The 72089-nt window shown below is 34.4% G+C and overlaps 1 protein-coding gene across 2 annotated transcripts; it reads right to left on the bottom strand.

Moving 5' to 3' along the window:
- Positions 1-26876: 26876 nt before the first annotated feature.
- On the bottom strand, positions 26877-65893 carry LOC141503311 (desmocollin-2-like). 2 transcript variants are annotated; one of them, XM_074208540.1, is made up of 17 exons: positions 65566-65892; positions 59338-59422; positions 53661-53860; positions 53278-53397; positions 46979-47134; positions 45820-45964; positions 41790-41956; positions 39699-39833; positions 38863-39048; positions 36784-37043; positions 36503-36645; positions 34831-35058; positions 32496-32729; positions 31812-31939; positions 28961-29215; positions 28299-28342; positions 28129-28215 (listed from the first exon to the last, which is right to left on the bottom strand). In XM_074208540.1, exons 1-16 carry the CDS (start codon positions 65632-65634, stop codon positions 28316-28318), a joined length of 2538 nt encoding a protein of 845 aa, XP_074064641.1. In that variant the 5' UTR covers positions 65635-65892; the 3' UTR covers positions 28129-28215; positions 28299-28315. The 2 variants fall into 2 exon arrangements, with proteins under 2 accessions (XP_074064640.1, XP_074064641.1); XM_074208539.1 differs by lacking the exon at positions 28299-28342 and having other exon boundaries at positions 26877-28215; positions 65566-65893.
- Between the last annotated feature and the right edge of the window lie 6196 nt (positions 65894-72089).

The raw sequence follows: 72089 nt of genomic DNA, 5'->3' as shown, positions 1-72089 counted from the left end.
ATCATATGGTTGGTTTGTGTCCTTCATTATCATAAAAGACCAAAATGGAACAAACACCTAGGGTATTAACTCTAAATTTATGTATATATATACATAAATTTATGTATAAAGTAGATGCACAACTATCCATGTTTCTTTTTAACTCCTTTAAATCTGCCTTTCTCAGAAAGCTTAGCACTTTCTCTGATGAAGGCACCCTATGCTTAGCAGTCCTGTTCACTGTCTCCCATACCTTACAGTCAACTATGAAGTCCTTAAGAGAGAGACCTTCAAGGTGTCCCAGTACTTAAGAGTACTTAGAGGTTCTATACATAATTAAATCAGAAATTACCTAACTTTATTAGATCTCTTAATTAAAGAGGGTTGTAGTACAGTAAGGGCAGAGGGTGGGAGTATATTTAGAAGGGTTGGATGTAAAGAGATTAGAAAGCGATAATCCAAACCTTAGTTAAAGAGGATTTTAGTACCATGGGAAAGAGAGAGAGTGTGTACTTGATACTTTGGTTGGAAAGGGTTGTAAGGTTATGGTTGTCTATAGAGAAAGAGGGAAGGAATATACTTAAAGGGAATGGACATGAAAACATCATGGAGATATTTTCTTTACTTGACACTTTGCTTACAATTTGGAGGGAGTAAGCTGGGGAGGAGGAGGATATAATTGATTTGTGAAATGATTTAGCCTTGCTTGATGCTTTGGCTCATGAATATTGTGTGTTCATGGAGGGTGCTTGAAGAAGGAGTAAGACATAAAGTGATAATAATTTGATGTGATTTATGATTCTTGAGAAGTGTATTTCTAATGAGACAAGAGAGGAAGGTGCTTAGTGACTATGAGGCAATGCTGCTTATCAAGCAATCAAGCAGTTAATCAATCAAACTTTGAGAATAATATTTCTATCAGGACAGATAAAAGGATTGTATTTTCACAAAGGGCTTGTAAATCCAAGACTGGGTTAAAACAATGAAAACATAAAAATAAATATTGTAGTAGAAGGCTAGGCATTAGTAACAATTAGTTAACACCTGGTAAAGAGGCTCAAAGACCTATTAAAGCAGAGAGAAAGAAGGGGGATGTGAACATTAAGTAAATCTACTCAATAGTTTTGACCTAGAGAGGGAATAATATACCTCCCCAATGAGGTTTAAAAAATTATCCTATCTGGGACATAGGGGAGGAAAAGAAAAGAAAGGGAAGAAGGGACTGATAAAAGGAAAGGTGAAAGTAAAAGCTAAAGTTAAAATTTAAATTTAAAAGAAAAATTAAGAAAAAAGGAAGTAACACATTTGTAAGGAAGAATAAAGGGAAAGGAAAGAAAAAAGTATAAATGGGGAAAGATAGCATGGAGGGAAATAGAGATTATAACTGTAAGTGTGAATATGATGAAGATTTTTTCATAATTTTTTCATAAAATGGAAGTAGATAGCAGAATGGATTAAAAACCAGAATCCTACAATATATTGTTTATATGAAATATATATTTAAAGCAGAGAGATACACACAGGGTAAAGATAAAAGGTTGGAGGAAAATATGCTTTGTTCTTTTTCGATCTATGTTTGGTTAAAAATATAGACCTTATTAGGGGCAGCTAGGTGGCACAGTGGTTAAAGCACTGGCCCTGGAGTCAGGAGTACCTGTGTTCAAATCCAGTCTCAGACATTTAATAATTACCTAGCAGTGTGGCCTTGGGCAAGCCACTTAACCCCATTTGCCTTGCAAAAACCTAAAAAACAATAGAACTTATTTCAGGGGAGAGGGGGAGGGAGGAAGAAAAATTATAAATTATAAAATTATAAAAAAGTTATAAATCTCAAAACCTTGCAAATAAATGATTAGTAAAAACTACCATTGCAAGTGGTTGGAAAAACAAATAAAACATTTTTAAAAATTTTAAATAAATAAAAAATAAATAAATAGCATGATCATTTTCTGATTTATATATATAATATATATTTATATTTATATTATTCTTTAGCAGAAGTAAAAATATCAAGGGTACCAATCCTGATCTCAAGCAATATAAAAGTAACAATAGAGCTCATTAAAAAGGATAAGGAAGAAAATTTTATCTTCTTAAAAGGCACCATAGTCAATGAAGTTAAATCATTATTAAATATTAATGCATATGGTATAGTGGTATATTATCCAAATTTTTAGAGGACCTCAATGAATTATGAGACATGGCAAAACTTTAATAATAGGGGACCTCAACCTCCCTCTCTTAGAATTAGTTAAATCTAATCACAAATAGACATGAAGAAAATTAAGAAGGTGAATAAAGTCTTAGAAAACTTAGATATGATAAACCTCTGGAGAAAGCTGATTGGGGATAGAAGAAAATATACCTTTTTCTCTGCAGTACATGGCACATAAACCAAAATTGACCATGCTCTAGGGCCTAAAAACCTTACTATCAAAAAAGCAGGAAGGCAGAAAAAAATAAATTCATTCTTTTTAGATCATGATGCAATAAAAATTACATGTACTAAAGGGCCATGGAAAGATAAACCAAAAATTCATTGGAAACTAAATAGTTTAATTTTAAGAAAGGAGGGGATCAAACAACAAATCATTTCATCCAAGGAAATGATAATAATGAGACTTGATACCAAAACTCATGGGATGCAGTCAAAGCAGTTTTTAGGGGAAATTTTATATCTCTAAATGCTTATATGAATAAAATAGAGAAAGAGAAGCTCAATGAATTTGAGTATGCAACTAATAAACTTGAAAAAATGAACAAATTAAACATTCTTAATTAAATACCAATTTAGAAATTCTGAAAATCAAAGGAAATATTAATGAAATTCAATTCATCAAATAAATAAAATTGAGTTGGTTTTATGGGAAAAACCAATAAGATGGAGAAACCTATGGTTAAACTGATTAATAAAAAGAAAAGAAGAATACCAAATTACCAGTATGAAAAATGAGAAGGGTGAACTCACCACCAACAAAATTAAAAAGATAATTCAGAACTATTTTGTTCAACTATATGCCAATAAATTTGACAACCTGAATGAAATGGATTAATATTTACAAAAATACAAACTCCCCAGATTAGCAGAAGAGGAAATAAATATTTAAATAAACCAAATTCAGAAAAAGAAATTGAAGAAACCATTAATAAACTCCTCAAGAAAAAGTCTCTAGGTCCAGATGGATTTAAATAATTTAAGGAATAATTAATTTCAATTCTACATAAACTTTTTCAAAAAAATAGTTCTGCCAAATTCCTTTTATGATACCTATATGGTGCTGACACTTAACCATGAAGTGTCAAAACAAAGAAAATTGTAGACCAATCTCCCTAATGAACATAAATGCAAAAATCTTGAATAAAATTTTAGCAAAGAGATTACAAGTTATTATTATGATAATATATCATGATCAGTATTCTTGGTAGGCAGAGATGGTGCAAAATTAGGAAAACATTCAATATAATTGAACACACCAATAACAAAACCAACAAAAATATGATTACCCCAATAGATGCTGAACAAGCCTTTGACAACATACAATTTCCATTCCTATTAAAAACACTAGAGAGTATAGAAATAAATGGAATTTTCCTTGAAATAATAAGCAGTATGTATCTAAAAACCATTAAGAAATATTATATGTAATGGGTATAAACTAGATGCATAACTAATGATGTCAAGGTTAGAAGGAAAACAGAAAGCTAATAATCAATTTTCACAGCTAGGGGTTCTATTAAAGGTCTCATTTTCTATATTACATAAAGAATAGAATCAAATCTATGACGTTACAAGTCATTCCCCAATTGACAAATAGTCAAATAATTTAAAACAGCAATTTCCAAATGAAGAAATTAAAACTATAAATATTCATGAAAAAATTCTCCAAATCATTATTGATAAGAGAAATGCAAGATAAAATAACAATAAGGCACCACCTCACACCTATCCAATTGGCTAACATGATAAAAAGGGAAAACAATCTATTTTGGAGAGGTTGTGAGAGGATTGGCACATTAATGCACTATTGAGGGAGCTGTGAATTAACCCAACACCATTCTGAAAAACAATATGAAACCATGCTCAAAGAACAATAAATCTGATCATTCTCATTGATCCCAGCAATACCTAGGCCTAAATCTTGAGGAAAGTATAAAAAATGTGAAAAGTTCCACATGTTCCAAAATGTTTGTAACAGTTCTTTTTGCAGTGGCAAAGATGGGAATTTGAGGGGATGCCCATCAGTTGGAGAATGGTTAAACAAAATTTTCCTGTAACTTTAAATGTATAGTTCATTACAATATTAGTTTTCCCCATCATCATTTTTGTTCCCATTTTCCATGTTCTCTGGGTCCATGGCATCCTGCTCTTTTGTTTGTCATTTTCACTACCAGAAGTTATAATTACTCTCCTCTTGAAGAAGAGTTTTCTCCACTGAGACACAATTGTCTTTCTCAAATCCCTGAAATTTATGCCTTTTGTAAGGTTCCCATTTCCCAGTACAGAGTATCTCTTTGCCCCAATAGGAGTATTTTGTCAGTCATTTCCCTCCCACCTTTGAATTAGATTTCCCCCTCTTACCCACCAGTTTCAGTCTTTCCCTTTCTTCTCCTGTGACTCTCTTTCTAAGTGATATATAAGTTATCTTCTCTGTTGTTATCATTGTTTTTGTCCTTCATTCTCCAAAATCATGACATTAAGGAGTTGATGCCATGAAAAGCAGGAGAATTGGATTTGAGTGAGGGGGTGCTGTGCTAAGTCACCAGTCTCACTTTCTCCTCTGGAATCATTTGGGTCCAGTGGCTAGAAATGGATAAGAATGACTGGAGATGTTGTTGGATGGGAAGAAAACAGGGTTAAACAATTTGCCCAAAGTCACACAGCTAGCAAGTGTCAAATGTCTGAGTCTGCATTTGAACTCAGGTCCTCCTGACTCCAGGACAAGTGAGTCACCTAGCCATCCCTTGTTGTATACTAATGATTAAATAGTACACATTACACATTTCTATTACATTCACACATTTCCCTCTCTCTCTTCTTCCTTCCCTATTCCCTTTCATATGCTCTCCCATTCTGCAATTTAGTCCCAATTAAAACAATTCATTTGCAAGCAGTAAATTGTGTAACCCACAGTGTTTCAGATCTCTTCTTCCATCATCACTTTTATTTGCATTTTATTTTTACCCTTGGTAATTTTAGAAAGAAATTTCTTAGTAGTCTCTTTGTTATATTATTGTTATTGTTGCTTTAAACCATTTAGGTATCATTCTCTTTATATTTTTGACATTTCTTTATTTTTACTAATACTTTGAACTAAATAAGTGAACTAAAATTTTAATTTAAACAGGGAGCAGTATATAGAATAAATCCAAACTTGAAAGAAATACAATAAATCCCCTGGAAAAACTTTCCTTATTAGAATTTCATGGGCTTTTATTTGCAATATTTGAACCAGTAGATGCTGACTTAGAAATAAAACAGGAAGTTCTCTGAAAAGGATATGGAAATAAAGACAAGAAAGGGCACCCTTATATGTTCTTGAACTTCTATAAGCTGACAGAAGAACTGAAATACACTTATATAAACAAAATCTTCTGAGAAGATATCAGAATGGCAGACCCCATTTGGACCATTCAGGTTTAGCAGATGGTGGAGAATGGAAACTAAGGAGATAAGACTCCAAGCCAAGGGAATTAGAATTTCAGAGGTAAGACAAATGTATCCCTGAGAACCTCAGTAAATCTTTGGAAAGTCCAGTGAAAACATGTTGAAAAAAGATAAGGAGAGAAATTGGTGGGAGAGAGAACCTCCAACAGTTAACTCACTCCATTTGCTTGTGTAATGGATTTTTTCCCCACATGTTTTTATGTCACCTTAGGAAATATAGGAGTTTGCTCCTATTTATGTATGGAAGCAGATAATGGATTTTCTATTTGATTTTGCCTTCTGTTAAAAAAACTGCTTTTATGTCTCAATTATTATTATTACTATGAAATGTACAGTTGTAATAAAGAGTCATCTGCTAACAGAGTTTTATATTTATAGATCTTGGACTGTGACTTGCAAAAGATATCACCTAAAATAGTTCATTCTAAATCTAGGAAATGAAACAAAGAACTACATAACCAGATTATGAGGAGACTCAGCCTTATAATAAATCCTCATCTTGAAAATAAGAAATCTGAGACTGGACTTCCAGGGTGGAGTCAAGATGGTAGCATGAAGCTAACTTGCTCCCAGAGCTTTTCCCTACCAAAGATAAATGAAACCTCTACTCTGACATTCAACTACAGATCCCACCAAGAAAAAGATAAGATTCAAAGAAGTTTGCATTATAGTTAACATGGAGGATCTTCAATGAAGGTCTTTCTCTTTGGGGCGGGGGAGGGAAGTAAAGACCAGGATTCAGGAGAATAGAGAAAGCCAGAAGGAGGGGGTGGCGTAGTGGTGTAGTGGATAAAGCACCAGCCTTGGAGTCAGGAGTACCTGGGTTCAAATCCGGTCTCAGACACTTAATAATTGCCTAGCTGTGTGGCCTTGGGCAAGCCACTTAACCCCATTTGCCTTGCAAAAATCTAAAAAAAAAAAGCCAGAAGGAGAATTTTAGGCACAGTGCAATACAGGCCCTGATAGCTTAACAACAGAGGTCCTGGCAGCTAGATATCAAGGCAGCAGGGAGGACTCCAGCCCCCAAACAAAATCTGAACCCTGAGAACACCAGGGTAAAAGACAGAACTGGGCTGGGAATAAACCACTGTTAAGTCAGAACCTGGACATAAAGTAGTGGGGGGGGGGGGGGATCTCTGCAAAGACAAGACCTAGACTGCATAAGTAATACCTTGGCCAACAACAAGCCAGGGATCAGACCCCAGCCCCAGGGGAAAAAAAAAAAACCTTGTATCTATACTTCCTGTACCCCAGGAGCAGACCTAAAACATCAAAGATGAGCAAAAAAGCTAAAAGAGTGCTCACTAAAGGAAGCAACTTTACAGACAAAGATGACAGCAATGCCATGAGTGAAGAAAAAAGCAGTGAAAAATCACTTAGGGGGAAGGATCAAAATGGTCTATAAATTGGACTCAAATACAAAAGTTCATCAAAGAGCTTAAAAGAAGAATTTAAAAAACCAAAGAAGAGAGGAAGAAGAAAAATGGGGGGGGGAAATGAATTCATGCAGGAAAATTATGAAAAATTTATCAAAGAAATCAACTCTGTTAAAAGTAAAAATAACCAACTAGAAAAGTAAACACAGAAGCCAATTAAAGAAAATAAAACCCTAAAAATTAGAATTGAACAAATAGAAACCAACAAATCTACAAGACTGCAAGATTCCATCAAACAAAATTAAAAAGGGTGAAAAAACTGAAGAAAATGTAAATACCTTCTAGGGAAAATGAATAACCTGGAAAATAGATCCAGGAGTGGCAGTCTATGAATCATTGGACTACTAGAAAGCCCGGATCAAGAAAGGAACCTGAAAAACATCATACAGGAAATTGTAGGGGGAAACTATCCAAATCTACTAGAACAAGATAACAATATAACTATTGAAAGAATCCACAGAACCCTCCAGAAAGAGTCCCCAAGGATAAAAACTCTAGTCTATGGTTTACTCCCAATTCACGTGGTGTTCTCCAATTAGCAAATTACACAAATGCCTCCTTGTTCATGGACAGCAAGTGATAAAGTTTACATCCTCAGGCTAGTACTTCTCATACAACGTTGCTATCACTGGTTTCATGTTTAACACAATGCTCCAGGAAGTGCCAAAATATAAGGAACAGATGAGAAGATCCTGAGAGCCAACGCAGATGATCAGGCCAATGATGTACCTGGGCAAGAGGACCTTTAAGTCATTCCCAGTCATGTGATGACCTTCCTGTGATCCTCAACAGTCTCTTACCTTTCTCAGCAGTACATGGCACTTATACCAAAACTGACTATGCACTAGGGCACAAAAACCTTATAATCAAATGCAGAAAGGCAGAAATAATAAATACACATTTCTCAGATGATGATGTACTAAAAATTACATGTAATAAAGAGTCAAGAAAAGATAAAACAAGAACTAATTGGAAATTAAATAACTTTATCTAAAATAATTAATGAATTAACAGCAAATATTAGAAATAATCAATAATTATATCCAAGAAAATTATAATAATGAGGCATCATACCAAAATATATGGGATGCAGCCAAGGCACTTTTGAGGGGAAACTTCATACCTCTAAATGCCTATATGAATAAAATAGAGAAAGAGGAAATCAATGAACTGGGTATGCAACTACAAAAACTAGAAAAAGAGCAAATTAAACATCCTCAATTAAATACCAAATTAAAAATTCTGAAAACCAAGGGAGAGATTAATAAAATTGAAAGCAAGAAAACCATTGATCTCATAAATAAAACTAAGAGTTGGCTTTATGAAAAAAAACAATAAAATAGACAAATCTTTGGGTAATCTGATTAAAAAAAGAAAGATAACTAAATTACCAGTGAATTAATCACTAACGAGGAGGAAATTAAAGAGATAATTCGGAGCTACTTGGCCAAACTGTATGCCAATAAATTGGATAACTTGAGTGAAATGGATGAATATTTACAAAAATACAAACTACCCAGATTAACAGAAGAGGAAGAAGATTATTACAGAGGAGGAAATAAATTACTTAAATAACCCTATTTCAGAAAAAGAAATTGAAGAAACCATCAATAAACTCCATAAGAAAAAGTCTCCAGGTCCAGATGGATTTACAAGTGAATTGAACCAACATTTAAGGAACAATTGATTTCTGTTCTACATAAACTATTTTTTAAAAATAGGGGAAGAAAAAGAAATAAATTACTTAAGTAATCCCAGTTCAGAAAAAGAAAATGAAGAAACCATCAATAAACTCCCTAAGAAAAAGTCTCCCAGTCCAGATGGATTTTCAAGTCAATTCTACCAAACATGTAAGGAACAATTAATTTCTATTCTACATAAACTATTTAAAACATAGGAGAGGAAGGAGTTCTACCAAACTAACTCCATTTATGACACCAACATGGTGCTGATACCTAAACCAGGAAGAACCAAAACAGACAAAGAAACTTACAGACCAATCTTCCTAATGAATATTGATGAAAAAATCTTAAATAAAATTTTAGCAATGAGACTACAGCAAGTTATTACCAGATTAAACACCATGATCAGGCTGGATTTATACCAGGCAGGCAGGGATGGTTTAACACTAGACAAACACTAACCATAATTAAACATATCAATAGCAAAACCAACAGAAATCATATAATTATCTCAATAGATGCTGAAAAAGCCTTTGATAAAATGCAACATTCTATTAAAAACACTAGAAAGTTTAGGAATAGATGGAGTTTTCCTTAAAATAACAGATAGTATTTATCTAAAACCATCAACATATATTGTATATAATAGGTATAAACTTGGAGATTTCCAATAACATCAGGGGTGAAACAATTATTACCATTCCTATTCAGTATAGTATTAGAAATGCTAGATATAGCAATAAGAGAAGAAAAATAAATTGAAGGAATCCAAATTGGCATTGAGGAAGCAAAACTCACTCTGCAGATGATATGATGGTATACCTAGAGAACCCAAGAAATCATCCAAAAAACTCCTTGAAACAATTAATAAATTCAGCAAAGTAGCAGGATATAAAATAAACCCACATAAATCATTAGCATTTCTATATATGAACAACAAAGCCCAAGAGTAAGAAAGAGAAATTCCATTTAAAATAACTATAGACAACATTAAATACTTGGGAATCTACCTCTCAAGACAAACCCAGAAACTAAATGAGCACAATTAAAAAGTACTCCTCACCCAAAGTACCTAAATAATTGGGAAAATGTCAAATACTCATGATTAAGTCAAGCTAAAATACAATAAAAATGAAAATTCTATACAAATTAAATTACTTATTTAGTACCATACAATAAAACTACCAAATAACTACTTTACTGAGCTAGAAAAAAATAGTAGCAAAATTCATCTGGAGCAACAATAGGGCAAGAATAACAAGGGAATTGATGAAAAAATGTAAAGGAAGGTGGCCTAGCCGTAGAAGATCTAAAACTATACTATAAAGCGGCAGTCATCAACATTGCTTGGCACTGGTTAAGAAATAAAGATAATGGATAATAGATCAGTGGATTAGGATAGGTTCAAAAAAAACTGCAGTAAATGACTATAGCAATCTCCTATTTGACAAACCCAAAGACATCAGCTTCTGGGATAGATAAGAACTCACCATATGAGAAAAATTGCTGGGAAACCTGGAAAATATGGCAAAAACTAGGCACAGATCCACATCTCATACCCTATACAAAAATAAGGCCAAAATGGGTACAGGATTTAGACATAAAGAGTGATACCATAGATGAATTAATAGACCAAGAAATACTCATCTATCAGATCTATGGAAAGGGGACAAATTTATGACCAAACAAGAATTAGAGCCCATTATAAACTGCAAAATGAATGATTTTGACTATATTAAATTAAAAATGTTTTGCACTAATAAAATCAATGTTGCCAAAATTAGTAGGAAAGCAGAAATCTGGGAAACAATCTTCACAACTAGGAGTTCTGATAAAAGTCTCATTTCTCAAATATATAGAGAATTGTATCAAATATATAAGATTACAAGTCATTCCCCAATTGACAAATGGTCAAAGGATATGAATAGACAGTTTTCAAATGAAGAAATTAAAGCTACATATAATCAATTGAAAAAATACTTCAAATCATTATTGATTACAGAAATACAACTTTAAAACAACAATGAGGTTTCATCTCCCACCTATTAGATTAGTCAAGATGAGAAAAAAAAAGATGATCAATGCTGGAGAGGTTGGGGGGAGGATTGGGACATTAATGCATTGCTGGTGGAGTTGTGAAGGGATCCAATATTTCTGGAGAGCAATATGGAACTATGCCCAAAGAACAATAAAACTATTTATACCCTTTGACACAGCAATTCCAATTCTAGGTTTAAATCCAGAAGAAATTAAAAAAATGGGAAAAGTCCTACAAATTCCAAAATATTTATAGCAGCTCTTTTTGTTAGTGGCAAAGAATTGGAAATTGAGGCCATGCCTATCTAATGGGGAATGGCTAAACAAATTTTGATGCATGAATACTATGGAATACTGTTGTTCTATAAGAAACCATAAATGGTCAGACTCTAGAGAAGCATGGAATGACTTATGGGATTTGATGCTGAGCAATGGGAGTAGAACCAAGAGAACAATGTACATATGACCAACAACATTATGAGATGAAAAACTTTGTTGAAAGCAGCTCCTCTCGGCAGTCCATAGAGCTAGGACTGTCTATGGACAACGTTATCCCTATTCAGAGGAAGAAAAACAAAACAAAACACAGAGACACACACACACACACACACACACACACACACACACACACACACACAAAGAACCCTTCCTAATATGATGAATACTTTATAAAAATTATGTTTTATGTATCTCTTTCCCTTAATTTTAATTCCTCATGCCCCAAATTACTAATTTGTAAACATGTTTATCAAAATATGTATATATGTACAATGCTAACCTAACTGTTCCCCACTAAGGGGAGGGGGTTGGGAAGGGAGGATGGAGGAAAATTTTGTAACTTGGAAATATGCATGTGCATATGGATGAAAATAAACAAATAAACAAATAAACAAATGAATGAAATCTGAGACTCAGTAAGATTGAAACTTCCATTAGGTCATATGGCAATAAGCATCAGAACTGTAATTTACTGAAATGCCTTTGGACTTCACAAGTATATACTATCTATTTTATCCTGTGCTTCCTATAGGGCTGCTAGATGGTAAAGTGTGTAGAACTTCTGAAGTCAGAAGGACCTGAGTTAAAATTTGGCCTCAGACACTTTCTAAGTATGTGTCCTTGGGCAAGTCATTCACCCTGATTGCCTCACAACATGGGCCATCTCTAGTAATCCTGATTCATACCTGTCCACTGGACCCAGATGGCTCTGGAGAAGAAAGTGAGGTTGTTGACTTAGTACTCCTCATTCAAATCCAATTCATTTGCATACCATGTCATAGCATCACATCCCTGACGTTATGATCTTTGAGAATAAAGGGGACAGACACCATCATCCTTTATCTTCTACATGGGGCCCTGCATCTTGATAGCATTCTCTCATGCATTCTCACTCACTCATTCATTCATTCAATAAGCATTTCAATTTGATAAAGGTGATTAACAACTTAGAAAAAACTGAATAAATGCTCCTGAGGTAAGTTAGATTGAGCAGCACTGAATTTATTGGTTGTTCCCTACCATTCTTGACCCCTTATGGTTTTACCTACTAACTTTAGTTCCGACAATAGTACAGACCTTTAGTCATTGTCACTTTTAAAATTTGGTCTACATCATACCTTCTCAGAAGTTCCTGTTAATAGATCAATACTTGGATAAGTAGCCTTGGGCAAAACTTGGGTAAAAATGTTTAGCAGTTGGTACTTTACGATGATGATGTTTGTCCTTCATTCTCAAAGAATACTAGGACATCAGGGAGGTGATGCCATGACAAGCAAGTGAATTGGATTTGAGTAAGAGCAAGAAGTACTGTGTTAAATGACCAGTCTCACTTTCTTCTCCAAAGGCATTTGGGTTCAGTGGCCAGATATGAATCAGGATGACTGAAAATGTCATTGAATGCAAGTTATTCGGGGTTAAGTGACTTGCCATTAGTAAGCGTCTCAGGTTGGATTTGATCTCCTATCCTCCCAGCATCCAAGGTCACTGCACAACCTAGTTGCCCTTAGTTGACACTTTGGCATTATCTCAACTGTATGTTCTACTACCACCTACAGGCCAAATTATGTACTGCAACTTATGGGGTTTCAAGTCATGAGAGCCTCAGAACCATTTGAAGGTCTATATTTAAAATTAGCAATCTATTTATCAATCATTGGCTCATCATTACTTACTCTTGTCCTTTTCCCAATACCAGCATATTTTATTAAATTTCTCTCTTTTACAAGAAACCTTTCCCAGTTTCTGTTAATTCTAATGCTTTCTCTTTCTTACATATTTCCAATATATAACTTTTTTTGTACATATTAGTTTGTATATTATCTTCCCCTGATATTCCCTTGAAGGATTACCTTTTTTCTATCCCCAGCACTTAATGCAATGTCTGGAATATTGTAGATATTCAAAAAATGAGTGAATTTGAATTTCTAGGAAATATAGGTTTACATTGATAAGTCTTCAAATATATTTAATTTCTCCAAGTAAGTATAAAAGGACTATAGGATTTAGAACTGGAAAGAATCTTAGAAAAATCTATCTCACATTCTCAGCAATACTATGATCCCAAAGAATGCCAAAGGACTCTTTTTAAATTAATATTTTATTTCTTTTCCAATTATGTACAATGGTAGTTTTTTGTAAGGTTTTGAATTTTATATACCCTCCCTTCCCTCCCCCATCCCCCCTTCTGAAGGCAGTCTGATAATCTTTACATTGTTCCCATGCTATACAATGATGAAATGTTGTGGGGGCAGTTAGGTGGATAGAGCACCTGCCCTGGAGTCAGGAGTACCTGAGTTCAAATCTGGCCTCAGACACTTAATAATAGCCTAGCTGTGTGGCCTTGGGCAAGCCACTTAACCCCATTGTCCCATCTAGGTACTAAAAGGTACCAAAGTACCTTTCATTATGTGTGAAATTAAAAGAAAATGAGACACCCAAACTATATCTAATAATTAACAAAAATAAGTTCACTTAACTATGGCAGACAAAAGATATTCAAAGCAGAGAAGGAAATTTTATTCAAGCTAAGACTAATTAATTTGAACATAGTTTCTGATCATATTAAAGTCGGTAATCTATGGTCTGAAGACTAAGGCACCCAGGTGACCAGGAGCTAAGCCAATGGCTCAAGACTTAGTCACTTGACTTAATCATTTCTCAAACATTCTTTCAATACCTTTTAAGAGAAGACTATCCTGACTCATGTGTGTGAGTTCAGGATGAGGAGAATTTATATTGCTTCCAACATATAGCTATAAAATAACCCAAGAAGGTCAAAGATAAAGATCCCTTACATATAAATATTTATAATAATGCTTTTTGAAATAGAGAATTGGAAACAAAATACATACCTATAGATGGGATAATGACTTAAAAAATTCTAGTACATAGATATGATAGAAAATTACTGAACTGTAAGAAATATAAATAAAAAGAATTCATAAAGGCACAGGAAAATGACTGAAATGATGCAATGTGGTTTAACCTAGTAAGGAAAACAATACAATGACTAAAACAATGTAAGTAGAAAAAACAGAAAAAAATTTTAAATTATAAAAACTCAGAAAAACATATATGAGATTCTCAAAAAAAGACTTAAGCATTTGGGAATTATTCCTTAGATTTCCAGATCATCAGGTAAATTTTATTCTATATACCTGCTGGTATTGTAACATCAGTCATTTGGACAAGCTATCTAGATTTACTCAAAAGTAAACTTTTTAAAGTGAAGGGGCAGCTAGGTGGCACAGTGGATAGAGCACCAGCCCTGGAGTCAGGAGTACCTGAATTCAAATCTGGCCTCAGACACTTAATAATGACCTAGTTGTGTGGCCTTGGGCAAGTCACTTAACCCCATTGCCTTGAAAAAAAAAAGTAATGTAATGAGAACTGAGTCAAATATGCAAAGGCAATTTTCAGCTGAGAAAATCAAAGCAATCCATAGTCATATGAAAAATTGCTCCAAATCATGATTTATTAGAGAAATGCTAATTAAAACATCTCTGTGATACCACCTCACACCTCTCAGACTAGCCAATATGACCAGAAAGGACAATGATCAATGCTGGAAGGGATGCAAGAAATCTGGGACACTAATACATTGTTGGTGGAGCTGTGAACTCATCCAGCCTTGCTGAGGAGCAATCTGGGATGATGCCCATAGTGAACAAAAGTGTGCATACCCTTTGTCCCAGCAATACCACTACTGGTTCTATACCCTGAAGAGATTATGAAAAAGGATAAAAACATCACTTGTCCAAAAATATTTATAGCAGCCCTGTTTGTGGTGGCAAAAAATTGGAAATTAAGTAAATGTCCTTCAATTGGGGAATGGCTTAACAAACTGTGGTATATGTATGTTATGGAATACTATTGTTCTATTTAAAACCAGGAGGGATGAGAATTTAGGGAAGCCTGGAAGGACTTGAATGAACTGATGCTGAGCAAGATGAGCAGAACCAGAAAAACATTGTACACCCTAACAGCAACATGGGGGTGATGATCAACCCTGATGGACTTGCTCATCCCTTCAGTGAAACAACCAGGGACAATTTTGGGCTATCTGCAATGGATAATGCCATTGGTATCCAGAGAAATAATTATGGACTTTGAACAAAGACTATTACTATCAAATTAGGGGAAAAAATTATATTATTAAGTAGTTTTACTATCTCATATTTTATTTTTCCTTCCTTAAGGATATGATTTCTCTGTCATTACATTCAACTGAGATCAATGTATATCATGAAACCAATGTAAAGACTAACAGAATGCCTTCTGGGGGGGGGAGCAAGAATGGGGGGAAATTTGTAAAACTCAAAATAAATAAAATCTTTCTTAAAAAAATAATGTAGTTACATCTCCATTCTGTATTAATTCATAGGTACCAGCCACATCTGCAATGTTCATATCTGCTTTTGTACTTGTAACTAAAATAGTAACACCAAAAATATTAGTGTTTAAGTTTTCAGTTGTACACAATTTATGTAGCCTGATTTGTAAATGAAGCAGTGGAAAACTGACTATCCAACTATAGCATGAAAAGCAACAATAAGAAAATACAAAGTTTTGTTTGGGGGTTTAACTAGGAGATCCTTACATTAGTGTATCCAAAAAAAACTCCTAGAAGAGAAGCTCTCTGTTACTCCTTAAAATGCATAAGATTCCCAAATATATCCTAGATATATTTCTATAGTGTGTAATTTTTTTTTCTTGCTGACTCTGACTCCATAGCCACACTTTCATTAAACTGGATGCTACCAAGTACTTGTCTTGCAAGATGCTATTAGAAATGTGGAGAGGGGAAAAAAAGACAAATCCAGTATCTCTCCCATGCTATATTTTCTAAGAGAAAAATGGATAAAAGATGAGGACTGAATTCTTTCTTTAGAACTCTCTTCATTGCTTTTAAAAGACACTAGGATTATGGCTGATACTCAGTCACCTTCATTCAAAGGTTGTTTATGTTATCTTCCCAAATTTTTTAGGTAATTCCTTTAAATTCTACTATTGGGTTCTTTAAGAAAACTCCAAAAAAAAGATAAAATATTTTTGAAGTGGGGTGAATACTGATCAGTGAAGGGTTCAGGGAAATTCTAAGAATGATACAGTAAACCTGATAAGATTGAGAAGAAAATTTATTTTGAATATTAGGCCTTAAATTCTTTTTTTAATAGCAATTTCCTCCCCACTATTTATCCAAGCCCCTAAACTTTTTAGCAACTTTATGCTACCTACTATGTGTTTGACATTTCTCCTAGATAACGAGGTGAATTAGGAGAAGATACAGAAAAAATATTTAGCAAACTGAGCTATTTCCTCCTGTCAGTGAAGAATTATGTGGGTGAACATAGGATAATTGCAAATAAATTCTCCTATAAAGAACTGAAAATTATTATTATGGGCATTAACAGATTGTGATACATTATCAGGATTTATAAAGGAGAAGCAGAATAAAAGACGTCATCGATGAACTGCATGAGGGGAAAAGAAAATTGTCTAGTTATATGGCAAGGGTGAAACTCACTGATAAGCAGCCCAGGTGTTTCACTGATATCTTGATAACACCAAGAGAAAAGATTCTCCACCACATTAGATGGTAGCTATATGGGAGAGGTTGGGTAGGAGTATATTGGTTGTTATTTTCAGTGTTGGAAAAAATTCCCAGGACAAAAGGATAACTGATACATTTCACGATTCTATTTTAGTATAATTTGAAAACTTGGAATATCACATGTACATTTTCCAAAAAAGGGATTCTATGGTATGCATTGGGGAGCTAATATTCACAAGCCTTGGCTATGTTAAAATTACTGTACATTTTAGAAATAAAATGCATCTGATCTCTCCCAGTATATGATAATTCTGGTTGATACAAGAATTTCTAAACTTATGTTAGTTAAATTTAAAGATATTTTATTGAGGATCTGAGAACTTAGCTGTTGGGATAGAATACATTTTCATTGAAGTTGAAAATATAAAACATCTCTTAGTTTTCCAAAGAGTCATTTGGATCAAGAAAAATTCATATTAAAAGTACATTCAAACAAACAAAAAGATTATGTGTGCATGTATGTCATTTTAGGGTCTCTGAAATGGCACTGGAAGTGGCATAGTGTCAAATTATTAGCTGACTGACAAATAGCTGTGTAATCTTCATGCTGCTTATCACTGGTAGACTGAAGTATTGCTTGTAGGCAATTTGGCATCCTTAGTCCACCATAAAGGTGTTGCTCTAGACTAGAATAGAAGATCATTTTCCAAATACCCAAAGGGAGTCAATCAACTTTGAACCAAAACCAATTCTGAAGTTCTAAAGGCTAATCATTTAGTTCTATGGTCTTCCTAAATTCTACACATTCTCTTTGCAGTACTTTTATTCTGCCATTCTTCCTTATCCCTCTTTTAAACACACACACACACACACACACACACACACACACACACAAACACACACGTTATTCTGTCTCTACATTGCAATCTTTATGAATATGATATTTAACAAGTCTATTGATCCAACCCCAGACATTCTCCTTAACTTCAGTCTGTTATCAATTGTCAGCTGATTATTTCCACATAACTGATCCATTTGTATCTTATTCTTAATATATTCAAACTACAACTCATCTTTTTCCTTATTCTTTCTCCAAATTTTCCTATTTCCTATTAAGGCTATATCATTTTCCAAGAAATCCAGATTCATAAACTTTGACTTCTCACCTATTGTAATATATACCCTATAAAAGCATGGACTATATATTTCTTTATTTGACCTTTCTATCCCCAGGGTTCAGTATGGTGCCTAGCATGCAATAAACAATGTCAACTGATTGACTCTTCCCTCTTCTTCATCTTTCCCTCATATGTGATCAGTTGCCACATTTATCAATTCAACTCCTAGGTCTTATACACATGCTGAAGTCAGTTCCAACTGGCTCAGAACATATTAAATTTATACCTCTATGGGGGGAAGAAGATACCCTCAGAGACCAACTACTGACTGAAGTAATAATTTGCTTCCTTCAAAATAGCAACTAACCTATCAATGCAATCCATCTATTGTGGCTACACAATCTGGCTCTGCCATTTTCAGCCACAGACAATCTGTTTAGAGACTCAGAGAACAATACTGTCACTTCTTATAAGGTAAGCAATCTCCCATTTAGTTGTGATTTCATGTTTGCTGATTTCTTTCATGAGAATAATTTTCCTATACATCCAAGGTCCAGTATTTATTATCAGTATGAGTCAGCTAGAGAGAGATGAGGCACTAATGGATAAAATGTTAGACTGGAGTGAGCAAAACCTGAGTCTGAATCCTACCTCAGACACTAACTTGTGTAACCTTTAACTTCATAAACTTCAGTTTCCTCCCCTATAAACTGAGAATAATAACAATTATCTCTCGTGTTGTGAATTAAGGAGCAAGTGAGATAAAGTACCTGAAGTATACAAACTTTAAAGCACTATATAAATGCTAGTTATTACTTTAGATTCATCTTTTTGAAAGCTAAGAGGATTGGATACAATAACCTCTCTAACTACATTCATGAGTCTGTGATCCTATAATATGACTATGAAACATTCATTAATTATTATTAAAATTCATTCCTTCAAGGGGCACGTCAACTTGTTGGTCTTTGAACAAAGAGAATACATTAAGGATACCAACATTCAAATTGATTAATTGGGATGGCCCACTGGACAGTTAGGTGGTACAATGGATAGAGCACTGGACCTGCAGAAAGCATTCTCTCAGACACTTATAAGGTGGGTAACCGTAGGAAAGACATTTAACAATGTTTGCTTAGTTTCTTTATCTAAGTCTTTCCAAGTTTTTCTTTTTCATTTTTCTTTTTGGGTGTCTTGTTAGGCAATGAGGTTAAGTGATTTGCCCAAGGTTACACAGCTAGGTAATTATTAAGTGTCTGAGGCTGGATTTGAACTCAGGTCCTCCTGACTTCAGGGCCGGTGTTCCATCCACTGCATCACCTAGCTGTCTGCCCCTTTTCCAGGTTTTACTGAGAATACCTTGCTCATAATTTCCCACAGCAGAATGTATTCCAACACAATCACAAGTGACAATTTGTTCAGTCATTCTCCATTTGAAAGGCATTCCCCTCAATTTCCAAATCCCTGTCACAAGAAAAGAACTGCTATGAATATTTTTGAACATAAAGGTCCTTTCACCTTTTGCTTTTTATCTATTTTGGGATACAGACCTAGTAGTGACATTGCTAGGTAAAAAAAGTATACATGATTTTAGAGCCCTTTGGGAATAGTTCCAAATTGCTCTAAAGAATGGCTGAATTAGTTCACAACTTGACTGACAAAGTATTATTTCTTATTTTTCCCATATCCCCTACAATATTTGTCATTTTCCTTTCCTGTACTATTAACCAGTCTAATAGGTATGAGGTAGTAGCTTAGAATTGTTTTAATTTGCATTGCTTCAATTGATAGAGCATATTTTTTCGTATGGCTATAGATTGCTTTGATTACTTCATATGAACATCACTGTTCATATCTTTTGATCATTTGTCAGTTGAGGAATGACTCTTATTTTTTAAAATTTGACTCAGTGTTTTATGTTTGAGAAATTAGGCTTTTATTAAAAAATCTGCTTCAAAAGTTTGGGGGGGCAGAGCCAAGATGGTGGCATGAGAAGAGCCTCTCCTAGGTGCTCTCTCCAAAATATTTCAAAAATCAACCCACAGAAAGATCCAGTGAGGCAATTCTCCAGCCCAAGGTAACCTGGAAAAGAGTAGAAAAACTCTGTTCCATGGAGTCAGAGGACCAGTCCCACCAGAGTGAAGGAACTTCAGCCTCCCGGGAACAACCCCGGGGTACCAGGGAGCCAGGGCACCTGGGAGCCGTGGCTACCGACAACAGAACCAGTTTCTTGACTTGCACCTCAAGGAGCACCAAGCACAACTTGAAAGATCAACAGGGAGACCTCTACCAGAGCAAGCGTGAAGCTCAGGTACTCAGTCATGGCATTCAGTGTGGCCATGGCAGCCCAGATCCAGGAAATTGGAAGCAAGCCTGCAGAGTCACCAACAGAAGCCTCTAGGCAGCTGTGCTCTGAGTGCTCAGCTCACTAAAGTTAAGGGAGTGGAGGGAGATTTCAAAGGTCTTTCCTCTGACCCTGGAACAGGACTCTGGGGCTCTGACCACATTCAGATTCTGATCACAGTCTAGACTCCCCATAGAGCAGCCCCACCCGATGGCAAAGGGATGTACTTGTGATCAGTCATTCACAGACCAGGAGAGCAGTCAAAGCCTTACACACTGAGGTCCCTGTGGAGGTATCCCACTAAAAGTCAAAAGCTCAGGAAGCACCCCCAAACCAGGCACAGGCTGGGGAAATGAGTAAACAGGAAAATAAAGGAACCTGACCATTGACAAAAAAAAGAACCTGACCATTGAACAACATTGACTTTGTCTATGATCTCATAGAGGATCAAAATATTCAATCTGAAGATGAGAAAGTTCAAGCTTCTGCATCTTAAGACTCCAAGAAATATAGAAATTGGGCTCAGGCTATGACAGAGTTCAAAAAAGATTTTGATGGGGGCAGCTAGGTGGCACAGTGGATAGAGCACTGGCTTGGAGTCAGGAGTACCTGAGTTCAAATTTGGCCTCAGACACTTAATAATTACCTATGTGGCCTTGGGCAAGCCACTTAACCCCATTGCCTTGAAAAATCTAGAAACAAAAAACAAAAAAGATTTTGAAAATCAAGTAAGGGAGATAGAAGAAAAATTAAGAAAAGAAATGAGAAAGATGTAGAAAAAACATGAAACAAAATCAGCAGCTTAGTCAAGGAGGTCTAAAAAATGCTGAAGAAAATAACATTAAAAACCAGCCAATGTCAAATGGATAAAACAATTCAAAAAGTTATTGAGAAGAAGAATGCTTTAAAAAGCAGAATTGGCCAGATGGAAAAGGAGATAGGAAAGCTCTCTGAGGAAAACAATTCCTTCAGATGTAGAATGGAACTAAAGGAAGCTCATGACTTTACAAGAAATGAAGACATAATAGTTCAATACCAAACACATGAAAAATTTGAAGAAAATGTGAAATATCTCATTAAAAACAACTGATCTAGAAAAAAGATTCAGGAAAGATAATTTAAAAACTATTGGGATACCTGAAAGTCATGATCAGGAAAAGAGCCTTGACCTCATTTTTAAAGAATTCCCATAGGAAAATTGTCCTGATATCCTAGAAGCAGAGAGTAAAATAGAAATTGAGAGAATCCACCGATAGTCCCCAATCACTTCTGGAAGGAGATCCACTCCAAAAAAAACCTCCCAAGTTCCAGAACTCCCAAGTCAAAGAGAAAATATTACAAACAATCAGAAAGATACAATTCAAATATCATGGAGCTGCAGTCAGGATCACACAGGACTTAGTAACAACTACATTAAGGGCTCATAGGGCTTAGAATATAATATTCTGGAAGGCAAATGAGCTTGGAATGCAACCAAGAATCAACTATCCAACAAAACTGAATATCCTCTTCCAGGGGAAAAGGTGGACTTTCAATGAAACAAGGGAATTTCAAATGTTCCTGAAATGATCAGAATTGAACAGAAAGTTTGACCTTCAAGTATGGGCTCAGGTGAAGCATAGAGAGTGGAAGAGAAGGGTAAAATATGAAGGACTTGATGAACTGTATGTATTCCTGCATGGAACAATGATAGTGATAATACTCATATGAACCTTTTCATTTAATAGAGCAGGTAGAAGGAACTTTTATAGATGAAGCACAGGAGAGAGCTGAATTTGAAGATATAATATATTGTAAAAATGGAGTCAATGGCTAAAGGGGAAATGCACTGGGAGTAAGAGAAAGGACAAGTGGAATAGGCTAAGATATTTCATATAAAAGATATTTTTGTAATGAGCTTTTGCGGTGATACAGAAGGGGAAAGGTAAGGGGGAATGAGATAACCTTTACTCTCATCAGAAACAGCTCATAGAGGAAACAGCATACACACTCAATAGGGTATAGACATCTAGAGAAAAAGAAAAGGAGAGAAGGGGAACAGGGGGAAGGCAGGGGATGTGGGTGATAGAAGAGAAGGTAGATCATAGAAAAGAATAGTCAGATATAACACATCTTCTTTTTTTACTTTTTCCAAGGTACTGGGATTGGGTGGCCTGTCCAGGACCACAGGGCCAGGTGATTGCTGGGTCTCTGGGATGGTATGTGGGCTTGGAGCCACTTAGTCCCAGGGCCAGTACTCTGTCTGCTGTGCCCCTCAACTACCCTACAGTACCTCTTAGAAGGGGGGAAGAGTGAAAGGACAGAGAAAATATAATAGATGGTGTGGGGATGAATGCATGGAGGGAATTACAATCAGCAACAGCAACTATGGAAAAATATGGAAGTAACTTCTGTGATGGACTTATGATAAAGAATATGAACCACCTGAGACAGAGCTGATGGTATCAGAACACAGACTGAAACATTTTTTCCTATTTCTTTTCATTTATTTCTCATGAGGTTTTATATTTTTGTGTGGGGGGGTATTAAGTTTACTCTTAAGAATATTTTAGTAATGTGTAATTTAAAAAAATGAAGAAAAAATATTTTTTAAAAAAGAGTAGACTTTTCAGGGTAAAAACATCACTTGTACAAAAAATATTCATAGCAGCCCTGTTTGTGGTGGCAAAAAATTGGAAACTAAGTGAATGTCCTACAATTGGGGAATGACTTAACAAACTGTGGTATATGTATGTCATGGAACACTATTGTTCTGTTAGCAACAAGGAGGAATGGGAATTCAGGTAAGCATGGAAGGATTTGCATGAACTGATGCTGAGCAAAATGAGCAGAACCAAAAAAACACTGTATACCCTAACAGCAACATGGGGGTGATGATCAACCTTGATGGACTTGCTCAGTGCAACAATCAGGGATAATTTTGGGCTATTTGCAATGGAGAATACCATCTATATCCAGAGAAAGAATTGTGGAGTTTGAACAAAGACCAAAGACTATTACCTTTAATTTAGATAAAAAACCATTAAACTTATTAGGTATTTTTGCTCTTATACTTTATTTTTCTTCCTTAAGAATATGATTTCTCTCTCATCCCATTCAACTTGGAAACAATGTAAAGACTAACAGACTACCTTCTATGGGGAGTGAGGGGAAGGAAGCAAGAGCAGGGGGAAAATTGAAAAATTCAAAATAAATAAAATATTAAAAAAGATTTTTCATGTTACTATTGTTAACTTTATTTCTCTTAATCCTGTTCTTCCCCATTTATTCTTTTCTTTCTCTTTCACCTTATCCTTCCTTTAAACTATTTTACTTCTAACTATCCCTCTCACAATCTGTCCTCCCTTCTATCAACTCCCTTTTCTCTCATCCCCTTTTATCCCTTCCCCTCCCACTTTTAAGATAGATTTCTATGTCCAACAATTCTGATCAAAGGTCATTCACTCCCCCTCATCCCCTCCATTGTAAGTTTTCTTGTCTGTTTTATGTACCTCATTCTACCTCCTTTCTTTTTCTCCCAGTATATTCCTCTATGACCCTTTTATTTTTTAGAAATATTTAAAATTCAACTCACATCAGTGCTGTCTATATATACTCCTCCTAACTGCCCTAACAATGAAAAAGTTCTTATGAGTTAGAAATATCATTTTCCCATTTAGATATGTAATCAGATTAACATTATTAAATCCCTATGATTTCTTCCTGTTTACAATTTTTTATGCCTCTCTTGAGTCTTGTTTTGAAAGTCAAATTTTCTGTTCCAGTCTTGTCTTTTCATCAGGAAAATTTGAAAGTCCCCTATTTCATTGAATGTCAATCTTTTCTTCTGAAAGAATATGTTCATTTTTTGCTAGGAAGTTGATTCTTCATTGTAATCCAAGCTATTTTGTCTTCTGCCATCTATATTCCAAGCCCTCCAGTCTTTCAATGATGAAGTTCCTAAATCTTTTGTTATCCTGATTGTGACTCAATGATTTGAAATGCTTCTTTCTGGCTGCTTGCAAGATTTTCTCCTTGACCTGGGAACAGTGGAATTTGGCTATAATATTCCTGGGAGTTTATGTTTGGGATCTCTCAGAAGGTGATCAGCAGATTATTTTAATTTTTATTTTACCTCTGATTCTAGAATATCAGGTAAGTTTTCCTTGATAATTTCTTGAAAGATGATGTCTAGACTCTTTGTTTCATCATGACTTTCAGGCAGTCCAGTAATTTTTAAATGACCTCTCCTGGATATATATCCTAGATCAGTAATTTTTTCCAATAAGATATTTCACATGATCTATTTTTTCATTTTCATTTTTATTATTGATTTCTCATAAAGGTGTTAGTATCCAGTTGCTCAATTCTGATTTTTAAAATATTATTTAATTAGTAAGTTTTTGTATCTCTTTTCCCATTTGAATAATTTTTCTTTTTTTTAAGGCACTCTTCTCCTCATTGGCTTTTTGTACCTTTTAGCATTTGGCTTATTCCATTTTTTAAGGTATTATTTTCTCCAAGAATTTTTGTGGGTGCATTTCCTTTACCAAATTGTTGACTCTTTTTTCATGGTTTTCTTGCAGCATTCTCATTTCTCTTCCCAATTTTTCCTCTACCTCTTTTACTTGATTTTCAAAATCCTTTTTGAGCTCTTCCATGGTCTGAGGTCAATTTATGTTTTTCTTTGAGGCTTTTGATGTAGGAGCTTTGACTTTGTCATCTTCTTGTGAGTGTATGTTTTAATCTTTCTATAGTAATTATTTTATGTTCAGAATGTTTTTCCTGTTTGCTCATTCTCCCAGACTATTACTTGACTTTTAACTCTCTTAAAATGGGGCTGGGGCTCCGCTTCCAGGGTGGATGGTGCACTGTACCAACTTTCAAGGGTTTGATGAAGTTGTTTTCAGAGATATTTCTAGGGATCTTTAAGTTTTCAGTTCTTCCAAGATATGATCTAAGGAGAAGGTGTTCACTGCTCTCTTGACCTGGGTTCTGATCCATGACTACAAGCACTTTTTTTTTGCCCTGAAACTGAGGAGAAGCCCCACTTCTCTATAGTCACAAGTTCTGGTGTGTAGTGCTCTTCCTTAGCCTTAGCCTGCCACCTAGGGATGTGACCTAGATCTGTGTATGAGCAAAGCAACAGAGTTCTTCCCCAATGCAAGCAGAGACCCACCGTCTGCTAATGACTAGAGGTTCAACCCCATTATGGACTATGGATTGAGAACTCCAGAAGTAGCTGATGCTGCTGTGGTTGGTTCAGTGGCTCCCAAAAACTGCTCCTGAGGCCAGAGCTATTCTGGCCCATCCTGTGCTAGACTATGTTCCACTCTCTCCCAGGTGCCACATTTTGCTACTGATATTCTAAGTTGTCTTTGGCATCTTTGGGTCAAAAGGTCTGGAAACTGCCACTGATTCAGTGACTCCCAAGACCTGATCCTGGTTTGCTGTAGCCAAGTCTGCTCTGAAAAGACCTGTACTTCTTTCTTATTCTGGTCCAAAAGATCTTTCCTGTGGATTTCTGAATTGTGTTGAGTTGAAAACTTGTTTCACTTTGACTTTTGGTGGGTTCTGCTGCTCTAGAATTAATTTAAAATTAATAATTTCAAAATTGAATTTCCCTAAAATGTCTTTTATATTTTGACTTTTCCATGCATGACATGGAATGTCATAGAGCAATGACATAGAAGGTATTCTTAGTTCCTCATCACCTCTACCTCTGCTTTCTGTACATTTGTAGCAGTCACCTTAGGTGATCATCATTATGTCTTACCTAAAGCCACTCTCTTAATTAGAAATTCTGCTTTTACAGTCTATGTTTCAACCCATCCTTCACATAGTTGATAAAATAATATATTTTCATCCAGAAATCTGATTATGTCACACCTCTGTTAAAACACCTGCAGTGACTACTCATTGACTCTATTCTAAAATACCATCTCCTTTGCTTTCCACTAAAAACCATTCACACTCTGACTCCAATTTGTCTTTCCAGCATTATATCTTATTTCTCTCCTCCATACCCACCATGTTCGTACCAAACTGGTTGTTCTCTGACCTTGGTCTATCATTCTCTATGCATTTGCACAGGATGTCTCCATTCCTAGAACTGCTCTGTACTCATTTCCATCTATTTAAATTCTTCAAGGTTCAGTTCAAATGAACTTTTATCATGATTCCTGAAAGTGCCTTTTCCAGTCTCAAATTCTCTTTGAAGATTTTATATTCAACTATCTTCTACTGCTGTTACCCTCTCTCTTATATTCTAGGAACTTGGGTACCTGTAATTACTCTTGCAGAGAATTATAATTTTTCATCTTCCTTGCTCATCACAAGGTTTTCCCCAAGTTAGATTTTTTTTTGCAAGGCAAACAGGGTTAAGTGGCTTGCCCAAGATCACATAGCTAGGTAATTATTAAGTGTCTGAGGCCAGATTTGAATTCAGGTATTCCTGACTCCAGGGCTGGTGCTCTATCCACTGTACCACCTAACCGCCCCCACAAAATAGATATTTAATAAATCATTGAATTTGATTTTAAACTCTGTATATCTAATATTGGGTTTTGTCTTTCCATTAAAAAAATAAAGTTGATTCTACTGAAAGCATGGCAGAAATTTTATTTCTATATTTTAATGGCAAAATTAAAGACTCTAAAAGACATAGCAAAACAGTCACCAGAAACATTTGATGCAATTGTAATAACACATTTCCATAAAATTAGGATGACATAGCTTAAACATAAAATAAAGGCAATTCATAGGATAAAAGAGGTGGGCGTTAGGGGAAGATCTTTGGGAGTTTTTGGTTCCTCCAGCCTGTTTATATCTATTTTTAGACTAAATGTTTTAAAGAATATAACTTTTGGGATATACAGATTATATTTTAAAAGAAACCTGCAAAAAAGAAATTTTCAAAACTATGCAAGTAGTTTTGAAAACATAATTGAAGTTACATTTCCATGGCAGTCAAAAGATGAAATGTAGAACCAGTTCTGATTATTTGCTCAAAGTAAATCATCAGAAAGCTGGACTCCATTAAATTGTAACAAGTGATCATTTAGATGGACAGTCCTTCAACTAACACTTATCTCCGCACTGCTCAAAAATGTGTCTGCTAAACAAATTGTTATCAAGACTACAGAAAGAAAACTATTAAAAATAATGAAGAAAACTGTTTTTAAATATCCCCCCAATTACTAATGCTGGACACATGTTTGATAAATTAAGTGACTAAAGTAATGATTAAAAGTGGGGTCTCCACAAAGAACTTTACCAAACTTTGTGATTTTAAGTGCTTGAAAATAATAAAATATAGTGCTTTTTAAAAAACAGTTCTTATCACAGATTTTCTAATTCAGAATACTTATCCATGAACTAACAAAATATTATCATATTTATAATACATCAAATTCAATCTTACAAATTGCCAAGTGCCTTTACCAACCAATACTTTAAAAAAAAAGCCAAGTTCACTCATTTTACTCTCTGTCGATCTCCTCTGAGGAAGAAAGGGTTGTTTTTTTTGTTTTAAGTGTGACAATAAGTAATTTTTTATGCTTAAGATGTGAACAAAACAGATTTTATCAAATAAAGAATAAAAACCTATATTGCATTCAAGTTTTAAAATATCCTAGCTTTGTATTCTCCAAAACAAACAAACAAACAAACAAAAACACAACTCCACTCCAAGTTGCAGTACTGAATTGTTAGAGAGACAGTTATTTATCTCTTCATGCACGCTTCTGCTAGAGTCCTAAATTTGGGTTCCAAGTGATCTAAAAATTCAAGGCCTTCTTCATCATGGCGCTCACTACAACACCCTACAGAACCAGCCGTGGAGCCTCTTCCTTCATAGTTATATGTAAGGACATAGTCTTGAGCATGGGTCTGATCTTCATTCTGATTGCACAGATGTACCTTCTGCACAGGGGAAAATAAACAATACATTATTATTTTTTTTAGACACCTAAACTTATTAACATAAAATTATTTCTTTGATTTACCTTTCATTGTTTAATTTTTAATCAGTGTGTCCTCTAATGGATTCCTACATACAAAAAATGCACATGATTGGTCTATATATCATATTTATACTATAAAATCAATTGTTAGCATGCTTCTAATAATTAGAAAGGAGGCAATATACATACATGCACATATAAAAATTTTCTTGTTCAATAATAGCTGACTTGTATAGTGTTTTAAAGTTTCCAAAAAACTTTACTCATATTATCTCTTCTATGTTTCCTTGAGAAATCATAACAAAGAGAAATAATAATTTTGAGCCAGGATCTGTGTTCATATCTTTTTATTAGAGGCAAGAGCTACTAAGTAGACTAAATTCTATATTTATCATACTTGCTTTAAAACTCTAGTTCCCCAAACTCTATAAATATGGGATAATTTATTAAAAATAGTTACAAGTAACAGTTAAGACCATAAATAAAATGAGCAAGTTAATAAATCTGATTTTTTCTTAGACATAACCAAACCCAAAATTCAAGGGAGAAAATGTAACTTCCTTGTGAATAAGGCTAATAACATTTAGGAAGATATAAGCTAATTTTCTAGTACTGAATAATAAACCTACAGTTCATTATATTTTAAAGAATCACAACTTAGATATACTCTATAATATCTTTAAAAAAAATAGTGGAAGACTTACTTCACCAAGACGGGGTTGAGTAAAAGTCTGCCATTCAGAGTAGTATCTGCAATTGTCCACCTCAACTTGTCCTCCCCTACAAGGGTCCAGAGTCTGATGTCCTCCCTTACAAGAATCCAGGGTATGATATCCTCCTCCTTGACATTTCAGATGGTGCTGTCCTTTCATTTCAAAGCTTTCTTGACAATTTTTTTCTCCTAATACCAATTTGCAACCAGTATTCACATTCTGTGTAGTCAAACCATTTGAACAATACTGAAAAAAAATAAAAGAATTTGTGTTTGGAATTAGGAAGAAAGTGAACAAAGAAAACTCATCATTTACATAATGCTAATTTTTCTTTTTTATAAATGTTTAAATTTACATAAATAATTTCATGACTTGATTAGACATGGACAATTTACTCTAAAATGACTCCCACATCAGTAACTAGCTGCTGCCAAAGATGAGCTGCTTGAAGAGGGTAGGCAAAGGACAACTGACGAATGAGAGAAGGCAGACTTGTTCAATGATCATTTTGCATCTGTCTTTCTACCATGAAGAATAATCTTTAGATGGAATAAGGTCAGAACAAAAATGACTGAGAGAAGATAACCAAGATTAAGGTGACAGGGAAGAATGAATTTTGCTAACCATATGTCCTAGTCATCTGATCTAGAAAAGAACTAATGATATGACTTTCAAAAAATGAAAGCCACCTTTGATTTCAATTCTAGGCAAATTTATAGAAAGTATAACTAGAGATATGATTAGTGAACATCTAAAACTTTTTTTTCTTTTTCTTCCAATGGGGTAAGAAAATAACAAATTCTTGATAATCAAAAAAAAATTACAGAAAGAAAAGGAATTAGTGATCCTAAAGAGCCAATATGACTTCATTAAAAAATATAACATATTGTGTTAGAGATATTTTATCTTTTCCTCCATTTTTTTGTTCTTTAAATCATGCAATTAGCTGGTCAGGTAAGAGATAAAAAAGAAAAATATTTAGAAATTAAACCCTTTAAGGACAAAAGATATCAATACACTTTTATGAAAGAAAATAAAGCTCAGATTATTTTGAGATACAAAAAAAACATCCTATCCTAATTTCTTTTGATTTTTTGGGGGGGGGCAAAATTATAAGATTAATAAGACAAAGGAATGTTATAATTTTAGCTTACCTAGATTTTTGGCAAAACATTTAATAAACCTCTGATGCTATTCTTGTGAACAAATATGGAGAGGTATGGATTAGAGGAAAGCACAATTAAGTATATTTGGAACTAGTTGAATGGGGGAATGAAAGAGTAGATAATTATAGTTTGATGAAAACTGGGAAAGAGTTGTACAGTGGTGTACATATCTGTGATTTTTATCAATTATTAAAAAGGCATAGACATTTCTTCCTCATTTATATAATGCATAAAGCTGAGAGAAAAAGTTAATAGGTAAAGGTAAATTTGTATACTTCATACAATGAATCAACTTCAAAAGTACAAACAATTTATAGAGCTACAAAGAAGTTAAATTTTTTTTAAAATATGATGTTTTAGATAGATTGAAAGTTTTGTAAATCAAGATTTTATCTAAGAATGACAATTCAGACTTAAATCACTTTTAAAAAGTATAGGATTGGGGTGGCTAGTTGGTGCAGTGGATAGAGCACTGGCCCTGAAGTCAGAAGTACCTGAGTTCAAATCTGGCCTCAAACACTTAATAATCACCTAGCTATGTGGCCTTGGGTAAGCCACTTAACCCCATCTGCCTTCCAAAACCTTAAAACAATAGAATCCAGAAATCTATCTGGACAAGAAATTTTAAGATGAACATTGAAAATGTGAAATGTAGATTCAGAGTTTTATAGCAAATCCTCTTTTTATGTTATTCATGGTACATGTCTGTGTATTTAAGTTCAAAATGAATTTTAAAAATAAAAAAGAAGTACATTGATTAGCTAGATAAAATGCAAAGGAGGGCAGCCAGAATATTGAAAGGCATCAAATTATTGCAATATGATGATCCACTGAAGGAACTGGAGATGTTTAAATTGGATTACAGAAGAAAAAAGTAGTCTGGCAGCCTTTACTTTATATCATTTCTTAATCCTAAACTATATGTTAAAAACAACAATTCTATCATTTTCTATGCCCACCTTTGTAGAAAAGTTATCAGATATCTATGTAAACTTTAACTGTGTGGAATTTTTTTTTTCGCAAGGCAATTGTGTTTAAGTGGTTTGCCCTAGGTCACACAGTTAAGCAATTATTAAATGAATGTCTAAGGCCTGATTTGAACTCAGGTCCTCCTGACTCCAGGGCTGGTGCTCTATCCACTGTGCAATCTAGCTTCCCCATGTATGGGATAACTTATGACATTCTCTATCATCATTTGCAACAAATGTGTTGTAATCACCTTAATGTTTACTCAGTTATCATAAGATTGTCATGAAGAGATGACCAAATGTCCATGAAAGAAAGTTTCTGGTTGTCTTTGCTTAAATGATGTTAGGAACTTTGCCTTTATTGGACAGTATAGTGAGAAGCTATGATGAGTCTGTAGTTGGACCACACTCAAAGTCTTTCCAACTAGACAGAACCCTGTCAGAGCTTGTGATTTTAACACAGTCTGTGAATGATCTTCAAAATTCCATGATCGCCTTAATGCCACAAGCAAGCATTGCAGGAGGACTTTAAATAGTTAAAATAAATGTCTGAAGATTGTTTTATTAGTAAATAATGTCTTGTTATGAAAACTAAACATATTGTGAAGATATCCAATGATATATTACTATTTGAATAATATCTCTCGGTTATCGAACAAACTAAACTTTTGTAACTAGATATTTGTTCTTAAAATATAACCCACTCACCATACTGTCATCTCCAGGGGCTTCAGTGTTTGATACAATAAGGTTCTGTTGAGCCACATCATCAGGGAAGGTTTTTTTGGTTTCAGGGGAACCAGTAATGGTTCCACAAACTAATGTAAATAGGATACCTATGAGGAGAAAAGAAATACTTGAGTAATTTATATTAAAATAGCATATATGGAACTGTAGCAATGAATATGTATGGAATTAATTTCTACTTTGACTACCTGGGCAACCTGAGTCTACTATTGTTTGCTTAAACAATGGGATATACAGAGAACAATGTTCTCTCTAAAGCATTTTATCCCTGATGGATTAAAAAACATAGATATTTATGTTTACATTTGAGGAGAATATTTTTGAACAAAATATTGTACATTTTTTGTATATAAATAAAAAACATTCCTTCAGGGAAAAAAATGTTGAATATGTCTCAAAGAATTGCTTAAGTATATATTCAAATCATAGACAATTTTGCTCTGCATGACCAATGACATTGTTCTCAGACCTAAGCCATGATTAGAACAGCTCACACCTTTAATTTTATTCTCAGGAATTAGTTGGCTACAGGACTATATGTAGTTGTGGCATTGTATGTACACTTTAAATATAATACTAATTTTAAGAATGACTTAAAATTATTTTAAGAGCTATTTTGTAAACAGTATAAATCAAAACACTTACAAGCCAATAATGCTGCACCCAATATCATGGCAAGGATGGCCCACTTTCCAAGTCTTACATCTTTTTCATTCCTATAAGCCACACGAGATGTACAATCACTTGGAATAATACAATCACATACATTGACATCCAGTATATTGGTTTTAGACAGGCCATGCCTGTCTTTAATTTCAATAGGTATTTTATAACTCCCCAAAGCAGGATCACTGCGGAAGGATATGCGTGTAGCAGTATCTGAAAGGAAATAAAAGGCAGTATTTCTTACAAAACAACCAGATAAACGTCTATATCTCTCTCAGGAATTCTCATCGACTACAGTGATGATATTCCCAATGAAATTAAGTCAAATATATGTGTTGAGATGCAAAAATAAGTTAAAAGGAGCCAGGATAGAATCACAGAATGTCAAAGTTAGAAGGGACCTCATTGTTCTGCTAGTTTAATCCATGCCTGAAAAAAGAATTCGGCCTACAATACATATCTGTCAAGGGTTTATCCATTCTCTGCCTGAAAACCTTTAAAGAGCTACTACCTCTAGAGGCAGCAATTTCAAAGATATTTATAGCCCACTTTTTTTCTATAATTATTATTAGTATTTTATCTCTCCATATTATGTGTGTATATATATAATATATATATATATCATCTTTTTCTGTAACATCTAACCTTTGCTCTTCATTCTATAGCCCAAAAGAAGAAATCTCACCCTTCTTCCACAGAATAAAATCCTTAAAAAACATCTACAATAACCTCCCCTCAATATTTTCTTCTTTATAATATCCAAAACTTCTTAAAAGCTAAACATATGAAAGAGCAAGTAAGTAGGTCAGTCACACTCTTCTACTTACTAATTTTCATCATAATCAATAATAAGAATAGTAAGACTATATAGAGCATTAAAGTTTGCAAATCACTTCACATATATTAACTCACTTGATCTTTTAACTCTAAAGTAGCCATCGTTATTATTATCCCCATTTTCCATATGAGGAAACTAAGCAAACAAATTGAATTACCCAGTTTTACACAGCAAGTAAAATAACTGAGATTAGATTTGAACTCAAATCTAACTGAGTCAGACCTAGTACACTATCCACTTCATCACTTAACTCCCTAGTCTTGATAAAAGAAGAAAATATTTGGCATATATACATTACCAGGGCATTCAGTGATGAATTATTTAAATTTCCTGATTTATAGGTTCCTTTGATTCAGTTCAATTCCATAAATAGTTATTAAGGACTAACTTTGTGAATGACAGTCCAGTAGAGAGAGTCTGCTTCAGTGTCATGAAGACCTGGGGCTCAAGTCTGTCCTCTGACACATAGTAATAAAGTGACCCAGGGCAAGTAACTTAGTTTCTCTAAGATTTTAGTTATAGAACAGTTGATCATTCATATGATTAGAGGGAGTTTCCTCCCCACAAGTATCCCTAAAACAATATAATGATAGAGTCACACCAAAAAAAAATGTGGATGATACAATAACAAAAACAGCACTGCCCTCCAGGAGCTTCTAACATATCTAAATAAATACAAGAACATCTGAGGGTGAAGAAAGCATTAACTGAGGGGACAAAGAAAGATTTCATTTAAGATGTAATGTCTGAGTGGAGGTTTGAAATGATGTAAGGAGTCCAAGAAATGAATGTGAGGAAGGAAAGACAGCATTTTAAACGTATAAAGTCTAAAAAAGGCAGAGATGAAAGAGCAAGTAGGTCAATATGGCTAGAATGAAGATTTATAGGAAAGGAATAATCTGAAGTGAATCAGAGAGGTAAAATGGAACCAGAAGATGAAGGATTTTTAAAATTAAGCTGAGTAGATTATATTTTATTCTAGTAAATAATTTAAAAAATAAATCCGAGTTTTAGAATGGATTTTTTTTTTGGACCAGGATGATTCAAGGGGAAATGAATGGAATTCTCAGGGATTCTTAAACCAGGCTATAAAACAACTGAATAACTTGTTCTTGTACTGTAAACAAGAAGCCAAATGGGCAATGCTATTAAGATCTAGATGCAGCTAAGAAGTGAAAAGAATAGAACACTAGATGTGGATTTAAAAAGATGAGTTAAATTTTAAAAGGTGTGTTACTTGACATATCTACTTCAATTTTCCCATCTATAAAATGGACATAATAGTACCCACTTCCTGGGAATTTTTTTGAGACAAAAATGAGATATTTGTAAAGAGTTTTTTCAAATCTTAAAGCACTACAGAAATACTAACAATTTTGATTATGCTCCACAAAATAAAGTCTTTTAAAAGAAATTATTTCTGGATATATATATATATATATATATATATATATATATATATATGTGTATGTATACCATTAATTCTGCTGAGTGTCCACATTGCACCACCAATCCGATCAGAACTGCTTGGCAAGTTGAATTCAAAGGGTGGACCATTGATAAGGTCATCAGCATCCACCGCAACAATCTCTGCTGAGTTCATTTGCGTTTTGCAGATTGTCACATCTGTTCTAGTAACGGTTGGACCATTATCATTCTCATCATCAATGACAATTCTCAGAGTTCCAGTACATGTTCTGCCATCTAGAACACAGGAATAATGGTAATAATAATGAAAACATATTAGTAAGTGACATTTATTAAGTGCTTTAACTTCACAAGATTATTCAAGTATTCCATTCTAATTTGATTAAAATGTAATGAATCTCTTAGGATTTAATAATTTCCTGGTGAACAAAATGCAATTAAACATATTTATGTACTCACTATGTGCAAAGTAAAGGGTCATTTGTAAGTAGAAGATATGAGCATAAGACATGGTCTTTTCTCTCAAGAGACATAAAAGACAGAAACATTTTATTATCAAATGAACTGTACAGTCAACAACTCCCATAAGAATTTGGGAGAAGGATGCAACATTTTTTTCTGGTCTGAGTGTTCACAGAAGATTATTATCAAGAAGGGAAGAGTTTGAACTACATCTGAAAGGATGGATAATCAAAGCTAAAGATCAGAAGTATCAAAAACATGGTTCACAAGCTACATTATGGCCTAGATTGCCAAGTGCAGACAAACCAAATTAAAATAAAACTGAAAAATATCTAACAGAATAAACATACAATAAAATATGGATAATATTACATTCTAAAACTAAGCCAGACACATGTTCCACAGAGAACCTTATAGGTGGAGCAATGACCCTGTTTCCATTTGAGTTTGACACCACTATTTTACATCATTTCGGGTGGGTAAAGTAGTAGGAAAAAGGGCAAAGTAAACCAAAACAGGCAATACCGTTTGATCAGAATAAGCTTGAAAAAAAGATTGTAAAGAGGGAGGGGAAGGGTTTTAATGTACAACTAAGTGGTGTGAATTTTACCACATAGATAAAAAAGCAACTTGATCAAAGCAGGGTTTAGAAGGATTAGTCTAACAGTAAGATACAGGGTGAGTTGAAAGGTAAGGGAAAACTAGGAACACCTATTTGAGCTTAGATAAGTCACTTTATTCCTCATTTCTTCCTCTATTAAATTCACTGGACTAAACAATCTTTAATTTTCCTTCTAGTTCCAAAATATATGGTCTCTGACATTATTTTCAGTTCTAATTTTATGATCCAGACTGTTTCCATATCCTTTTAGCCTATCATTAATAGATTATTAATGACAAGAAGTTTGACTACCCAGCCCCCAGTATCCACCCTGACCAAACATGCAATTCCTTTATTTCCTCTTGATGCAGGATGTCTCAAAAATCTTGGTATTGTAATAGCTTCAAATAGCATCAAGACTTTTAAAATGCTGTATTTCTCTCAGATTACACAGTTTAAGGTTTATTAATAATAAACATTATATTAGAAGTGTATATAAATCATTAGAAAAGAATAGAAATTTCTATTATTCTGGGCAGGGAATTGAGGGTGGGGCATGAGGGGGTGGCAGAAGAAACAAGTATTGATAACATGTGCCAATTTCTATTTCTCTCTTTCCTGGACTATTTTCTAATTTAGAAAAATTAAAATTCTTACCTTTATCTGATGCCTGTACTGTAACATTATATGAGCTGTGTTTGAAGGCATTTGATTCTCTGTCAAAAGTTCTAAGAATTCTGATGGAACCTGATGCTTCATCAATTGTGAACAATCCCTTTGGATCATTTAATGCCCGATATCTGTTAATAAGGAATTGAATTCAGAATCTTATAAAATGTCAAAAAACATTACAGAGTAACTGTGATATAAATATTTAACATTCTCCAATTAAGAAATAAAATAAATGTATAATCATTTCAATATATACTTATTAGTACCTTATGCCACTATTGCCTCTAGTTTCTGGGTCATAGGCTTTATAACCATTGACCTGTGTCCCCAGTCCTGAGTTTTCTTTTACATGAATAGTCTGTACTTGAGGGTTGCATTCAGGCCCTTCGTCTTGGTCTTTAACGTTAACAGTAACTGTAGTTGTGCTCATTCCTGATGTTTTTGAACCACCAGATCCAGAAAAAGGAGCCTCATTCATTACACCGATTTGGAGGACCACCTGGCGTTTTTCCTCATAATTCAGTCCCTGTAAAATCAAGGACATTAAATCAGTCAATTCTATACAAGCTCAGTTGTCATTTGTTAGTGTTGATTATAACCAGTTTAGATGATCAAATGATTTTTGAACTATTTTCAAATTTATCATGTCAAAGGAATAAGGAGTAGCAATAGCAAAAATTAAGGAATGTTCTCTCTTTCTTTTTTCTTTCCTATTCCAATCAAATTCTTTGGACTTCATCTCTTCATTAAACATAAATTTTGATTTAGTATCTTGGCCTTCATGCTTAGTTGGTGGTAAGAATCATCCAGTTTCTAACCATAAGCAGTTTTCAACAAGCTAGTAATTCTACATGACTTTACCATAGACTTAGAACTAGAAAGAAATTCTAGAAATTACATAGTCCATATTCTAAATGTTACAGATAAAAATACTGAGGCCTCCAAAGAATTCTGACTTATCCTAGGTAGTAATGTAGCAATAAGTAGCAAGGCTGATGCTTAAGCCTAGTCCTTTGATTCCAAAGTCCACTTTCTTTCTACTCAGTATTGTGCCTAGACTCTACAAGAGTATATTACTGAGGGAAAAATATAAGTACCTGATGTTTATGTCTTCACCAAGGGTGAAAATAAAAAACTTTCAGTTACAAAATGTATGTGCTGGGGCAGTTAGGTGACACAGTAGATAGAGCACCAGTCCTGGAGTCAGGAGCACCTGAGTTCAAATCTGGCCTCAGACACTAAATAATTGCCTAGCTATGTGACTTTGGGCAAGTCACTTAACCCTGCTGCCTTAAATAAATAAAAGAAAAGAAAAAAAGAAAATACATATATGCTATAAAAATGGAGCCACATTTCTGCCCTAGCTCTCAAGGTCTGTGAGTTCATGAAATAATATCTCAATCTTCATTAAAATATGGGAATTACCCTACTCTTCACTGGAGAGGGCAAAATGTTCAACAATAATTGAAAAAAATCAAGATTTCTTTTTTACTTTGGGAAGTTACTTAAAACTTGTGTTTTGGAAAAGATTTTTTATATGTTAGTAAATGCTAGTGAAATGATGAGAAATAACCTCCCTTTCTCATACAAAAGGAACCAAGAAATCTGATTCCCCTCCCACCTTGGGAAAAAATATATAATATTCAGAATAAATTTCTCTGCATTTTATGACCCATCAAAACACACTTGATATATTGTGATTTATTCTGGATGTACTAGTTTAAGCAGGATATTGACAAACTAGAATAAATCCTGGTGAAAAGTGAGGATGAGGAGGGGAATGATATTTAATATATTAAATATAATAAGATGATTATTAAAAGTTGAAGAGTTTTAGCCTAAATAAAAGACTTGAGGAAAGCATTAACTTTCAAACAAGAAAGGCTAGCAAATGGAAGAATGATCAAACATATAGTTCCAGAGAAAAGAATAAGGACTAAATAGGTGTGAATTGAAGGAGTAATATTTGCCACAACTGTTTTTTAAACTCTCTAAAAATTAGAACTATTCAAAACGGAATGTTCTGTTTTGTGAAGTACTAAACTCCTCACTTTTGGAAGTATTCAAGCAATGGCTAAATGACCCTTTCTAAGGGTTCAGTGGTTCTTGAGAGGTTGAACTTCTTATTTCTAATATCTCCTTCTAGGTCTAAAATTCGATTATTCAAACATAACAATTTTATTCTTTATAGGAACATTTTATTCTTATAACTATCAAAATATTTTTGTACTAAATATGCTTTTATGCTCATTAAATGAATATAAAATATTTAATAAATATGATTTCTATTTTTTATGTGTTTAATTCCCAAACTGAATTCTTACATTTTATTTTTACTGTCTTACCTTAACAACACAAAGAATTCCTTCATTGGTTTTAGGGTCTGTCACGATGTGAAAATTCCCATTTTCATTACCCCTTAAAATAGTGTAATTAGCCCTCCAATTAGGAGTGTTAATCAAATCCTTATCTTCTACAGTTAACCGAAGTATTTCCACATTGTTGGTATTTTCCTCTACTTCTGTTACATACTAGGGGAAAAAAATTATTATATTACTTATTGCTATAGAAAGATACTGCCACATAAAAGAAATGAAAATTAGTTTCCTGATTCCTAAATAGCTCGCTCTCTTGCTCTCTCTCCATATCTATATCTATCTATCTATCTATCTATCTATCTATCTATCTATCTATCTATATAAATAAAACTCTGGCTTACAGGCTAGAAGTTTTCCTAAGCTAGTCTTATGTATTACAATAAATATATGCATAGAGATATATGGTCTCAAGGATCAAGGTTAGCTTCATACCAAAAACTGTCTCTTTCTAGACTGTCCTCCTATGTAGTCCCTGAGTCACTTATATTTATTTTTTTTTCCTAGATGCTTTGCTTCATTCAGCAAAATCTTCAAAAGATAACATAGAAGGAAAATTTGTCTACTTTTAGCCCTGTTTGAAACTGACATTGTGTGCAATTTAATTATGATGAAGAAATAGCTCTAGTGGTAATCCAAATGACAACTTAACTCAAAATGATTATTACCCAACTCTGTGAATATTTCCCTGTGTTAAAGCTTACATTATTATTAGACAGTAAGACTTTAGTTGGGATGCAGTAGTATTTAACATTGGCATTATACATTTGCTTGAGAGGTTATAGTTGACAAACACATGGTCTTACAGAGGTTCTTTTAAAAGTTGGCAAGTTATCATTCACATCTCCAATTGAAATGATGCAAGTTGATGTAGTAGACAGACCAAAAGGTTGACCATCCATATCTTGTACTTTCAGTATCAATCTGTATCTATCCATGACCTGAAAACAAAGTAAAATGCTCATTATTGAAGCAAAAGAATCAATCTATATACATTAAATATAAAATGTTCCCAACACATGGCTAATTATCATTATCATCATTAAAATACAAATTTGAATTTGTATAATGCTTTTAGTTTTCTGAGAAGGCTCACACAAAATCCCATTTGTTTTCCCAACAACTCCATGATGTAAATGGAGCAGGCATCTTTAAGTATTTGAAATCCTTTCTCTCTAATTTCTCCATTTATGATGATTGGAGTCACTATTACCCTTAGTCACCTTTAAGACCCCCATTCAATTCAAAAAGCATCTTTATCTTACCATTAAATCAAATGCCAGTTCTTTTGCTTCTACTTCTGAGATATTTCTTGGCTCCCTCCTCATCCTTCCACTTTCTTTGAGACAATACTATTCCTTTATTTCTTTTTCCAGCACACCATAGTGATATTCTAACTGATTTTCTGTAAACCTAAACTCTGTCCTTTTCAATTTATTCTTTATTCCATTGACCAAATAATTTTCCTAAAAATCTGGTCAAATCATGTCACTCCCTTAACTCAAATCAGTGATGACTCAATTTGCCTACTGAATAAAATATGAATTCCTTTTCCTATCATTCAATATACTGTATAAACTGAATCTATCTTCTAAAAAATAGGCACAGAAGACACAAGTTTTCACAATGCCAGGATTACTAAAAGTAAACAAATTAAGAGGTAGCTAACTAAACTAACACTTGTACCAGGATACCTAGAGAAGCCAGATTAATTTAGAGCTAATAGGCTAAAACATGATTTTGGAGAAGAATATAGCAGAAACAGATTTGTTCAGTGTCACAGTCCAGTGACATTACATAAAACTGAACAGGAGAGTCAGTCAATAAATACTTATCAAGTATCTACTATGTGCTAAGCACTGGGAGCAAGCAACAATGAAAACCAGATTTAGATAAAGTCCAGAATTGCTCATCTGAATTATCCCAGTTGAGCTACTCCTAGAGAAGGCTTTTCAGTGCCAAACAATCTTTCTTAATAGTGTGTCTCCAGGTAAACTGGCCTATTCACTTTTCTACCCTCTCATTCTGCCCTTTTCAATTTCCATGCTTTCACTTTTGCCCTCCCCGAGACAAGGATCTCTATCTCCTACTTGAATTATCCTGTTGAAATTTTTCTCTTCTCTTAAGGTCAAACTCAAGTACTACCTTTTCCTTATCCTCCCCCATTAAATGAAAATGATCTTTCCTTCCTCAAATTTCTCAGAATACTTTATCTAGATCTTTCCTTTACACTAAATACATATCATTTACTTGTTCACATCTTAAGCTCTCTATTAGATTGCAAGTTCCTTAAAGACATGTCTTAATTCATCTTTGAGCCTCCAGTGCCTAGTTCAGTGTTTTACATAGTAGTTACTTAAATATTTGTTGAATTTAACTTAAGTACTTGTCCTCAAGACCACAATAAAAAACACTGTCCTAGACTCTCCATTATACAATGAAACAGATTGCAATGGGGGGGGGGGTTCTTCAATATAGAAAGTAGCCCTTTATAAATTGGGATTTGTTTTATAACTATCATATCTATTTCAAAGAGCAGAGGATACAAATAATCTATAAAACATAACTTGTGAGTCCTATGAAGCAAAACTCTCTTTGTATTCTTGATTTGAGTTTCAGCAAAATGACATTTCTCAATTTAATTAAAATTTGTACATATTGTAAAATAACTGATCCAAAAAAATCTAAACTTTAAAAAAAACTCTTAGCATCATAAAATTATTCAATATTTGAGTTCACGAATTCTGTAGATACAATTTAAAAAATTTAAAAGAATTTACTAGTGCAGTTCAAATTTTGAATTGCATAATATTCTCTTTTCTTAGAACATCTAATACCAAATAAGTTATTCCAAATAAGATCTATTTTTAGTCATTCAGTTTTTCAGTATCTGTTACCTCTCTGTCACTCCGAGTTGCCATTGTAGTGATCACACCTGTGACTGGGTTTATAGAAAATAATTTCGGTGATGGTGGCTGCTGTTCTATAATGGTATATTTGAGACGAGTATGCAATGTGTCGGGTTCATCAGCATCTGTGGCACAGACTTGACCCACTGTTGTACCTACAAATTGAAAAGGCTTCTTTAATACACATATACTTCACATGTTTCTATGATGCAGTGGAAAGAATACTGAACCATGGAGGCAGCTAGGTGACAAAGTGAACCAAGTGTTGTATCTGAAGACAGGAAAACCCGAGTTCAAATTTAGCCTCTGATCCTTAGTAGCTGTGTTATTTTGCATAATTCACTCAAACTCTGTCTGCTTCAGTTTCCTCATAGGCAAAATATAGATATCTATAGCACCTAACCTCTCAGGGTTGCTGTGAGGATAAGAAGAAAATATTTGTAAAGTACTTTTGTTTTATAAAAGCCAGTTATTGTTACTGAAAAAATTTTATTGTTGTTATAGACCAGGGTTGTGAATCCTGCCCCTGACACTGCTTATTTATGTCATGATATATGCATTTTCTAAATTCTAAAAAGCCCCAGTTTCCTCCTCAAGAAAGAATTTATTTACTTCTGTTATTGGGGATTCATCTGAAATAATATATTGTAATCTACTTCTCAAACATTAAAATGTCCTTTAAATAGCAATAATCATTACTCATTTATCTTCATACCATAAGTGGAGGAAGAAGCATAGGATAACAGAAAAGAGAAAGAAGACCCTTACTCAATTTCTGACTCTGTCATTGACTTATTGAGTAGACTAGACAAGTTAAAATCACTATGGGCCCCAATTTACTCATCTGGAAAATGAAAGATTTGGGCAAGGTTTTCTCAAGCACTAGTGTTTTGTGATTCTATGAAGAAGCATGACAAGACAGAATCGGGAAGCTGTAAATTCATATTGTACTGCTAATATTTTTTGACTCCAGGTAAGTCACTTAATTTCCTTCATGGTTCAAAATATATTATTTATGTAAAGCATGTGAAAACTAAATTTAAAGACTATATAGATAGATAGATAGATAGATAGATAGATAGATAGATTTAAAGAATATATATATATATATATATATTAGACTATTACTTCTATATTAGTAATTATAAAATTACATTTCCAGTTCTGACCTCTTACTCAAACTCTAGGTCCCAAATGTTCAAATTTAATGGACGTTTTCACTCATATATCCCAATAACCCTCCAAACTAACATTAAACCCTCCAAACTAACATCAAGCACTATTCTTCTCAGTTTTTCTCCTAAACTAGTTTACCTTACCAAATTTCCTTTCTTTTTTAAGGTGCCATTATACTTCCATTCAACCAAGCACAAAACTTTGGCATTGTCTTTGGCTCACATGCTTTCCTTTTCTTCACAATAGAGAATCTCTTTCCTTCTTCAAAATTCAGTTCATGCATCACCTTTTATATGAAGCTTTTCTACTCTTCTTGTATTGTTTGTACTTCCTTCCCTAAGTAATTTGTATTTAACTGCATTGTGTTTCTTTCATTCATAGTCACCTCTTTGCATACTGAGTACTTAGCACAGGACCTGATACAGAACAGTCACTAATAAATGTTTACCGAGTGATTGACTGATTCTGGATATATTTATAGGGTATACACTGTCTCCTCCAAAAGAATGGAAGTTCTTTGAGAGCACAGACTATTTCATTCTTTGTTTTTATATGGAGCACCCAGAATAGAGTTTGGCACATAATTAGGCTTACTGAATGCTTGCTAATGATTAGCACTTTGTTCCTTATATCTAGTCAACTACCTAGTCTTGTTATTTTTTTAGATTTTTCAAGGCGATGGGGTTAAGTAGCTTGCCCAAGGCCACACGCATAGTGTCTGAGGTGGGATTTGAACCCAGGTACTCCTGACTCCAAGGCCGGTGCTCTATTCACTGCGCCACCTAGACGCCCCAACCACCTAGTCTTGTTAAATTTTCCTTTATAAATGCATCTTTTCTTCAGTAATTAGCAGTAATTAGCAAGTAACTTAACCTTTGTTTATCTCAGAGGATTAATAATAGCCTCTACTGCACAGGCTTACCATGAAAATAAAATGATAATATTTGCAAATATCTGACAGTAAGTAGGACCTTCTCTCCTTCCCTCAAAAATACCTACAATGGCTACATACTACTTGTTGCTTTTTCCAAATCCTTGCTGACTTTTCAAGGTCTCCTAAAAACTGACTTTACCCTCCTAGTCCTATTAAATTATCCAGTTATTAATATGAAAATTCTATATTCATATCTCTACCCCTTGTTTCTGTTATTTCCCTCCATTGGGAATGCTTTCCCCCAAGGACTTCACTTCAAAAATGTTACCCATTCTTTAGGACCAAAGTCAAACTCTATTGCCTACTGTCTTTTCTGACTATTCTAGCTCAATAAGCTTTCTCCTTTCTCTGAACTCTCATTGTAATATTCTACAATCCCACTATTTGAAATACAGAATGGAATATTGTCTTGCATTATTTCTAAATTATTTTATGTTCATTTATAATAATACACTAGTAATCAGCAATCATTTAGATGTAGTGCTTAGGGTTTGTGGAGTACTTTTCTTGGTAAAGTTGTTTAAGCATTATTAGTCATATTTTTTGGATGAGGAAATTACGTTCTGGAAATTTTAGTGATCTTTTCTCTGTCATGTAGCTAGAAAGTGTAGGAACTAGGACATAAAAGTAGGATTTTGGCTCCTAAGCTAGTGTTCTTTCTACTATAACATGCTTTAATACTTTATAAAGTATTCAGTGGGAAGCTGGTGACCTGCCATTCTCACTACAGCAAAAGAAAGAGAGAGAAAGAGAGAGAGAGAGAGAGAGAGAGAGAGAGAGAGAGAGAGAGAGAGAGAGAGGAGAGGGGAAAGAAGGAAGGATGAAAGAAAGAAAGAAAGAAAGAAAGGAAGGAAGGAAGGAAGGAAGAAAGAAAGAAAGAAAGAAAGAAAGAAAGAAAGAAAGAAAGAAAGAAAGAAAGAAAGAAAGAAAGAAAGAAAGAAAGAAAGAAAGAAAGAAAGAGTTAGGGGTGAACCCCTGGGGCCTTGCCATCAGAACTGTAATTGAATTCTCCCTTCAATACATGTTGTTTCCCCTGATAAAACAGAAACTACTGAGAGCAAAAACTGCCTCAATTTTGTATTTACTAAACTGGGTAATATTCAACACTTAGTACTTAAATGCTTTTTCATTCTTTTACTGAATAAACAGGTAACAAGCAGTCATATTCTATTTCTATATCCCTTAGAGAATCTAGCACTATACTGTAAATACCAAATACAGAAATGAGTTTAATAAACCTATTATAGTTTTAAGTCAATATTTTTTTAGAGTTTTTATTTCTGTAAGTTTACTTCTGTCAGATAAAAAAGAAACATTTCCTTTCATTTTTTGTCTAACTAGCACCTTTTTCAAGCTTCAGGGTTTACTTCCTACTACTAATATTTCAGTATTTGAGCATTATTATGAGCATATGCATATTTCTTAACTTATTAATTTTGCTGATAACCCTATTTTCAGTCTTTCTTTCCAAACCAAATAATGCTCTTTGGGGAACAGTGTCACATATTAATTAATCAATTAATTAACTTGATGTTCTCAGATCTAATTGAATCACCTTAAGTTAAATAATAAAATAATAATTATAATTATAAAATCTCATATATGTCAATAAAACTAGCAAGAAAAGAACACAATTCCAGCTATAGACTGAGGAATTTTTTAAAGAAAAAAGTTAATAGCATGTCTAGTAAACTTCTCAGAAGTGCCTAATATTTGTTTTCTGATCTGAACATGTCATTGGTTAGACATTGTGATTAATTAAAGAGTCCTTTCTTGGGTCTCATACTACAGAATCATCATTTTATAAAATACATATTTTATCCTAAGTATATTTCTTATACTTACCATAATACAAATCATTAAAATACATTCCATATTAATATAATCTGTTGTTAAAAATGCACTTACCAGCTCCACAATTTTCAAATATTTCAAATTGAAAAGGGTTTTCAGTGAAAATTGGAGCATTATCATTTTGATCCTCAATTGTAATTTTAAGGGGCAGTGGAAAGTCTACAGAATAACCATCTGGAGTTGATGCCAAGGCAGTTAGCTATTTTTTAAGAAAGAAAAAAGGGATAAATAAATAAATCATATTTTTAGAACATTATTATAAAATTTAACAAAACTTAATGATTCTACTTTTAGGGATTATAGACATTATAGAGAGAACTATACACCATTAAAATGTATAGTAGGTGAAATACATACTTTTACCTCCAACACACATTAAATTGAGCATTTTCAATGTATGCTACACATAGATTATGAAACTACATCATTATGCATAAAAATGACTAGAATCTATGAAGTTGGCAAAACAAATTGTATTGCATGCTTTGGTTAAGAGAGAAAAAAGAAAAAGGAAAGAAGCATATTCAAGAAATTTGAAAGTAAAATAAGAGTTTATTATTTTAATTTTAAATCTATAAAAATGAGAGATAATACACAAGAAAAATCAAATGAGAAATGTAAGTAAAAGAAAAATAATGGTTCTGTAAAGCAATGAATTAATTAGAACATGTTTGAATATTTTGAAGTTATTCTCTTTAAAAATGGTCATGACAGGGGCGGCTAGGTGGCACAGTGCACAGAGCACCAGCCCTGGAATCAGGAGTACCTAAGTTCAAATTCAGCCTCAGACAATAATTACCTAGTTGTGTGGTCTTGGGCAAGTCACTTTAACCCCATTTGCCTTGCAAAAAAAAAAAAAAAAAAAACCTAAAAAGAAGGTCATGACAGAAGCATAATCTTGGGTTACCCCTGGATCTCTCAATTAGAAGAATTTAGATAAGTAACTGATTTGTGGGTTTTTTTTAATTCCCTTAAATCAAAACTTCGTTTTATATAGACCTGAAAGAAGAGGGAAAGAAAGCTGAAAGACCTCAAAGACCTTCAATGAAGGAGGTCACACTACTTCATTAGGCAGTCCATTCTACTTCTGAATGACTGTAAAGGGTAGAAAAGTTTATGCTTTCAGCAAGTCAAAGGGGAAAACAAAACATGATTTGATCAGTAAAGTAGAAATACTATAATTACATATAAAATTAATAACTTTAATATATACCTCATATGATGCACATATCTCACGATCTACAGGGCGAGTAACAAAGAGACTCCCATTATCTCTCACTATGAAAAACAAATTTAAAGGTTCTAGATCAACTCCAGGTCCTCTTATTGAATAATACACTTTGTAATTCTGTTCTGCATCAGTCTGCACCTATAAAGAAAAAAATGAAATTCAAGATTAAATGAGGGAAAAAATCAAATATTCTTTTGATCAATATATTATCTTGTAATTTGTTACAACATTATATTTGGTAAAGAAGAGATCTCAATAAAAAAAATAGGGCCACATGATAATCTCTAAAGTATTCTGAATGTAGTACAGTAAGAGCACAAAGGTAACACTGAAGATGAAAAAAGTGACAATTTTTTAAAATGACAAAACTGAAAGATTGTCAGGTTACCAAATAAGAAAAATAAGAGTTATGCAGCAACACCTCACTTCATCTAGAATTTTGTAAAATTAAGATTTGGAATATCTGTAGAATAAGCTCTAGTAAAATTTTTCACTTCAAACTTTTTAAATGTATTATATCTTTCCTTCCACTAATGGTTGCATGAAAACACGACATCAGGTAAAGACCACTACAGAAATCCACTTATATCCATGAGAAAAATATTATATATGAGATGGTAAGTGCATTATTTTAGAGGAGAGTTAATGCCACAAAGCTCAAATATTAATTTGCATCCAGGTTCATCAAAGCCTTCAAACATGACTTGAATGATGCCTCAACATATGTCTGTTACATCTTATCAAGTCTACGTATATTTATGATACTATTGCAAAATTATTAGAAAATCATTAAATTATGAATATCAACTACTATAAACACAGAAAGTATGATACATTTGCTATGTATTTACTAAGTTATATTCAAGATAGTAATACCAAAGAAATAATTCTTTAAATAGCACATTAAGAATGGTGGAGCACTTTATAAACACTAATTGCCTTGATCCTTTGATGCTAGTTAGTATCAAAAGGATTATATCCATTTTGCAGGTAAGAAAACGGACTTAAAGAGGTTCATGATTTGCTAGTGGTCAAATTATTAGAAATCATGAGCACGGGTATTTGAACTCTCAGCTCCCTGATACTGATCATCATACTGATCATCAGATCATGTTTTCTTGTCAATTGCTTCATAAAAGGAAATGATATATGAATAGAAATAAACATGAAATGAACCTCAGGAAATGGCAACATCACTATCTTCCTAAAAAAATTCACAAATTTGAGAATTGAAAAGGTCCTCAAGAATCACTTAATCCAACCTATACTTAAATAAGATGAAGATGATGAGGATGATGATATGATAAATAATAATAGTAGTAGTAGAAAGTCCCATGAAATAGCCCTGAAAACAGATTATGAAGTATCCACTTCAAGAATTCCAGTGAGGGAAAATCCATGTGACTTCTTGAGCTATTGCCAAGGTGTTGCATAGTCCTAATTCCACAGAATAGCCCCTCCATACTAGAATGTGGTCTATGAGAATACTAATGCCTTTCCTTCCCCCCGACCTCATATCTTCTCTTTTCTAGGCTAAGCATCTCTAGTTCCTTCAATTAATTCTCATATTGTAGGACCTCAAGGTTCTTCATAATCTTGGCTATCATCCTATGGATACTCTCTAGCTTATCAATATCATTTTTAAAATGTAACATACAGAACTGAATAAAATACTTTAGATGGTGGACACTTAAAATAGAGTTATTACATCCATAATCCTAGACACTCATGTGCTTCATAATAAGTATTCATTTTTTTGGCCATAATATCATACTGTTAATTCTTATTGAATCTGTAGTACATTAAAACCCCCAGACATTCTTAGATAACTTGTTATCCCCGTTTTCTCACCTGCTTCTTAATCTTATACTTTTTATACCCAGATGTAAGGCTTTTCCATTTAGTTCTAATAAATTTCATCTCATCAGATTCAATCCTGTGACTCAGTCTCCAGAGAACTATTTTAGATCCTAATTCTTTCATCCAGAGGATTAGTTATATGTCCCACTTAGATTCCATTTAGAAATGTTATGAGCATTCCAGCTAAAACTTTAAGTCATTGGTAAAATGTTAAAAAAAAAAAAAAGCACAGGGTCAAGAACAAATCCCTTGGTCATAATGCTAGAGACTTTCTTCAAAGTTTATTTCTAGTCATTTATCAAATTTTGAATCTATTTAAGGATTTCTCCATGAAAATCACAACATTCATAGTAAAATATATCTAAGATAAAAAGCAAATTGTCTACAACACTTGTCCCATTCACTAGTCTAGAAATCCTGTCAAAAAAGGAACTGGCAGGGGCAGCTAGGTGGTACAGTGGATAGAGCACCGGCCCTGGAATCAGGAGTACCTGAGTTCAAATCCAGCCTCAAATAATTACTTAGCTGTGTGGCCTTGGGCAAGCCACTTAACCCTATTGCCTTACAAAAAAAACTATTAAAAAAGGAACTGGCACAAATCAAATATAATCTATCCTTAACAGATTAGTACTAGGCTTTCTGTGGTCACCATTTCTTTTTCTTCATAATCACTATCCCTTAAATATTATGCTGTCAGACTTAGCCTAAAATTGAATTCAAGTTCACATATCTGTACGTAGGTTGCTGATTCCTTTCTCTTTCTTTTTTAAAAATCAGAACAATGTCTATTCTTCTCTGGTCCTAAGGCAATCACTCCATTCTCTGTTGTCTTAGATGACATATAATTGTTCAGTTATCAAAATCATAATTTCTTTCCATGCCTCTGGATGTGGTTCATTGGGACATAATGATTCATATTCATCAAGTATAGCTAAATTACTTTCTTTTAGTTTTTTTATTTATTTATTATTTAATAATAAATGTTTTACTTATTATCTTGAGTTTCATTTTTATTAGTCATTTTTGTTCTGGTCTTGACATTCAAAGTATCTTCCTTGTTTCACAGAAAATAGGGAAAAAAGAATTAATTAGTTCTAACTTTTCTCTCATATTCCGACATGTTATTCATCACCAAAACAATCTTTGCAAGGAGGTCTTTCTTATGAATGCCTTGTCTCAGCTTATTCTTAGCATTAGTTCTATTGATTTTCTTATTATAAGAACACATGACAATTTTGTATTTAATACTTCACCTATAACATATAAAGTAACATGTTATTTTGTTTGTTTTGTTTTAATATAAGTTGGTCTATTGGTATCCTTACAGAATACATGTAAATTCAGTCCTGTCTCTTTGAACAACTTCACTTCCATTGTGGAACTATATTTCTGAGTCTTTGGCATTTCCTTCTTTCTAGATTTTCTTCTCTTATGGAATTTTGGTATCCTACCCATATTCTCTCTCAGTTCTCTGAAATATACTCTTGACAAATCTATGGTGCATGTCAGATCGTCCCCAACTTGTTTTTCACCTTTCTCACAAATTCTAAGATAAAATGCTCATTTCCCCCTAAACTGAATCAAAATCTGATCTTCTAAATATGCCATCTTCTAAGATATGTTCTCATTCTTCAAGAACTCTTCATTGTCTTTATCAGTGTCTTGGCTTCTTAGGAACATTCAAAACATACTGTCTTAATGAAACTGAAAAACAAAAATCATATCAACTTCCTCATCAGTTTTAATCTACTCTTCCTCTATATTAACTGTCTTAAAGAGGTAGGAAAGAATACTATTCCTTGCTATTTCAAGAATATGCAATGACATTTTCTAATTCTAATTTTAAAACTTTCAAATTATCTGTCAACAGAAGACATTTATGTAATCATTGAACTCAAGATTTTTTCCAAACATCATTTACAAAGTTTGCTTCTTGACGTCCACAAAATTTTTTATACCTTTTCTCTTCTAGTCATGCTACCATACTAATTTAGACCTGACCCCCCCACACACACTTCTTGTTGTTGAGATTAATACAACCTCCTTATTGGTCTATTTCAAATTCTTCTACTTACCAGTAACTCCTTGTGCAACTACCAAAAGCAGTATTCCTAAAGCATACTTCTGGTCACTCCCATGCTCCAAAATTTGAGTGGATCCCTATTACCTCTAGTATAAAATACAAACTTCTCTCTTTTGTATTCAAAGTCCATTACAATTTGGTTTCAGCCTACATTTTCAGCATTAATATGCATGATATGCATTCTACATACTAGGCAAATTTCCTCCTTTCAGGTACATAATATACTATTTTCTGCCTCCATATATTTTCACATATTTTTTCTCCTCTTTAAAATGCTTTTCCTTTTCATCTCTGCCTCTCAGACAATGTGACTCCCTTTGAGCCTCAATTTACATATCTCTCCTATATAAGGCAATACCTAATCCACATCCAAGCTGGAATTACTGGAATTACCACAACATTTTATACCCCCAGAAATGATATATTATATAGTAATATATGTAAAATACAAATGATTGCATAATATGCATAGCTTCTCTTCGTGTGTATATCTATCATCTATCTGTTTATCTATCTCTATCCATTTATATGTATACAGATTGTTTCCTCTCATAAAATGTAAATTCCTTTAAAGAGAGTTCCATTTTTAAATTATCAAACTCTAGTACCTACATATAAATTGACCAGCAGAATTCTAAACACAGGTAATATTAAAATTGTTATTCACATTAGAACAAAATGAAAAACCTTATGTGACATCAGCATGATGGCACCTCATGAAATCTTTCATATTAATGTTTCATCTTCTTATTGTCATCCATTCAAAGATTGCTGATATGATCTAACACTTTTACTCTAATAAGATATTTAAATATTTCCAGAAATTAATTCTGATCAGTGGAAGAAGGGTGAGGGAGGACAATCCTACAACTATGTGATAACAAATTTCTCTTCAGCTAGTCATATGCTGCCTAGGTGATTTTTCATTTACTGACAATACATAAAATATTACAGATCAAATAAGAGGGAAAAAAGAAACATTCTTTCATTTAACTATGTGGGTAGTACCTAAAAAACCTCTAGGATGATTGCATTTTCCATCATTAAAGGTTTTATTTTCTGGGAACCCATACATAGCATTAAGACATGTAATGGCAGTCAATCTGTCTTTAATCTTTTTAAACCTGGGGCATTTTATTCACTGGCACCATCAAGGGGAAGTATCATAAAAATAGACTAGTTTCAGCAACACTATAAAATATTTCTAAATATAGGGTATCCCCTGAACAAAGTTCTATAAAAGAGCCACAAAACCTTTCTATCTATTTAAATTCCACAGACCATGTGGGATCCACTTTAAAACTGTAACATCTATCTTCAAAATGACTACTGAGTATCAAGAATATCCTGGACACAAAGATACAAAGATAAAAATGAAATTTTCTTCCCTCAAGGAATTTACATACTGCTACTACCTTCCAATCTAACTTTGATGTTCTATAATTACCCTTCAAAAATACATATTATTCAAACCAAAACTTTTAAACATATTTTACTTTTCCAGCTGGCATTTATTCAAAGATAGCAAAGACTGGAAAATTCCCATATGAAAATAGTATTCTTAATTTATCAGTATGTAGACTACTGTCATATTAACCTTACATCCATGTATATGTGCACATGTATGTATAAACAATGTTGTGAACATGGTTATATAAATGTGTGTGCATAAATACTTATTAGATGAATGTATAGACAAATATACTATGATATCATGTCTCAGCTTGTCAGTACGCCAGTATATATGCACACAAAGGAACACATTACACCTTATACATCACTACCTAAATGTCATAATACTTTCAAAGTTTACTAAACCAAGTAGGATTTTTCAAAAATGGCTTTTGCTTAGCCTTTGAATAGTTTTTTTTATACCTCTCTTCATACACATCTTCATTCGCTTCCCATCATACTATTTCTCCAATCTCTTACACCAAGATTCCAGGTTATCCCCCCATTTCCATTCCATTTTTGTTCTCTAATTGCTTTTTCCTTTTAAAAAATTATTTTCCACTCTTTTCCTGTTAAGACATAGGATTTAGCTTTTGTATTCATTGCCAGTCAATAACAGTACTCTTTCTCTAGTAGACAAAGTACATTTACATTTTGCATTTTATTATTCCTAACATTATCCATTCTGAGGCTTCTTTGTTGATTTCTGGGAGTCACTTTCACACTATGAAGTTTTAGGTACCAATCAAGATTTTACTATATCATATATACATACGCACCACATATTATAAGGAGGACAGCTGTGATAAATTTTAATTGCTTGAAAAGTCAGTATTCTGGTTGAAGGGATATAAAGAATTGTAGAATTAAGTAAAAATATAATTACCTGTTGAATATGCTTGGGGTAGGGACCTAAATCATTCTCCTCCAATGAGCAAGGAATAGGTGCCCATCTTCTCTTGGCACGATTAAGCACTGTTTCTCTCAAATGTCTTTTCTTCAGTATCTGGATTTAGAAAACAGAGAAAATACACATGTAAAATCAATAGTTATTTTTCCAAACATTAGAAATTTGTCTCATAAGAATCAAGAATGGGATAAAAACTTGGTGAAAACAGAGAAGGAATGAAACAAAGGCAATTCAAAAAATTTGATCAAGTCAACATCATTCAAGGGTAGACAACAGGAAACATTCACCAATGAAGCAACAACATAATAATAAAAAGGAAATGATACATATTAAGAAAATATTGATACATTCTTTCATACCGTATTTTGATGTTTTAATAAGACAACTATATTCTTCTTTTCTCCTTTCTGTGTGTCAGAAAGTAGAATAATAAAAATGTTCTTCTCAGGAGACAATACAACAGTATTGGTGGTATACACTGAACCATCTCCGAAAATTCTGAACTGAGGATCACTTGAATGGATTAGGTTTGCAGATGGAAGGCACTCATCTAGATTAACTGTGGGTGAGAAAAAAATCACAATTTGTAAAAAAGCAAACAAAAGAAAATACCTTATTACAAGAAATCATTTGACTTTTTATATCATAATGAGTTATTTGAAGATCATTCTCATTCATAGAAATAATGGAAACTAAATTCAAGTTGTATAGTTTTTCCTTTATCATTGTTAAAAAGACACCTAAGAACAGAACTATCTGTGCCTTATTGTTCTTTTGTGTTCCTGGTATATTCTGTGTTGCCTTTAGCACTTTTTGCAAGCTTCAGTTCACTTTGCATTTCTACCCCAATGATATAATTCTTATAGTTCCACAATATTTTTTTAATATTAATTCTCAGTTGCATGATTCTTCTGCCACCCTTTGTTGTTCTTAACTTGATCTAGTGACTGAACCTGCAATATCTTTAGTATAAGAGACCTTCAGCCTAAGAAACTCTCTCAGTCATTGCAGGTTAACATCCTCTTTGGAGCTATAGTTTTAAAGAACAACTCAGAGCAATAGGAGGGCATGTGAATTATTTAGGGTCACACAATCAGTAAGCGTAAGAGATGGCACCTGAACCCAGGTTGATGGGAAGCAAAGACTCTCTAGCCTCCAAATACATATATATATATATATATATATATATATATATATATATATATATATATATGCAAAAAAGCATACTTTTAGGAGACTATTTCAAAATGACTAAAGGAAAACACTAACGCAAAAGAGGTTTCAGAACTAGAATCAACAAAATGTAACAACTAAATAGATGGAAGGGAGGAAAGAATCAAAGTTAATGTAAATGTGGCATAATGTAAGCAGAATTGTGTAGAGGGAAAAGTATGGAATTATAAGACAGAATCAAAGGAACAAATGTGAAAACATACATGAATATGATACAGTAATTGTGAAGAGCTATATTAATGTAAGTGAGCATGACACGTGTTCCTAATGCTTCCAGGAAGTTTCCATAAGAGATAGGTTAGTGGGTAATGGGAAAAGTAAAAAATATATGCAAATATTCATTTTCCAACATCCCCAAGTGTTTTTTTCCTTCTTAGCCTTGAGGAGAAACTTGTGTGGAGTATTGGTTAGTTTTATTATGAAAAGATATTAATTACAAATAGATATTAATAAGTTATTGAAGATGAGAGTATCATGTTCCCCAAGGTTTTCTTTATTAAACAGCCAACAGCAACAAAAGATCTCTTTTTTTTCCCCTGGTCAAAAATCGACCCAGAGTATCCTTTGGGAAACAGACTTTGAGGTTAGCAAGTTTAGAATTTATCAGATATTCTGTTTACTGTTAGTAGAATAAGAACTCTGATCTAAAAGCAGATAGTTAAAATCCTCTACTATTCCTTGATCCCAATGGTGTGGGTACTTCTTTCAGTTGTTACAAGTAAAAAGTGTGGGATAAAAATACAATTTAAAAAATATAGAGATTCATTTGAGCACAAAAAAAGTTTATTTTGGCTTTTCTCGAGAAAAGGGGACACTTCAAATCTCACAAAGGTAGTGAAGATCAAGGAGCTGCCATGAACTGACAGTCAAGCAAAGTTATATTGTCTAATGCAATTCCCTCCTCCTCCCTATTGTCCCTCTCTGTCGACTCATTGGTTAGTCTTCAGAATTACATTCTATTTGTGAAAATCTACCCCAGCAACAAAGAAAACAATGAAAGGTTTTCATCAAATATTACCTCACCAGCCAGACGGTGAGAAGAATCTTCAGGATTATAACTATCTCATTGAAGTAATGTAACTTGTCCTGGAACGCAAGGTCTAGGAACAGTCTACTTATCATTAGACAGGAGGAATCTTATGAACTCCTTTAGAATGCAAGGCTTTTCTCATGAAAAAGTCAACTATCCTTCTAGTAGTCAATAAAAGTAGTCTTATCAAAAGTTAGAAGAGTGAGCCACCTGTTTGGAAAGCAAGGGACTTTTTTCTAGAAATAGTTTAAGAATAATTTGTTCTTTCTTTAATATTTCTTAACTCTAAGAGGACTTCACTAGGAATATTAACACTGAAATGGTTTTTTTAAAGATTTTGTTTATTTTGAGTTTTACAATTTTTCCCCTAATCTTGCTTCTCTTCCCCCACCCCCCACAGAAGGCAGTCCGTTCTACATTGTTTCCATGACATACACTGATCTAAGTTGAGTGTGATGAGAGAGAAATCATATCCTTAAAGAAGAAAAACAAAGTATAAGAGATAGCAAAATTACATAAGATAATGGATTTTTTCCCCTAAATTAAAGGTAATAGTCTTTTGTTGTTGTTTAAACTCCACAATTCTTTCTCTGGATAAAGATGGTATTCTCCATTGGAGACAGCCCCAAATTGTCCCTGATTGTTCCACTAATGCCTGAAATGCTTCTAATAGGAATATTCCACTCAAAAGCAACCCCCATTCTATGTTAATATTTCCTCCACATTTGTATAATTTCTTCAGAGATGAAAAATTCAAAACTGTCTTCAAATTCTTTTAAAAATTTTGTGGATACTAGTACAGTTCTTGAGCCTCTTGTTAATATTTACTATCAATACATGCTTGGACCACCTCCAACACAATCCTACTCATTTGCCTGCCTTTAACATGAAGTAATGCTCATCAAGGTAAGTTCTGACATTCTTCATAGACACTACTTATCTCTCCATTATCTCCAAGATATATCAGTCTACAAATTATAATTATCTTCATGGTGATCTATGAGTAGTCTAAAGTAAGATGACCAAGTATCACATGAAATGATTCTTTTTGTTGCCTGTTGGCACACATTGATTCTTTCAACTAAATCTATTTACTTCCCAACATTTTGTCCATTCATACAACTCCAATTTATTTATGTCTTTCTGGCTTTATTTAAAGTGGCATGTTGTAGTATATTTATTTATAGTGACAAGTTGTTACTCAGATCCATCAATAAAATACCAACTCACTGGTCTTAGAATAAATGTCTTATATTTAGAGTACCTACAATTAAATTAATGTTGGTAGCTATTCTAATAACTGGTTCTTGCTATTCTTTGCTCTATTAGATATAGTTGTGATACTTTAACTGCAAATATAAACGATGGGATTTAAAAGCAATTTATATTTTTATTAGTTTCAATAATTATTATAGACAAAAAGTTCATCATCTAGCTGTCATGTTGGTGATTAGCCTCTCCATATTAAGCTAGACTGATATTTGGACACCTGTTTACCCCCATGACCATACTTAAACTTTCACTTCAGCTTCAGTTCCACTGACATAGCCTTTGAGTAAACTGGAACACTTTAATTTTTTTTATCTGAATCTGTTACTTAATTAACACTGGTGAGCAACTTCCTCTATCAATGCAGATAAGTATCTATTACAGTCATGGGGAGTGTCTATGACACCAAGAAGTCAGTTGGCTTGCATGGGGTCACAGACTGTATGTGCCAAAAGTTGGCCTTGGATCAAGGTCTTGCTGGCTCTAAGGTCAGCTATCCATTCCACCATAATCCAGTCCCCCTCCCCCCCCCTTTTCCAAAATCTAAAGGCTGAATATCTAGACATAGCCTTCAATTGTGAAATACTAGCAAAATTTTTCTAAAAGGCAATTTTTGAAGTATAACTGAATTGTTTAACTCATTTAAGAGGTTCTAATCGATTCCCCTTCTTAATTCCAATGATTGGGCATATTTTATAGATTATGACCTATTTTGGACCTTGAAGAGGTCTGGTCCAATGACAATAAAGAAAAAAAGAAACAAAGAAAAATCAAACTTTCCCATTCAGACAACAGGTCTGTTTCCAACAGAGTACCCAAAAGGGAGAAGTGACCTCACCATTAGGAGAGAAATTAATCTTCTTTGTTTTTACTCTTATGTAAAAACAAAGACCTCAAAAAAAAAAAGTAAAAGGGAGAGGCTAGGGTTTTAACCTTCATATAAGCAGTCCCTCTGATCTAAACCAAGGTATCCAGGTTGGGTTCAGTCCTGAAGTTCAGTTCTAGAGTCCTATAATACTTAGGGGGGGGGTCTATCTGAAATGTCTGGAGGGGGAAATTTACAGCACCCAAAAATCTCCTCAGCAAACCCCTTTTGCACATAGATAAATGGAAATGGATGTCTGAACTCATCTCACTAAGAGAGTTGGTGAACGTAAAGGAAAAAAAAAACTTGTATAAAGTTCCAAAGAAGAGTAGGGCTGCTCAAAAGAGATTTAATACTTGGAGTTATTTACTGAGGGGTTCCAATATAGCAGGAAAACATTATCCTAAGACCTTACTGACTGGAAGGATCTCAAAAAGTACAAAAGCTGATAGTCCTATCTAGTTTTTCTATATATACATTCAGTGATAACAAAGCACAGTACTTTGCATATAGAAAACATTTAATAAATGTTTTATTCATTTGTGTTACAAAAAAAACCAAAAAAAAATGTAGGTGAACTCCTACAGTATAGTCTAGAGGAAGTGTTAGGTACCGCTATTCTTTGGAATAGAAAAAATAATGAACTAATACTTAATAGCCTTTTAGTGAAGTGAATTTTGTAGGACAGTATATTTAAATTAAAATCATATTTACAAGCCACAAATTCATATTTACAACAAAAATAAGTAAAAAAAACTTTATAAACCCAGTACTTGCATTGCTCACCTCTGTCTAGAAGACCATGATGCAAGACACATTTATGAATTAAACCAATACCATGATCCTACAGATTAATCCTTAATCTTGCACTATGCCAGACAACTAAGAATGTAAATTATAGAACAGTTGCTAATCTGTATCAGTAAAGAGAGTTTCCAAATTGAGGTTCTTTATACTGTTAAAAATTACAGGTCAAAAATAACTCATATCTCCCTCGGGGAAAAAATCCTCAAATTGCATAGTCTTTGAATTATAAAACACTTATTTAGTCCAGTATCATAGTAAAGTAGAATGTATAAATAATGTTATTGTACATTTTACTGAGGAAGAAACTGAGTTCTGAAATTTTGAATGACTTGTCCAAAGTCACATGGCTAGTAAAAATCTAAGTCAGAATATCTTACCACAGTGAAGGTTTATAGGAAATCACCTAGAATGTTATAGAAAGTATAATTTGAGTTTACAGTCACCTAAATAATATATGTATTTTAGACACTCCCCCAACAATCAAATGTTTCAAAAATAATGCTTGCCATCTTTAAAATGAAAGCTTTGAAAGGCAAAGTTATTTTTAAAACTCAGTATCCAAATATTTGTGGTTCTTTTTAAATGGTTTAGGGATGATGGAAAGGAACTAAACCTAGGAGACCTAAAATTTCTCAGAGTATACTTTATTTGTACACCATATCAAAAATTGTGAGATTATGAAGCACAAATATTTGATGAAAATTAAATTCTTTTAAATTTGCTTCTAACTGTTCCCAGGCTAACTCCAAAGATGTCACTGCCTTTAAATATTATAGTCAAAGAAAATATATCTAATTATGGTGCAGGAAAAATTTTTCCTTCATTGTCTTACCTCTACCAACAAACGTATTAGCTTCTAGTTTAGAAGGAACAGTAAATGTAACTCTTTTGCAGGCTTCACAGGAAAAACTCAAGACCTAAAAAAAAAAATCAAAATTAACTGTTGTTTGCAAATATCCAAGGAAAGGTTTTTCATTGTTTTTCAGCTGTATCTGATTATCCCTGATCCCATTTGGGATTTTCTAGCAGAAATACTGGAATGGCTTACCATTTCATTTACCAGCTCATTGTACAGATAAGAAACTTAGTCAAATAGGGTGAAATGACTTGCCCAAAATTATACAACTAGTAAGTGTCTGAAGCCAGATTTGCACTTAAAAAGATGATTTCCTGACTTGAGGGCCTGGCACTCTATCCACTATGCCATCTAGCTGCCCCATTCAATAATTTGAGCAAACTAAAATGGAAGAACAGTATTTGGAAGGGACATACCTGGAAAAGTATATGGTATAATAAAAGGCAGACCTTAACTCTGGTCTCTCTTCTATGCAGTAGTCATTTGACCTTTAGCTTTCAAACTTCTCAATATTTTCATTTGTAAAGCAGAGATGTTTACCCTGTATACCACAAAATGCCTTGGTAAGAATAAGAAAGTATGTCCAAAAATGTAAGGTGCTGTATAAGTGTAATATATTTAAAAACAGGATGAATGTAGAACAAAAATCCATGCAAAAATTCTTTATTTAAAATTTGATTCCTTCCACACTTATTTTTTTAACTCTGAGTGAAATAATGTGCCAAGGATAGTAGCCAATACTATGATGGTTTAGTGGCTGCTTACTGCCAGATACAATCATGCAATTAATTCACTTTCAATTTCTTAATTTGTTTGAGCTGCCTCAAAAATCAGAATTAAGGCTATACTAGATATACACATATGGATAAAGCAAGACAGATAACCCCCAATCATTTTGAAAATTGAAAGTATACTCAGAAATTTACTGAATTTTGTTCTGTCTAAAAATTTAGAGCCCATTCTCATGAACATTTTTAAACACTTTTTCTTTGTTTTGAAAATTTTGTGGCATCATCAAGGGCGGAGACTGTTTACCACTTGTCTTTGTAACTTTGTACCTTGCCCCACAAAAAGCATTTAATAAATACTTGTTGGGTTGGTTAATATCTGATCATACAAGCAACGTGGTGTAGTTAGAACAGGAGTCTGGTGAACTGGATTTGAGTTATAACTCATTGGGTGACTTTGGTAAATTATTCTACTTCTCTAGGACTCAGTTTCTTTAAATATACAATAAGGGGGTAGAGCTCTTCTGATTCTAAATAAGGTTATCAATTCTATTTCTTAGAGAGTCAGGAAAGTCTACCTTAGTATTTAATTTAGACTCATGATTTCATTGGTCTACAGAGTGCTACTGGTGAACACTCTCCTCACTAATGAAGGTCAAGAAATATTCCTTAATTTATAGTCTTAATGAGCAGCGAGGGGTTAAGTGATTTAACTGTCCAACATCACATAGCCAGTATATAGCAGAATCACTTGAACACAAGTCAAGCTGATGGAGCAGGCAAGCTCTCTCTTTACTGTACCAAGTTGCCACTTAATATATAGTAAAGAGATCATAAACATGTTATAAGGTTCTTAAACAGATCAATACTTAGAAAACTATTTAGTTTAAAGGTAGTTTTCAAAAAAGTCAAATGAGTTATTCTTCCAAATGTTCATATATCACAAATCTACAATGTATATCATCAACAGATTTAACTTTGTCTTACATTGTTACCTCTAAAGTTTATATAGTATCCCTATTTATATGATTGCTATTGTTCTTTAGTTGTGTCCAACTCTTCCATTATTTTATTTGGAGTTTTCTTGGCAAAGATTATAGAGTAGTTTCCCATTTCCTTCTCCAGTTGATTTTACAGTTGAAGAACTGAGGCAAAGATGGTTCTGAGAGCAGATTTGAACTCAGGAAGATGAGTCTTCTTGACTTCAGGTCCAGCTCTCTATCCACTTTCGCCACCTATGGTTTTAATCTTGTTTGGGTATAGGCCTGACAATGAGGTCTCTGGATCCCATATGTCTCACGGATGTTAAGAATAGAAATAGGGGAAACTTTTCCCATACAATATTCCCTTTATAAAAGCTCAGCAAATTACAGCTTAGTGCATTTTTTAAAAAAGGGACATTCCATAATCCTAACTCTACCATAATTTAGCCATCTATCATTTTAAATTATGTGAAATAATTCTACCTCTCAGTACACAAAACAAAAATTTGCCTGTCCCCTCAAAATATGCCAATTGTTTGAGCATCATTCATTTTGTATATATTAGGTACTGCTTAGGGCAACAAAATGGTGCATTATATAGAGTACTGGCCTTGTAGTCAGGAGAACAGGTATTCAAATCCAGCCTCAGACACTTACTACCTGGTAACCCAAACCTTGATTGCCTCATATCTGGGACTATGTTCAGTCAAACTAATTCACATCTGGCCACTGAATCCAGAAAAGTGAGGCTGGCAACTTTTGCACAACTCTCCCTCACCCAAATCTAATTCACATGCTTGTCATGACATCACCTCCCTGGTGTCATAGTCTTATTTGAGAACAAAGGATAAATCTCATCATCACCTGGTACTGCTTAGAAGTCCTATAGTCTAGTAGAAAGTGTTAGATTCAGAGTCAAGATGGCCTCGGTAAAAATCTCTATTCCGATAGCTCAGACAATTCTTTAGTTCTTATAACTCATTTATGATGGAGAGTGTTTCCTACTCAATATGTAGTAAAGTTAAAAACTTCATAAGGAGATTCCAAGCTATGTATGCATACCTCTTCTTTTAAGGACACAAATATTTTAGAAAAAGTACAATAATTTCTCACATTTATATAAGTTTATTTTATAAAATTGTACACAGATGTCTGGGTGGATAGACCACTTGACCTGGAGTCAGGAAGATCTGAGTTCAAAAACTTGATAGCTATGTGAGACCCTGGACAAGTCACTTAATCTCTATTTGTCTTAATCCACTGAAGAAGAAATGTCAAATCATTTTTTGCAAAACAAGCCAAAAACTTCAGCATGGACATTATAGTCTAAGGGTTCAAAAATCAGACACAGGTGAATAACTGAACAGCAACAATTACACTTTGACTCAAATTCAAGCTCAGAGAATCAGAACTCAAGAGGATCTTCTTTGGGATCAATTTTTAAAAATTGCATAAAATATTTTGTTTTCCTAATACTTTGCTCCCTCTGCCATAAAAAAGAGTTTTTCTAATAACTGTCTCTTACTTTAAAGGTTTATTTTGAAAAGTAACTCAGTTTCTGAAGCAGTTTGACTCCTTGAGGAAGATAACATTTAATTAGAAAATAATGTTATTTTATAAATTTAAAAATTAAATTCTCTTCAGAGTCAAATTGGGTATACTGGAAAGAAAATTTGATTTGGGTTCAAGAGAAGAGGAATCATCCTAGCTCAAGTACTTAGATGTGAGACCTAGGGCAAGTCATATAACCTCTCTGAGCCACAATTTCCTCCTCTGTAAAATGTAGGGGTTGGACTAAATGATCTCCATAATCCTTTCAAGTTCTAAATGTTATAATTCTAATCATATTAATTCTGTATAACAATTGTAACTTGTAACAAGTATATTTAAGTTGAGCAATAATTAAGGATAACTTTAGGGGGAGTTATTTGGGACTGGGTTTTTTTGGTTTGTTTTTTGTTTTCTTGCTTCGAAAGTCTGACCTTTTTATCAGGAGTTACTTTTCATTTTGCCTTGATATTTTTACATGGTTTTAACCTTGTCAGAGAAATCCTGAGTAAAGGAAAGGACACTAGTTTCTCATTAGAGAACACTATCAAACCAAGGTAGAAAAATAGGGTGTGATCATTCCTTTGCTATTCATTTTGCTTTCCCAATAACAAAACCTGTCAAAGCTCAATTCATCCTCACCAAAACCACAGAACACCTCAGAGATTAGAAGGAGAGCAGGGCAACAGATCAAGCTAGCCTCCTCAAATAGTTAATATTTCACCAATAGTCAGTTTTTAAATGTACAACAAGTGATTGAGTCTATGATTATGTAGATGCTTTAGGAAATCCAGAATTTTCCTGAAGCCATCAAAAGAATTCTCTAGGAAGAGGTAGAGATTCTAGATTTTGCTCAGTCAATTTAAAATCTAATTATATATGACTTCCTCCAAATTTTTGAAGCTTTCATTCTCTTTCCTTCTTGTTTTTCTTATACTTATTTATATCCCAGTAACATATCCACCCAGGAAAATGTAAGATCCTTTTAAATCAGAGGTTCATTGTATCATCATTGCCTTGCACAGTGCCTTCTGTATATATATAAGACATAATGCATATATGTTGAAATGAGATTGAATCAAACTTAGTTTATGAAATACTGATTTGAATTCTTAAGGATGACTGAAAACTCACAATGCTCACAAATAATTAATTTACTCTCCTTTTACCAAAAGTAATACAATATGTGCAATATATTGTAATGCTAAATACACCACCTTTAACCATGTATAATGCTTCTAAATTATTATATAATGTAGAGGGAACATGAAGGTTAAGATAATAGTTTGACAAATATTACATATTGTCTATATGGTGTGACATTTTTCTGAACAAATTAAAAGCATTCATTAAAATCTGACATTTCAGCACACATAATAACCGTTCCAAGCAGTGCACTTTGAGAGTTAATACATATTTTACTGCAAAGATGAAATATATGATCCATACAAAGGATTACACATAAGAAAATTATTCATTATTTAGATAATTTCCATAACCATTCTAGGGACTACCAACAAGCTCCTAGCAGGTCACACAAATATTCTTGTTTCAAGATTAGAAAAGTGGGGAGTCATAGACTTTATCTGCTTGCATAAAAAAAAGTAGAGAAATAATTCAGATGCTGAATGGCTACTCCCAAGTCTATTGGCCATTTGGTTCTCTCATTAATTGGTTCTTTTCCAAAATTATTCCTCCAGCTCTTCAGATGGTCTAAATTCATTTATCAATCAGTCTTTAGCTAACCTTTTACAGAAATGTCCAAAACCCATTGGCAAACCTCAGATCCTGAATATAAGTCTGCTGTTTTCTAGATAAAATCACACAGGTCAATTACCTACTACCTTTCAAGATGACCTTGGCCTCAAAGTCTGAAACTCCACCAGAAAAAACATTTCTGAGACCAAAACTAGGATGCTTCCAAACTCCAGATCTTTCTGCTGAGCTTTTCTCTTCTCCTCATTTGTCCTCTAAGCCATTAATTCTCCTTTGTCTTCCCTCAGGCTCTCCAACTCACCTTCAGAACAGTTTACCCCACCATCTGTTAGTCCCTTTCCAAAACCGCAGGAAAGTTAAAGGGAAGAGGTGAAAAGAAACCTCACTTCCTAGAGAAGCACCAAAATGCTCACAGCTCCTCTCCCCTCTCACCCCATACCCCCAACCCCCCCCTCCACACACACACACACACACACACACACACACACACACACACACACACACACACACACACACACACACACCCCAGCTGTGACCTGGAGGGAGAAGGTCCCAGAACAACAGCTACATTCTCGGGAAGAGGCACAACGAAGTAATTGTGATGGTGATACCAGTCGACCAGGACCACTTCAAGCTGCAGTTCCTGCATCCCACTCCTGCCGCCTCCCTCCCCCCCACACACACACACACTCAAGGTCTACTTTGCTAGGGAAGCACCAGAGCACGGAATTGAAGCAGCAAAGGGCAGTGCAGAGTGGTACATAGAATGAATCAGAACTCTCCAGGCTTCCTCAATTGAAACTCTGACTAGACAATTACTACCTGGATGACCTAGGCAAGCCATTTAACTTCCAGGCTCTCAGTTTCCCCAGCTATACAAAGACAGAGCTCTAAATGACTTCTAAGGTCTCTTCCAATATCTAGGCTTCAACACGCGCTCATCCATCCACACCCTATACCTAGAGGCCACAACTTGGGATGCTTTTATCTACAGTTACTTACGCTAATTAAAAATCTAAGGAAGATACCGGTTTGTCTTCCGATTCAGAAACCCGATTCTAATTCCTATTCTTAACCTCTCATCCGATCTTCTCCAAATCTCACCCCTTCTCTCCTCCCCAATTCTCTCGGGTCCCCAACTCCAGAGTTAATGATCCGTCCCCCGGCTGACTTGATGCAAGTGGTGTTCACAGCCTCCCAGGAGCGCCGGGAGCCGCAGCCGAACTCACCAGGAGGGTCAGCAGGAGCAGCCAGCAACCGGCTGTAACCCGGGAATGCCCCGGCCCGTCTGCGGCCATGGGGGAAGGATCCAGGGGCAGAGAGAACTCTGCGGTGGAGGGGACAGGCTGGAGAGGGCAGGCAGGTAGGGAAAATTAGGGTCAGAAAGTGACAGTCGGGCAGCAGAGAGTCGGAAGCCTGGGCTGGAGAGCAGGTGAAGTTGCCGCTGCCGCCAAGGCCACTGCCCTGGCGAGAGTGAGCCCAGGGAGCAAGAGGCAGTTGCGGCTGGAGGAGGAGCACCAGGGGTGTAGCTTTTCTTCCTGGTTACTCTTAAGCTCCCTAGCCACTTCAGCCTTTCTGCCCAAGGGGCTTTTCCCTCAGACCCAGGGGTGGGGCCTCTAAGCTTCCAAAGACAATGGGTGGCCCCTCCTTTGCATTTTGTCAACTCTTCCTGACTCGGAGAAAAAGGTAGTTGGGAACTCCCCTTTGCTGCCACTTAGCTTCCCAAAGAAAAAAAGTTGGTTTTTTTATGTGCCCTTTTTTCTCTGAAGATCAGGCTCCACCTACTTCCCTTCCCCCCACAATCACACACCACACACACACACACACACACACACACAATGTTCTCCAGCAACGGGTTATTAAGGCGCCCAGTAGAAAAAACTCCTTGAGCCCTGGTTAGGTGGTAAAGGAGTGGAGGTGGGGCACTCACTAAGGCTGGCTACCTGGCTCCTCATTTTCCGGTGCTCCACCCGTTTCTTTGCTGTCCGCTTCCCCTTTCCTCGTTCCTGTGCTAACTCGCTATCCTTTAAGTCCACCCGGGTGTGCCTTACTTCACAGGCTCTCCATGGTAAAGCGCCTTTCCGTCCTTACAACCTGCTGTGGACCACTGGATTCTGGTATTAGTTGCTTGGAGTCTGTTTTATCTACTTGTCCCTCCGGATACAATTCATGCTTTTGTAACTTTAAGGCCAAAAGGGACATCAGGGATTTCTGTAGTCCCTAAATAAATGTTCAGAAACGGAAAGGACACCGGAGAATCACTGAAGTTCCACCAACCCTTTCCTTTTACAAATAGGGAAACTGCAGTAGAAAAAGATGAAATAGTTTGCCCCGGGTGACACAGCTAAGAGCCTGTCTCTTGTCTTCCCACATTAATTTTTGTTTTGTTTTGTTTAGTAAAAAAGTAAACATTTGTCTGTCTCTACATCAATATAACAAGTGCGTGGAATACAAAGAAAGTGAAAAACCAATTCCTGCTCTCTAGGAGCTCTTAGAGGCTGTATTTATTATCACCTTGTAATCTCCAGCGCTTTTGGTAACTAAAGAGATGTTTTGCAAATAGTATCAAAGGGCCAGAGCTTTAAATCTTAGAGATGTCTAGTACAGTTTTAAAGAGGCAAAGAGAAATTCTGACCACTAACAGTAATGGAAGGAATGTGGGGTGTTGGGGGAGATTTGAAGTCGGGGCCCCCTGCATCCAAAGCCAGGGTTCTTTTCACTTAATCAATGAGACTGAGTTAGATTAATCAAATTGCTGTGTGTTTTCTTTTAGTTTCACCATGATCATCTAATTCAACCCTCCTTTTGCAGTTGAGGAAACTAGAACTCAGGGAGATAGAACAATTTCTTTCATTTAGTTGCCTTTCCACATATCAAACCCAGCACTAATTCTTTTGTGTCATTCCATGAACTTGTTAAACATCTTCCCATATGATCTTATTTCCTTGGAAATAAAGTGTCAGTGTTAGAGCTATGATCAGTTATGGTCAATCAGAATTGATCCTTAGAACTGAATGTTTTCCAAAGTGAAGAGTTCCCTTTCTCTGTTCCTTCCAAATCTAGTGATTAAAGAGAGAAGAGAGCAATGCCATATTGATTCTCATTTAAAACTGAAGAAAGGAAGAAACAGTGTGATTCACTTCAATTCAGGATCTGAAGTGCAGTAGGAAGAGTAGTCAGACAGATTTTCAAGTTCTGAAAAGTAGTGGTCAGGTGTTCTGTGTCCTATTCTGCAAAAGTAGCCTAAGTCTGAAGTCATACTACTAAGGCAGTGATTTTGCAGGTATATTTTGTTTGGGTTGGCTCTAACCCGAAAGTAGAGGAAGAAACCTTTTAAGGAAAATTTTTTAAAAATTGTTAATTCTGGAATGGTGGCCAGCATTTGAAAAATTTCATTTAGCACAGAAAATGATCTATAGTCTTGACCAAAATGTGTTAACGATGTTTGTTGTTGTTGAGTCTGTCCAACTCTTCTTGACCTCATTTGAGATTTTCTTGGCAAAAATACTGTAGTAGTTTGCTATTTCCTTCAGATGCAGAGAAAACTGGGCATGGGAGTTGGAGACCAATTTTGTAAATCTTTTGTTTGCATTGTAAAGGGAATCTTCCTTCCTTTACCATCTAATTTAGGCCACACCTGAGGGCCTGACCTTCAACCTGATTTGGGTTACATTGTTTTTAGTGGGGCAGCCAGGGAGCACAGGTCTGGAAGACCAGCCAAAAGAGACCCCACCCCAAAAGGCAAAATCTCCAATGAGGGACTTGGGTCATTCCCAAATCACCAGCCCCTCCCATGGACTCTGGGAAAGAATTTAAGGAGATCTGGGGTAGGGACTGATCCCTGTTACCTTCCAGTTTCCTGCTAAACCTTGGTCAGCTTGCCTAGCCAATTCACATAGCAATCCACATGATCTTCTCTTTAAAGTCTGTTCAACTTTCTATTAGTGTCTTAATATGCTGTAACTTCCTTTAATAAATCTCTATTTTTCTTTCCAAAATCTACATTCCTGAGTCTGAATCGCGATTCATTGTGGAGCAGAACTGAGCCCAAGAAACAAAGCAGCAGCTATACTTCTACAACTCATTTTTATAAAGTAGGAACTGAGGAAAACAGGATTAAGTGTTAAAAGTTAAGCCCAGATCACACAGCTAATGTCTGAGTCCAGAATTTAAAATCAGGAAGATGAATATTCTTCTTCCTGATTCCAGGCCTGGCATTCTATACATTGCACTATCTAGATATCCTGTTGGCAATGAATATATTGCTAAACTTCAGAATCAAATTAATCTACTACTGGGTATATTTTTCATTTTATATTATAGTCCCATATGCTCTTTTCTTGGAATATTTCATAAACCAGAATCGATACTTTGCTTGTAAACATTTAAAATTTGGGGCCTTAGTATAAGGTACAGTTTGACATCCTGCTGAGTCTTTCCTTTTTCTGCTTTTTTTTTTTTTTTTGGTGAAGCAAAAGTTTTGCTCTCATGGGCACACCCTTTCTGGGTAACAATGACATCATTACCTTGAGTGATTGTTCAACAGAAACTTTGCTAGCCCCAAATTCTAGACACTAATTCAGACTGTTGTCATAATTCTTTGACAATAGGGCACTTGCAAACTCTTGCTAGCTCTTTCATGTCTCAAAGATGTATTGTGTTTTTTCTTCTTATTCCAGGGAAGGATAGAAAGTCATTTCCAGAAAATTTGTCCTGGTTATATACTTATACTTTGAAAAGCCTGAAGGCTGAGTTAATTCAGGCATTTTTTGCTATTATTAATGAGATCCCTTCTCTAATTCCTGAAACAAGCAAATTTTTTTAAAAGACTAGAGTATGAAACAAAATCCTTCAGAACTGACATTGAAACTAACAGCCCTATTGCAGATAGTTTCCATTCTTTTATTCAACTTTTCTCCTCATTGTTGCTCAAAAAGAACATCTCATCTCTCATTTTTATGCCTTTACCCTGCATATCTTTGCGTATTAGAATATTCTGTCAATACTCTGCTCAAATAGGCCTTCTTCATAAAATCATTCCATATTGTTTTAGTTGCTGATGCCTTCCCTATCAAAATTACTTAAGATTTATTTTGTATTCACTAAGCAACTTCTTTTGGATATCTTCTCTGCGTATTCATGACACTATTGATTATTCTACCTATCTGACCAGTCCTTTTCAGTTTCCTTCACTGCTCATCTCAAATAAGTGCCCTGTGTCTTTTTACCCAAGGTTCTGACCTACTTTCTCTAACCTAATCATTTATGCAAAGGGTTCAAAATGTGTATATCTAGCCCTTGACTCAAGTTTCTGTCCAAATCTCTAGTTTCCTCTTAGAATCTTGAAGCATTGGGGACATCTCAAAGTTATCATATTCCAAATTGAACTCATTATTTTTGCCCTGAATCCATCCATTCCTCTTCCAAAGGTACAAGCAGATTCCTAGGCTCTCAAGTATGCCACCTCAGTTGCATTAGAAGCTACCTAAGAAATGTAGACTTAAAGCTGAAAAGAAATTACCTTAGAACTATAGACTTGGAGCTGAAAAGAATATGGAAGGACACCTGGTCACCTCATTTGATGGATGAGAAAAATGAGGTATAAAGAGTTTATGTGACTTGCATAGATTCACAGTTTGATGCAGTTTGAATTGAGATCTTGACTCCAGATCCAGCATTGTACCCACTCTATAACACAATTGCCTATTTATCCTTGACTCCTTATTCTTCCTCTCCTCATGTATTCAATCAATTATCAAAACTTATTGTTCCTACCCCTATAACATCCCTGCCATCCAATCCCTTCACCCTACTAGCTTTCTTGTCCAGGGCCTCATTATCTCTTCCTTGGATTACCGAAGTGGAATTCACACTAATATCTCTGCTTTAAATTCATTACCCTCACTAATTCACCTTAGATGCAACTGCCAGTTACTTTTTCCTTATTTTACATTATACTTCTTTCCACACTCCATAGTCTACCAAACTGACCTTAATATGTCCTATGCTCTTCTGTTTCTGTACTAGTTGTCCTTTATAGCTGGAATTAATAAATATCTATTAGGTGTCTATGTGCAGGACACAGTAGGAAGGGCAGCTAGGTGGCACAGTGGATAGTTCACATCCAGCCTCAGACACTTCCTAGCTGTGTGACCTTGGGAAAGTCACTTTACCCTGCTTACCTCGCAACTAGGGCCATCTCCAGTTGTCCTGATTCATATCTGGCCACTGAACCTAGATGACTCTAGAGAAGAAAGTAAGACTGGTGATTTAGCACAGTACCCCCTCACTCAAATCCAACTCACTTGCTTGTCATGGCATCACCTCCTTGTTGTCTTGGTCTTCATCCAGAATAAAGGACAAACATCAGGAAGAGCTGCATATACAAAAAGAGGCAAAAAGGCAGTCCTTTTCAGATTCATCCTTTCTGGAGAGCAGTATGGAACTATTCCCAAAGAGCAACAAAACTGTTCATACCCTTTGATCTAGCAATTCCAATTCTAGGACTATATCCAGAAGAAATTGTAAAAAAAAAAAATGGGAAAAGTCCTACATATTCTAAAATATTCATAGCAGCTCTTTTTGTGGTGGTAAAGAACTGGAAATTGAGGGGATGCCCACCAATTGGGGAATGGCAAAGCAAGTTATGGCACATGAATACTATGGAATAATATTGTTTTATAAGAAACCATAAATGGTAGGACTCAAGAAGCATGGAATGACTCATAGGATCTGATGATAAGCAAAGGGAGTAGAACCAAGAGAACAATGTACACATCAACAACATTATGAAGTGAACAACCTTGTAGCTCCTCTTGACAATCCAGAGAGCTAGGACAACTATATTTGACTGGTCTATATTATCCCCAATCAAAGGAAGAAAAACAAAACAAAACAAAACACATAGGAAAAAAAACCCCAAATTTCCAAATCTGATGAACACTTTATAAAAATTGTCTCTTATCAGGGGTGGCTAGGTGGCATAGTGGATAAAGTACCGGCCTTGGAGTCAGGAGTACCTGGGTTCAAATCCGGTCTCAGACACTTAATAATTACCTAGCTGTGTGGCCTTGGGCAAGCCATTTAACACCATTTGCCTTGCAAAAACCTAAAAAAAAAAAAGATCGAAGGACAATCATCATTATCATTACACTCTCAGGAATAAGTTGTAAGAAGACAGGAAGGTAGGAGGCGCTATGAAAGGCTTTAAAAACTAAATAGATGACTTTATATTTGTTCCTGAAGCAATAGGGAATGATTAGGGTTTATTGCTTTGGGACAGATAAAAGATACCTGGCTCCTTGCCACTTTCTCTCACAGTGAGGAACACAGTGTGTCCAACAAGAGGTGGATCCACAAGGCTTAGTCTAAGGAAGGTTTGGTTCTTCTCACCTGAGGAGGCTTGTGTCTCTTAGGATTCCTTGTTTCCTTCAAAAAATATGCTGGTATTCCACTTATGACATGAATCTATATTTGATCTATACCCTCCAGCTGCTAGCATCGTTCATGAAAATATTTACGTGCATGTATTGCTTATAAACTTATCTACATAATTCTTCAGAATATTCCTGCAGGGAATGTTTTGTTTTTACCTTTGTATCCCTAGTGATTAAGATAGCTGGTCCTTCATAAGTGCTCAACAAATGTCTGTGGATTGATTGCTTCACTTAAACTTCATATTCCAACCTTGAAGAGTAGATCACCGTAGGCTTTAATATTACCATTTTAGAGATAAGTAAAATTAAGATTTATC

This window comes from Macrotis lagotis, chromosome X (assembly GCF_037893015.1).
Source record: "Macrotis lagotis isolate mMagLag1 chromosome X, bilby.v1.9.chrom.fasta, whole genome shotgun sequence".
Classification (NCBI taxonomy): Eukaryota; Metazoa; Chordata; class Mammalia; order Peramelemorphia; family Peramelidae; genus Macrotis; species Macrotis lagotis.
Note: the sequence above shows the minus strand (reverse complement) of the source record. Positions and strands in the feature narration are given on the sequence as shown.

What these genes read in the sequence shown, in the direction of transcription:
- LOC141503311 (XM_074208539.1), bottom strand. Translation starts at nt 65,634, where the DNA reads ATGGCCGCAGACGGGCCGGGGCATTCCCGGGTTACAGCCGGTTGCTGG. An exon ending in ACCCCAAGCATATTCAACAG is followed by an intron (nt 47,135 to 53,277) that starts GTAATTATATTT and finishes TTTTCTTTATAG; the next exon opens with GTGCAGACTGATGCAGAACA. An exon ending in ATTTGAAAATTGTGGAGCTG is followed by an intron (nt 41,957 to 45,819) that starts GTAAGTGCATTT and finishes TTCAATTTGTAG; the next exon opens with GTACAACAGTGGGTCAAGTC.